The sequence below is a fragment of the Peromyscus eremicus genome, chromosome 8b (genome assembly GCF_949786415.1).
Source record: "Peromyscus eremicus chromosome 8b, PerEre_H2_v1, whole genome shotgun sequence".
Taxonomy (NCBI): Eukaryota; Metazoa; Chordata; class Mammalia; order Rodentia; family Cricetidae; genus Peromyscus; species Peromyscus eremicus.
In genome coordinates this window covers 61,765,144-61,837,232 of record NC_081424.1, presented here as the reverse complement: position 1 = coordinate 61,837,232, position 72,089 = coordinate 61,765,144, and the positions used below count along the sequence as shown (strand labels likewise).

The window sequence follows — 72,089 nt, the reverse complement described above, 5'->3', positions numbered from 1 at the left end:
TCAACCAAGGACTGGTCGGCCTGTTTCACTGATAAGCCAAGGGCACAGAGATAAGCCACACCCAGCCCCTTCTTACTCGTTATTCACTGCCACTTCTGCTTCTTGGTGAAAGGGGTCCCTAACTCAAGGCTACTTTCTCAGTCTATGGATAAGATAAATTTCATTTCCTATGTATGTAATGAGTTTGCTAAATCAATCACACATACCTCTTCTATCTTCTGTTTTGTCTGTTTTTTTTTTTTTTTGTTGTTATTAGTCGCTTGTAGCCAGGCTAGTCCAGAGCTCACCAAGTAGCTGAAGTTGACCTTGAACTCTTGATGTTCCTGCCTTCATCTACCGAGTGCTGAGGTTAGAGGTGTGTTTGAACAATGTTGGTTTTCTAGGAGCTCTGGGTTTCTTCTGAGACACGCGGCTTCAACTTCTGTTACATCACAAGTTACACTGCCTGACAGTCCTTTGCCTGGGTTTTAGGTGGAACTTTACACTTGAACTTCCATTTTATAAACTCAATGTTTATAAAAGTGAACTTCCTCCTCTCCCCTCACCTGCTCATCTGCTTAAGTGCGTATTTTAACAAAAGGCATATCTCTTATTCAGTCACACAATCTCCTTCTCTGAGTCTTCCTGGATTGTTCTCACTTATCCATAAAAGCGAACCAGTCACTGCCCCTTGCAACATCTACATCCCAGATGCGTCTTGCTCTCCTGTGCTTGTAACCACCCTCCACTCCCATCCCCTCACCCCCTATGCCCCCCACTCCCCCACCCTGTCCACTGCCCCACACTGTAGGATACTAGACATTGAACCAGAGCCTGTGCACTTATTTGTTGGTTTGTGTGTATGTGTGTGTGTGTGTGTGTGTGTGTGTGTGTGTGTGCACATGTGCTTTGGCATACTTGTGAAAGTCACAGGTAAATTCTCTCCTTCCACCATATGGGTTCTGGGGATCAAGCTTGGGTGATCAGGCTTGGCAGTAGGCTCTTTTATCTTCTGAGCCATCTTGTTGGCCCCATCCTCGAGATTTTTAATTTTATCTTCGGACAGGGCCTCACTGAGTTGCCCAGTCTAGCTTCAATTTTGGGATCCTGCATTAACCTCCTGAGGACCTGAGATTACAGCCCAAACTATCAGGTGCAGCTGGTGACAGCTTTTTTTTTTTTTTTTTTTTTTTTTTTTCATTGCTCACCTAGACTCCCAACATTAATCTCCTCAAAACTAGCTTTCCTTCCATATCATGACCTGGCTGTTATGAGTGATTTTTTTTTCTGTTCCCCTCCTCCCTTATTTTGGTGTGAACTATGTAGAGCAGGCTCCACAAGAAAGAGTTCCCTTTGTGCGTCTGTCTGTTTCTATGACCTTCCTGCCTTAGTCTCTGTAGCAGAGGGATTACAGTCTTCGCCACAGTGCTCCTATCACAGGTGACCTGGTCTGCAAGTTGTCTGTCAGGATAACGTCAAGGCTTACCATAGACCTTCCATCTTGGTTAACTTTGCTGTGAAGCAGGAATGCTTCCAGTGGCGGGGTCAGAATTGGCGTACAAGGTTGCCCAAAGGTGAGCGTTTAGGGACACTGTCAAACACTCCTGTCCTGGTTCACTTACTGAGTTGGAATTTCCAGGAATAAGTCTTATCTCTAATGTGTTTATGACTAGGATGATTTCTGCAATACAGCTGGGCTAGCTCTAGGCAATCTTTACTTAAACGTCATTGCCTTTCCCACATGCCCTCCAGAATCTTAGGGTTGTTCTATAGATGACTATCATTCTTAGATGTCCTTTCTCTGCTTGTAAAGCACCGAGGCCTATCTCTGTCATAAACCAGTTCATGGAAAACATCATTTAACTGATTTGCCTTTGCAATGGCCCCAAAACATTGGTTATTTATATTTGTTCTGCTGTTCCTCCAGCAGCCAATAGGAATTTCACAAAAATTGCTTTGATGTGTAAAAAAAAAAAAAAAAAAAAAAGATCGAATTTGAAATGCTTTTGTTGTTCATGGGTTTTCTCTGTTGCTTTACTTCTAATGGGAAGGTCAAGACATAAACTGTACAACCACTAAACAATCCTAATTACTATGATTCTTTTAAAATCATATAATGGAAAAATACTTGTTATGTTTGTTTTAAGAGTGGCTGGAACTTTCTGTGTAGCCATAGGCTAATCTTGAATCCATGTTCCTCCTGCCTCAATTTTTTTTAACAATTTATTTTTATTTTATTAACATTAGTGTTCTGCCTACATGTCTGTCTGTGAGGATGCTAGAGCTTCTGGAAATTGAGTTACAGACGGTAGTGAGCTGCCATGTGGGTGCTGGGATTGAACCTGGATTCTCTGGAAGAGCAGCCAGTGCTCTTAACCACTGAGCCATCTCTCCAGCCTCTGCCTCAGTTTTTGACTGTTCGGGATAACTGCAGTATAATATCACGCCAAGTGGGGGGTGGGTGGGGAGAGGGGAGAGGAGAGGAAGAGGGAGAGGCAGAGGGAAGATACTACGTTGGTAGAACGGAAATAGACTGAGGAAAAATATATAAAGTGCTGTTTTTTTTTGAAAGGAAACAGGTTCAATTTTGGCTTCTAGCTCTAGGGATACAGTCCGTCACGGCAGGGAGGTGGGGCAGTAGGCAGAGGAGGCACAGGCCACGCTTCATCCACACTCAAGAAGCAGAGAATAAAGAATGCTTGACCTTTATTTTTTAATATACAGTTTTTTTGTTTTGTTTGAGGTTTTCGTTTGTTTTGATTCTGGAGACAGGGTCTTACCACGTATCCAGATTTGCCTTGGACCTGTACAGATCCTTCTGCCTCTGCCTCCCTAGTGCTGGGATGGCTAGTGATCTTTTTAGTAAACATTAGAAACTTGGATGATAGATAACATAATCTTGTTACTCTTTGGCTCACAGAAGAATGAGTGGGTTTTCCCCTAATTTTCTTCATTTTCTACTATGATAGAGGCTGGTAAGATGGCTCATCGGGTAAAGGTGCTCACTACCAAGCCTGACTACTTGACTTTGGCCTCCAGAATTCACAGGATAGAAAGAGAGAACAGACTGCCACATGCATGTCATACCACATGCTAATGTGTCTTCCCTCTTTCATACATACAAACAAGGTAAATAAATAAATGTAAATTAAAAAAATGATGCAAAGTATGTTAACAGTCTCCCGCTTGGTCTACTTGAATGAGTGCAACTTGCACACACATGCTTGCATTCACACTTAAACATACAAAAGAGAAAAGGTGTATTTTGTTTTGTTTTTGTTTTTGTTTTTTTTTTTTTTTTTTTTTTTTTTTTTTTTGGTTTTTCGAGACAGGGTTTCTCTGTGTAGCTTTGCGCCTTTCCTGGAACTCACTTGGTAGTCCAGGCTGGCCTCGAACTCACAGAGATCCGCCTGGCTCTGCCTCCCGAGTGCTGGGATTAAAGGCGTGCGCCACCACCGCCCGGCTTGTTTTTGTTTTTTTAATCTAGCTTCTCTACAGAATAACAAAGGCAATGTAGTGAAAATGGAGTATTAACTGATCAGGAAGGCTCAGAAGTAAAGTCAGTATGTAACTATTGTCAGACATAATTCTCCACTAATTACAACAAAGGAATAAATATGTCTGGAAGGTTTTCAGCCAGGTACACAACCCTTTGTAGTTGTAGAGGACAGGACTTGGCCAAGGAGAGAGAAATACTCCCAGGGTTTCTCTGCCTAGCCCTGGCTGTCCTGGAACCTACTCTGTAGTCCATAGAAATCAGAGTTCTTGAACTCGAAGATCTGCCTGCCTCTGCCTCCTGAGTGCTGGGATTAAAGGTGTACTTGAATATTTTTTTTTTTAAGGGAAGTCCTAGGCAGGGTCTCGGCATTCCCTAGAATTACAAACTAGTTAAATACAAGGGATCTGTGCTGAGAGTAACTTAGTAAGACTGCAGTTGACACCACCAGCTGCCAAAAGGAAGGAGTCTTCTGAAGTCGATTAAAGCAGTTTTAAAACAAAGATTAAAACGGCTGCTATCTACTTTAAACATAGTGATACTGGAAACCTTTACCTACTGTTACAGTCAAATGATTGTGTGTGCCCTACAATTTGTGTTGAAACCCTAATTTCCACACACATGCTGCAAAGACATGAGGCTTTGAGGAGACAACTAGACCATGACAGGAGAGCCTTCATGATGACGTTAGTGCACTTACAGAGACCTTAGAGAAGATGGCATGCCCAATCCACCACAGCTAGTTGGTGCTATTTCCATGAATGAAGGGGATGACCTTCACAAGAGCCAAACTCTGCTACTGCCCAGCCTCTGGAACCTCGAGAAACAAATGTGTTGATTATATGCATTTAGTTCATGGCATTTTGTATAGTTACATGAACAGATGAGACATTCACTCTTCTGTGTTACTTGAAATAGTGTTTCATAGTTCATTCTTGAAAATATTTGTTTCTGAGATGGGATCCTGTGTTGTAGCCCAGGCTTACCTAGAATTCACAATTTACCCCAGGCTGGCCTTCAATTCTTTTTTTCTTTTTGAGACAGGGTTTCTCTGTGTAGCTTTGCACCTTTCCTAGAACTCACTCTGTAGCCCAGGCTAGCCTCAAACTCACAGAGATCCACCTGGCTCTGCCTCCCGAGTGCTGGGATCAAAGGTGTGTGCCACCACCGCCTGGCCTGGCCTTCAATTCTTAATTCCCTGCCTCAGCCTCTCAAGTGCTGGGATTATAAGCATGCACCACCATGCCCAGGTGAAATGTTAATATTTAGAATTTACTTTGTAGGCAAAGAAACTTTTAATACAATAGGAATACTTGTGTCGTCTGAAAGCCACTTTAGCTTTTTCAGTTCTGGAGAAAAACTTAATGACATGGTCAAATCTCAAAGTGTCACCTTCACTTGTAGAAAAAACAGGTATGAGTTCAGTTCTGTATTAAAGGAAATATGTTAACTTTTTTTCAGTTGAACTCTTACCAACTATATCTTTGTGAGGGTCGTAGAAAAAAATAAAACAGCAGCTAATCAATTTTACCAAAGTCTATGAATGCTGGAAGAGTGAGCTTTCTGTTGTGTTGTTTGTTTGTTTGTTTTTGTTTTTGGAGACAAGAGTTACTTTATAAATCAGGCTGGTCTAGAACTGACTATGTACTCTAGGTTGTCTAGGAGCTCAAAGCAATCCTCCTGCCTCAGTCTCTGGAGTGCTGCTACTAAAGGCATGAGCCACGTACCCAGCTTGTACCTTTTTCAGAAATTCTAGAGATACTTGACATAAGTTTAGAAGTAAAGTTAATATCCTATGGCATCTATAATTTGGTATAAAAGACTTTTATTTTATATAACAATTTATTCATGGTAATATCAGAATGACATTAAGTAAAAACTCCCAGTAAAGTTAAGATATTTGATATTTAGACTTTTTAAAAGTAGTAGATATATTACATAAAATAGGATTGTATTTGCATTTAAATTGTATACAATTAAGAAAATTGTATACAATTCTTTCCAAATTAAAATAAGCTGTCATACATACTGCTTACCTGTGTAAATCACTCATTGAGGCTTAGTAGTAGGAAACACTGGAAGCCACAGAGTCTTGATAACTTGTGTCCAGGAATCTTAAAATGAATTACGGCTTGGCCAGAAAGCTTTGACATTTGACCTTTGATTTTAAAAATATGTTGCTCTCTCTGTGAGAGTGTCAGGACTGGGGATCTAATATCCTGCAGCTTCTTGGCCCTTTTACCCTCCTGCCAAGCTGAGACTTACCTCTGACAAGCTTCTGGACCAGGAAGGTTTTTTTGAATGATGGACCCAAGACTTTTGTCTCAACCTCACTCAGTGGCAAACAGTGATTTGTGTAAGAGGAACCCCCCTCCCAAAAAAAATCCTTTGCTTTTCCCTTCGGAAGGAATTATAGGTTTAATATGCTTCGTGATTAGATTAAAAGAAGAAGCATAAATACGCTTTCTATAATAAAAAAAAGATACCAAGAATCTATTTTAGGGAGAGCATTTGCCTTGCTTTGTTGTTGTTGTGGTTTTAATAAAAAGTCAAAGGGATTGAAATTAACTGGTTGCATTAAGGACTAGAGTTTGGTTTGAAATACTTATTCAGATATACTTTTGTGTACAAGACTCAGTAAGACAACAGGAGTTGTTTCTGAGAGACCTTTTAAGTTAGGGATAGACAGAAATTTTGTGGTCTTGAGTTTTGTCTTTATGTAATGTGAACTTTAGGATAATTCTGTCTGACCAACGCTAAAGTCTTACACTCAGTACAGTGATTATACATGTATGGGCCTGACATGGCTGCCTGTGGGATTCCATTAGTCTATTGCAGAGTGACGTTAGCTGTGCTGCTCCCTCATAGTGGGTTTTCTGTGGGAGTAAGGTGGCTTCCAACTTCAGATAATTAGGTTCAGGTGGAGACTGTGTCTCTTTCTTCATAACTTAAGTATGGATGATCTGTTACGGTGGAAAGAAGTGAAGTATGCCTCAGACAGAATTTTGAAATGTAAGGGACATTTATTAGCAAGAAGATACCAGTAGGCTTCACAACTTGTCTCTTAGTGAAGTTTAGTTTTCTGAGTCATTTGACTTGAGTAGAAGGTTCATACAAGTCAGATATGGCATCATAGCAGCAGAATTCAGCACCAGTATGCTTGAAAAGTATTTTGTAGTAAATTCATTTTGTTCACACAAAGTATTTCCTAATACCTACTGTATTGATGAATAAATGCTTTGGTGACTAAGATGGAGGTAATTGAAGCTGGAAGAAGCTATCTTTGGAAAGGTTCTGAATAGTCTTCAAAATGTTAGCTCTGCCTAGAACATGAAGATAAATACTAATTCTTTTATCTGTATTAAGTTGCCTCTACAATATTGTTGGTAATTACTTTGTTCAGTACAACATTCCACCCTAACACATCAATATTGTTGCTTAAAAACAGCTATGTAGTCAAAATGATTATTATTTTTATTAGTTTATTTATTTTTAAGACAATGTCTTGCTATATAGTCTTGGCTGGCCTGGAATTTGCTGTGTAGACCAGGCTCATCTCAAATTCAGAGATTCGCCAGCCCCTTCTAAATGCTGAGATTAAATGTATGTGCTATCATGCTTGGCCAAAATGAATTTTTAAAGCTAACAAAATTATTTGTTTATTAATATCAACAGCCCTACAAGGATGGCATGGGATGGTAAAGATGTTTTATTTCTAGTCCAAGCTTTTCCTGACCCACATCTGTTATTGTATTAGGCAAATAATTTAACTAATAATGTTCAAATTTTTTGACTGGAAATATAGATGTATTTATTCACAGTCAACTGAACACACATACATATGCAATGAGGTTCTCTATATAAAAGACAAGATAATTTGACTAGATCATCTCTAACATTTCAAATTTTACTTTTCTATGAGTCTTTGGTAATAGATCTAATATTAAAGTCTTGCTATGTTCTTCACAGTGGGCTCAAACTATAGCTTTCCCAACCTCAACTTCCAGAGTATCTGGGATTACAGGTGTGCCCCACTATACCTTGATTCTAAATTGTGTTATTTGAAGAGGGAACTAGGAGGAGAAATAGTTCCTTTTACCTGAAAACTCATCTTTTGCTGGAGATGCAGATAATAGCCAGTAGCTGGGTCCACAGAAGAGATATGAAGTACTGCCAGCTCTTTCCTTGCATATATTTTACAAGTACACTGTTTCACATTTACACAGCATCTCTACACTGGGCAGTATATAGTTTTACATAAATGTAGAGAGGTAAGTTGAATGGGGACCTAGCAATAGTTTTTTGTTGTTGTTGTTTGTTTATTTGTTTGTTTTTTGTTTTGTTTTTTGCCTTCTACTTTTAGAATACATTGATATGAGCTCACACAGCTCTTCCTTGTAGTAGAGGCAGCAGGAGAAACAGGTTCACCTGAGAGACACTGCTGTTTCTGTATCTCTGGGTATCATCTCTCCAACCCTAATCGTACTGTCTCTCAGGCTTTCCCAATCCACTTAGTTCCTAAAACTTGTATTCACTACATTTGTGACTACACGTGTTAGTACATCTGCCTTCAAATAAATGTTTGGACCAAATTTGTTCTGTTTAATGAAGCAGTGCTTCTGATAAGCATTCTGGAAAATATTCCTCAAAATGTTCTGGTTTAGACCTCATTGGCTGCTGGCTTAGTGTCTGGAAGGCCTTAGGCATCACAGAGCATTTCATAGTTGAGATGATTTAAATGACTCTTCAGCTATATCGCCTGCTTGTCCAGTGTGTTCACTCACTTGCCCAATTTATACAACTAGTTTAGGAGATGAACAATCTGCCTTTCCTAAGAAATTTCTCAAATTCCTTACATCAATGAAAAGAAAACACGTCCTGCTCCTTATAAGGCGGTGGTGGCACATGCCTTTAATCCCAGCACTCGGGAGGCAGAGCCAGGCGGATCTCTGTGAGTTTGAGGCCAACCTGGGCTACCAAGTGAGTCCCAGGAAAGGCGCAAAGCTACACAGAGAAACCCTGTCTCAAAAAACCAAAAAAAAAAAAAAAAAAAAAAGATATCTCGTATACACTCAGAAGTAAAAGTCGCAACAAGACAGCTACAGGTTTTCCTTATCTCCTTGACCTTTAAAATCTAGTTTACAGCTCCTTGGGAGATAAAACATAATTATCTACAGGCAGCATGCCTCAGGCATGCTCTTAGTAATGAAGTAATGAGACAGATCTGGATTCAAACATTAGCTGAGACATTTGCTAGTTGTGTGAGTTTGGGTATTGCTCTTCAGTTTTTCATCCCTAAAACAAAACACAAGGTTTAGTGTAGTGTTGTTGTTGGTTTTTTTTTTTTTTTTTTTTTTTTTTTTTTTTTTTTTTTTTTGAGACAGGTTTTCTCCGTGTAGTTTTGGTGCCTGTCCTGGATCTGCTCTGTAGACCAGGCTGACCTCGAACTCATAGAGATCCATCCACCTGGCTCTGCCTCCCAAGTGCTGGGATTAAAGGCGTGCACTACCACCGCCCGGCTAGTGTAATATATTTTAAATAATATTTGTAATACATTTAACATAGTCTTTGGAATATATGACACGTTCAATAAATATTAGATATTATTAACTGGTTGCCCCTCTTCTGATTTCATCTCCAAAATTTGAGGACTATTTTTAAAACATTATTTATATTCCATTATTACTTCCCAAGAAAAAGACCAAGGATTCCTTGCTAGCATTGAGTTCTCTGTCAATGTTTACTTTCTATCAGGTATATTCAAATTAACATCTAAACATTAAATTTGGCTCATGTCTTTCTTAATACTTCTTAAATCTGTGTTTCTATCTCCCTGCTCCTCCTTTTCTTTTTCTTTGTTCTAACTCCATTCTCTGAAGCAAATTGATCTCAAACTTGATGGTATCGCCCACATTTCTATTTGTGACTGAAAATACAGCAGAGTCTATCTGCCATAGCATTACTGAAAATCATTACTTTAAAAAAATGGCAAGAAGCCAACCAGACATGGTAGTTCATGCCTTTAATCTCAGCACTTGGGAGGCAGAGGCAGGTGGATCTCTGTGAGTTCGAGGCCAGCCTGGTTTACAAAGTGAGATCCAGGACAGCCAGGACTACACAGGGAAACCCTGTCTTGAAAAAGCAAAACCAAACCAAACCAAACAAACAAAAAATGGCAAGAACTGAAAATTTAATAGGAACTGAATTAGAGAATTTAGCAACATATAACCAGGTTTTAAGTTCCCAGAAGTCATGCTTGGCACTGTTTGCACCATCATGGGACCTGGTGTTACTGTTACCAAGAGGCAGAGTTGGCACTTGATAAGTATGTGCTAATGTCTATGTTAAAGGGAAGAAAGAATTAGAAATGTAAGAGTTAGTCTTGCTTCTACCATAATTTCAGTGTCTGACACTGAAAAAAAATCATTAAATATTTGTGATCCTTAGCTTGCCAATCCATAAAAGATGAAAGTTCCGGGGCAGGGGCTGTCGCTCAGTGGTAGAGTGCTTGTGTTTGAGGGCCAGGGCTTGATTTCAGTACCAAAACAAAACTAGCCAACCAGCCAAACGATCAAAAGAAAAAGAATGGTTCACCTCTTAAACATGCATGAGGAGGAGAAAACACATGGATGAAAATGTAACTACTGATTAATAAGTAGAGTTTTTCTTGTGGAATAAAGTGAACCCGTATAGCCATACTATGTTGATGTTAACAACACAGCTGGATAAAAAGCTGAATGGTTTTATTAATCAAACAGCACCCTTATATTTAAAAAATGAGATATTATCTTTCCTGCTCAGGTCCATGGCTTTCTTGGCCATCATCACTCAGTGGACTAAGTCACGTGGTAATTAGAGAAGGGATTGTTTTCTGATCTCACCAAGTGAGATCCAGTTGAAATAGTTATGAACGGCTTAGGTGACAATGTGGCAGCAGACTTTGCTGTACAGACCCAGAGTCCTGGATGACGTTGGCTTCCGGGCTCTCTAGAAAAAGCAGGCCTCTGTCAAGTAAGGCAGTAGAAGAACTGCCAACTGATTTTTTTTTAAAGCAATGGTAAACTACAGTGGGATACACATCATAAATACGAGTGCCTCTGAATACAGAAGTCCCATGCCAAAGAATAGTAGATAAATTTGTAAGGAGGATCACTTGAAGTAAAAACAATGACTTAATTTCAGTTTTAGGACATGCTCAATATATACTTAGTGTTAACAAAAATGTTAATGATTTAAAAATAGCCTTTAGGACCATTTATTTTTAAAAAAATTGATCCACAGTCATTTATCGCACCAGAATAATTATAGTAAATGCCCAGGAAACAGTATAGTTTGTAGAATTGCAGGAATGTTGGATCATTCAAGGCAGCATTTTAACAGGACGCTTTACAAGAGAGATACATCTTCCTAGTCGCTTTGACTTGATATTAGGGTCTTTTGGAAAAGAAATGTTGAGCCACACGTGCATAAGTAAAGGGGCCGGGGCCACGATTCTCACCATGAAAAGACAGTTTAGAAAACAGCAGCTGGGATTTGGTAGCATGGGTCACTAATTCTAGTACTTGGGAGTCTGACTTAGGAATATCTTAAGTCTGAAGCCAGCCTGGGCTACAGAACAAGTTTATGAACAACTCTTGGTTATAAAGTGAAAACTTTTTGCAAAACCCTCTAACACACTGCACACGCACGCACACACGCACACACATGCACACATACAATTGTATAAACACATTAATATCTACGTTCATTCAAAATGAATAAGAAATTGAAATTTCAGGAGGTGCAGCCTAGCATTTATTGTTAGATCAAAAAGCTAGCATTGTCTTCATATAATTTGATAAATTTATGACTAAAATTAACCTTGACTCCGCTTTGGTGAGTTTATTGTTATGTAAAGCTGAGAGGTAAGAACAACTTTGTCAATTTCAAATACTAAGCATAGCCAGAATAGCAAAACTCATATTAGAATCAGTAACACACATCAGAAAGTAGCTCTCTCCTGCTACTCTGCCCTGCCCTTGGTCTTTAGACTGTACTGTCACCACTGTGTGTTAGTATTTTAAATGGTTATGAAGCAAGAGTAAAAGGTTCATTGTAAACCAATATTCTAACCCTGTCTCCTTCAATTCAGCATCTTTCCCCCCTTTAAGCTCTGGTCCCCCGTTTTGGAGATTCACGCCATGTGCTGGTCGGGGAAGATGTTAACTTTAATCTTATTTCAAATCCTCTTCCACTTCCTGGATGCTGCTGTGTCTTGCTCCCCACTGACTAGGTGTGTTGGGGGCACGTGAGAGGTCCAGTGTTCAAATGGGAGGAGCCAGAAAGGGACACTGTGTGGAATCATGGACTCTGGAATTAGATAACTGGTAGGCGAGCTTTCTGTGGCTATAACAGAATACCAGAGAAATCTGATTTAAAAGGAAGAGAGTTTTATTTTTTTATTCATTTTCAAAAATTCAATCCATGGTTACTTGGTCTTGTTGCCTCCGAGCCCTGGTGGCATCGTATATCACAGTAAGAATGTATGTGGTGGTGGTGCCTATTTTCCTCATGGTGATCAATAAAGCAAGATGCAGGAATGGTGAGGGTCCCAATATCCCCTTCAAGGACATAGTCCCAATGATCTTACTTCTTTCCACAAAGGCTTACTTCCTCAAAGTTTCAATACCATGGGCTAGGACCAAGCTTTGGACACACAGGTCTTTGGGGGAAAACTTAAGATTCAAACCTAGGCTTAGATCCCCCACTAACAACAAGTTTCAGGAGTTTTCTTATAAAGAGCAGAGTGAATTTTCCTCACCTACAAATACTCAATTATAACTTTATCTTGACAAAGATTTAAGGTTATGAATATTAAATGAATTAGTTCAGGGCTCCACACACATTAGGCAAATGCTCCACTACTATGTGACAACCCTAGCCCTTTTGTTTTGTTTTTTAAAGACAAAATATTTTGTAGACTAGGCTGGCCCGGAAGGGACTATATAGCTAAAAATGACTATGAACTTCTGATCCCCTGCCTCCACCTCTTAAGTGCTGGGCTCTATACTTTGGCAGAAGTCCACTGTCAGTTCTCTTTCCTGGGACAATTTTGCATATACTCAGGCTTCCTTTCCACCCACAGGGACTTATTCACAGTAATTTCCCTGTGTTTGCAATATAGTTGTTGATTGATGCTTCCCAGTCTCACCTCTTATCCTGGCACTCATGAACTTTGATTCTCTAACAGGCAGACAGACGAAAATGGCAAAACTTGTGCATCCAGACCCAGTTCAACACCAGAAGTGCAGACTACTCATTGCTAGCTTCACCGATGGCAATTGCTCGCTCTGCCATTTGGGGCTGTACTGGGTGTTCCTTGATCACAGATTCCTTTGAGTCCCGAATCTGGCCCAGGCTGTACCTTTCACGTACACTTCCATATACCTGGCAGCATAGACCTTTCCTTCATGCTCTAATGAACATTTACACGTTGCTAAATTAGTTGTGGATTATTCTATTTGTGTGTATTGTGGGAGACCAGCTGGGAGACAGGCTCCCATGTTTTACCCCAGGATACTCTTGCAGAGTGAGGGACAAGAGATTTAGATAGAAGGATAGAGGGGAGAGAAACAGAAACACAGAATAGCCTCGGGAGGGCCTGGATCATTAGCCACCAGCCCCTTCTGTCTCTTCTAAAGGGCTATTTATAGGAATGCCAAGGTGTGGCGCAAAGGACCCATTGCACAGCCAAGTGCAGACCCTTTCCAATCCCCTGGTAACCATATACATGGGCAAGCAATCCTCTAATGCGGCCCTGCTGAGTGAAGCAAGCTCAGATCTCACTACGGAACCTTTGTGGGCCTCCATAGTGTATCATGTCTAATGAATGATAATTCAGACACAAATTCAGAGATTGACAACATAGATAGGCTTATTGAAGACAAGACAGCTTTGAAATGAGTCTCAGGATCAGTGTCACAGTCTCCTACTTAATCTGCTCTGTGAAAAGGGAGATAAATGAACCCCAAAAGCAAGCTACATAGAGACCCTAAGAAGATCACACAAAGGTATCAAGGTTTTCTGCTGACATCATTCTATAGGCAGAAATTGAGTAGCAAAACCATGTAAATGTTCCTTGGAGACTTTAGTGTCTCCCTGCCACCTCCCACCTGTCTTACCTGAAATTTAACTCATACTAAGGACCAAGAAATGAGGTTTTGAGAAATCTAACTAAAGGAGAAGAGTATTATTTTTCTTTTCAAAAGAAGGTCTCAAGTAGCCCAGGCTTACTTTGAATGTGGTATGTCACCAAGGATGGCCTTGAACTTCTGATCCTAGCGCTGGAGCACTGGGATGTGTGTGTGTGCTATCACACCCAGTTTATTCAGTCCTGGGGGATTAGACCCAGTGCTCATGCATGGTAGGTAAATTCTCTGCCAATTGAGCTACAGCTGCAGCCCAAACATAGGACTTTTTAATATTATTAATTTTGTGAGTATGTGTGTGAGCACCATGTGCGCCATGATACAGTTGTGTGGGTCAGAGGACAACTTTCAGTAATTGGTTCTTCCACCATGTGTGTCCTGGGGATGGAACTCAGGTTGTCAGGCTTGGCAGCAAGCGCCTTTCCCCACTGAGCCACCTTGCTGGCCTAAGATAGAAATACTTTACAATAATAATGTGCCAGAGATAAGCCAAAAGATGTTAATCTTGGTATTATGAGATGGTAGTGGCTTTGTATTGAGAATTAGATACCCATATCAGTGAAGGAACTTTTCCTCTTCTGCCCTTAGCAACGGAAAATCTCTGGAGCAGCATGGCAATGGCATGTGGGGAACTAGAGAGGGCACCAACAGATGGAGTGGGATGGTAGGGAGAATAAGGATTGTGACGGTTAATATTATGTGTCGATAGCGTGATTGGACTGAGAAACACAGGGGACTTGTCAAGCACTCCTGGGTGTGTCTGTCAAGGCATGTGGGCAGATAATAAAGTCACCAGAGCCTAATAGGGAGGTGGCAAAAGGTAGGAGGTAAGTTCAGTGGGAGAAGCATGTCACTGGTATTCCTTGGGGATGCAGCTTCCCCGGGGTCCTCCCTATATCCCCTCTTATTTCCTAGCTGGCATGACTGAAGTGCCCTGCCCAGTCATGTCCCCCCATGGCAGGCAGTCACTTCTGAAATTGTCAGGTAAGTCCTTCCTCCCCTGACTTGTCTCCACCGTACACTTCATCGCAGCAACACGAAAGAACGAGGAAGAGAGTATAGAGAAGGCTGCAGAGGTTACTGTAGGAGGGAGGAGATCAAAGACCATCTTCGGGAGAATTTCCTGCTTGTGTTTAGGTTGGCCCTGTGGAAATGCTATAAATACCTCAAACACTGGAGGAGTTTGATGTGTGGCCCTCAGTGGTTCGAACTACCTGACACTAATGCTTCTTACGTAGTCTCCAACACTGGAAGTACTGGCCTGGGCTGCCAAGTGGATATGATGTGTTATAAAACATAAGCCTCTCCTTCGGGTCCATTGGAACTTCAGGCCTGGAGCAGCCTGTTTCTCTGGTGTGGGGATCCTCAAGCTACCCTATGAGTTGACAAGCAAAGACCTGAGACCTTCTAATATCCACGTTCAAAAAAAGCTTGAGGTGGGTTTAGCCTCAGGCAAGCCTTTAGATGCTGATGCTGAAGGGTACCCTAAAGTCTTATGAGATACCTTCAGCCTAACAAACCATGAGATCGTCCATCTTTGCTGCTTTAAGTCACCATGTGTTGGGGGTAATGGGTTATGCCAAAGGAAAATTAGCACATGGAGAAATAAATTAAAAAGAGAATCTTCTCCAAGATCTCCCAGTTGTGAGAATTCTGCAGTGGCTGAACACCTTGCTCAAACCTGAGCAATTTGTTTATCGTTTTCAGTCCATGTACCTGCTTGGTTTGTTCACAGTAGGACTTTAGGACTATAGACTTTACTACCTCACCTGTCTATAACAAGGGGTGTGGTGTTCAAGTTTCAGTTTTATGTGTTGAAAGAAAAAATACAAGACACAATGTTCTATTCATTAGCACCATTTACATATAAACCCAACTAAATGCAATTACAAGAGACTGAAACTGAATGAAATTAGACTCCACACATTTGCTCTAAGACTTGCCAGTTCCACATTTTCCTGCTGAAAATAGTTCCCCAATGCCACTGGCATTTTATTTTGTTGTTAAAAATGTTTATTTAAATCCAGTTGTACTGTAATTTGCCACCATATTTTGCCTCCTCCTCCCCCCTTTAAAAGAAGGTTTTCTTTTGTTTTTTTGTTTTTAAGCTCTGTTTATAGGGTTGGTGGGGTGGCTCAGTGGGTAGAGGTGCTTGAGCACAATTGTGACAACCTGAGTTTAAAAACCCATCCCACTAGGTGGCAGAGAGAGCTGATCCCTGAGAGTTGTCCTCTGACCTCCACAATGTGTGCTGACACATTGTGACACAATGAGCATGCCTGACACACCACACACACACACACACACACACACACACACACACACACACAGAGTACACTGGGGGAAAAAGTTCTTTTTATAACAGAGTGTTCTAAGACCTCCTTTGTATTCTACATTACAGCTGATTAGCACACCAAAGTTTTATGTAAAATTTTGGCAATTTCAAAAAACAACACGTGCCAATGATTCTAATAATGGAAGCCTGTGGATGTGGAGAGAGAGAGAGTCGTTTTGCAAGCAATTTCAAACAGAATGACACCACTGACTCCCTCGTTCAGATGCAGCTGTTTACAGAGTTAGCATTCTGAACCACTATGGAGACCTAAACATTAGCTACAATCAGCACCAGTCAGATCACACCCGTTGCTTTTTATTTGGCGCCTTCCACAGTCTCACCTAACTTGAGCCAGCAGGGCGCCACAAATGGCATTTTAAAACATTAGCATCTTGCGCCCTCTGGTGGATAAATGCTATGGGTGCTTAATCTTTTTGGTGGCGCTTTGTGGTTCCTTTAAGGACATCTGAAACAAATGAATCATTTCCCTGTGTATTTATACAGGATGATTTGCATTTCTACAATACTGTGACTCACTTCTTGCTCAGTCACAGATTCGAGGAACTGAGATACAGTCTTATTATGGGGAAGGAGAAACCAAGTAAGAGAAAAGCTAGGTTTTCCTTGGCTTTGGTAATATGATACTGAGTCTCAAGGAATGTATCTTTGAATATGACACTTGTTTTATTTTGATACTCTTATTCCCTCACAAGTTGGAGCTTGAAAATTAAGAGAAGCAAATTACTCCAATAACTTCAGGTCCCAGGAGATCTCCTGGGGAAGAGGAAGAACAGTCAGATAACAAAGGGACATCGCAGGGCAGTGAGGCACATTTGATTTGAGTTTTGACTGGTACTTTTTTTTTTTTTCCGAGACAGGGTTTCTCTGTGTAGCTTTGCGCCTTTCCTGGAACTCGCTTTGGAGACCAGGCTGGCCTCGAACTCACAGAGATCCGCCTGGCTCTGCCTCCCGAGTGCTGGGATTAAAGGCGTGCGCCACCACCGCCCGGCTTAACTCGTACTTTTTACCCAGGATATTCTCATTAAGTGAAAAAGACGGCCTGGCCACTCTTTCTTTGCCCAAAGGCTCTTTAAACTCAGATTGTGAGGCTTGGTGCCAGGTTCCTTTTCCCACTGAACTGTCTCTTCAGGCCTAGGTTTTGTTCCCCCTCAATATAGGGGTGCTATAGTTGCTGTCTTAGTTAGGGTTTCTATTGCTGCAATGAAGCACCGTGGCCAAAAAGGAAGTCGGGGAGTATAGGTTATCTGGCTTACACTTCCACATTGCTGTTTATCACTAAAGGAAGTCAGGACAGGAACTCAAGCAGGGCAGGAACCTGGAGGCAGGAGCTGATGCAGAGGCTATGGGGGGAGCTGCTTACTGGCTTGTTCCTCACGGCTTGCTCAGCCTGCTTTCTTATAGAACCCAGGACCAACAGCCCAGGGCTAGTACCACCCACAGTGGGCTGGGCCTTCCCACACTGACTACTTATTGAGAAAATGCCTTACAGCTGGATCTCATGGAGGCATTTCCTCAGCTGAGGCTCCTTCCTCTCTGATGACTCTAGCTTGTGTCAAGTAGACACACACACACACACACACACACACACACACACACACACAAAAGTACATGACTCAGAAACACAGATGGACAAGAAACACAATTTTAATTTTCTTTACCTGGAATTAATTTCTATTGTGATGTATGTATTAGTGCAGACAGTCTGAGTTAATTAAGGGTCACCTACACAAAAGTCCCATTTTCCTTGTGCAATGCTAAGATAAGGTGAATGTGGTCTTGTAAGATTTTGGGTGTCATCATGTATCTCTACTGGTACCAGCTGGGGCATTTCTTGACCTCCCTAGGTTTTCCTTGTCTGGACTAACAGTTTCTTCCTGATCCTGACTGAAGTCCCCTTTGGAGACCCTTTCCATGTCGTACTCACTCTAGAGTTTATAAACAGAGTCATCTACAAGGAACAAGGAAGGTGACACCAGAAGATCAAAAGTCAGCTAGGACAGAGAGTGGGCGATCAAATGTGGAAGGCACCATGGAAATACCACTGCTACAACCTAAGGATCTCAGATACGCCAGTAAGGTGAGCAGTGGTTTGGAGTAAACACAAGATGCTGTAGTCTATGCATTTGAAAAAAACTCCAGCTCTGAGTTAAGCAAACCAAAAAAACTTGTTCACATTTCTGTTTATTTTGTTTATTATTTATTTTTGAGACATGGCTTCACTTAGCCCAGGCTGGCCTTGAACTTACTATGTATCTGAGGATGATCATGAACTTCTGCCCCTCTTCCTTCAACTTCTCAAGTGTGGGAATGACAGGTGTGCCCCACATTATCTGATTTATGTGATGCTGGACATCAAATCCAGGGCGTCATGTGAGCTAGGCAAACACACTTCCAATGGAACTACACCCCTAGTCTATGTTTGCTTGTCTTTTTAAAAAATTAATTAAAAAGAAAAAAATGAAAGCCAGGCGGTGGATGCACACGCCTTTAATCCCAGCCTCAGGAGGCAGAGGCAGGTGGACCTCTCTGAGTTCGAGTCCAGCCTGGTCTACAAAGCAAGTTCCAGGACAGCCAGGGCTATTACACAGAGAAACTTTGTCTCAAAAAAATCAAAATACATACATACATACATACATACATACATACATACATACATACATTTTTAAAAGTAATCAATTTATTTTATTTAATGTGTATGGGTGTTTTGTCTGCATGTACATCTGTGTACCTCATGCATACCTGGTGCCCAGGGAGGCCAGAAGAGGGCATCAGATACCTTGGAACTAGGGTTACAGATGGCTGTGAGCTACTGTGTGGGTGCTAGGAACCAAATCTGGGTCCTTTGCAGAAGCAGCCAGTGCTTAACCACTGAGCCATCTCTCCAGCCCACTGTGCTTGCATTTTCCTTATTGTCTGTTTGTTTGTTTGTTTGTTTGTTTGTTTGGTTGTTTTTTTTGAGACAAGGTTTCCCTTTGTAGCCCTGGCTATCCTGGAACTTGCTCTGTAGATCAGGCTGGCCTCAAACTCAGAGATCTACCTGCCTCTGCCTCCTGAGTGCTGGGATTAAAGGTGTGTGCCACCCTGGCCCAGCCTGTGCTTGCATTTCTAAAATGAGTGATGACGGTGAGTGTGGAAAGCTAATTGTATCTGTGCTGACTCATGCTTTTCAGAAGAGCATGGTTTGAAAACCACTGACACAAAATTGGAATGTTTTCATACGACCTTGGTGACTGTACTCTTAATATCAAGGTATTGAATATTAACTGACATTTGAATGAGGTATTAGATACTGTTTGGAATAAGTCAATAGGACATAAATGGGGGAGCAAGAAAAGCACAGGAGAAATATGTAGACAATCACTCTGACAGGAGGGGCCAAGTCCAGCAGGAGGCAGTGCAGTCTGCAGGCCAGATGGATAGAGAAGGCATCACTCTTGAGTCACGTGACAAAAGTTTATCAGAAGGAACCTAAACTAAAGGCTCATGGTTGTTATAACAAGAATATTGGGATTTGGAGTGGTAGTTTGTGCTTAGTAATAATTACGATTTGTCATCTACTAAGATTTATCAAAGCTTTTCCTAGTTCATGAGCTTTTTCCTAAATCTCAATGACATAAAATAGGGCTATGGAATACAGGGCTATCAGGAAATAGGCTCCGATGGTTGTGAAGACTTTGCTTTTCTGGAATTTTCTACAGAGTTGGAAAAATAGAGTTCTAAATCATATCTTTCCCTTTTTTGGTATTTTGTAAAATGACCCAGCCAAAATCTCACCATTCTCAGGGTTCTTCCTCAGCTGGGCCCCAATTAATTCCCACTGGCAGGATTTGACTGGTTTCAATCTTCTCTCCTCTCCTCATTCCCTGCCATCTCCTCCCTTTCCTCTCAAGTTGGGATTGAACCTAAGGCTTCACGCACGCTAGGCAAGCACTCTCTCACTGATCTAAATCTCCAGCCCACTTCCTTGATTGTCTCCCACAATTCCCTTTGCACCCAGAAAGAGTGGGGTATTCAGGGCTGTGGGTGAATAGGTTTTCACGCGTTGTTCACTGTGGAACTGTGATATCATCTGTGACCTCAGAACATGCTCATCCTACCAGTGCTATGTGTCTGGGGGAAGGGAGGGAAATGGCAGAGGCCAATTCTCTTTATGTTCTGTGTCTAGAGCCAAGCCTTGGTTTGAACGTCTCCCACCTGATGAAGTTTGTGTCATCTAGTCTCTCACTGATTAATTTTGGCATGCAGTTTCATAAGTTTTATCCTCTACAAAGGACTAGGATGTGGCATATGTGTTGTGTTCAAGATGATGTATAATTTTATGTTCAACTTGATTTGGCCACAGGATCTAGATAGTATGTCTAAAATAGTATTTTTTGAGAATTTTTGTTTGTTTGTTTGTTTGTTTTTTGTTTTTCAAGACAGGGTTTCTCTGTGTAGCTTTGCGCCTTTCCTGGAACTCACTTTGTAGACCAGGCTGGCCTCGAACTCACAGAGATCCGCCTGCTTCTGCTTCCCGAGTGCTGGGATAAAAGGCATGCGCCACCACCGCCCCGCAAGAATTTAATATATGCATTTTTGTTGTCTTGGGGGCCAGCCTCCAGCAGCACAGGGCTCAAAGGGAATCCACAGAGTCAGCACGTACTATGACTTTTTTATCTGAGGGGGTAGGGAAAAAAGACACTCACACACTCTCTTGATGGTTTTCTTCAGACCTTTTCTTTATTCTTTTTTTTTTTTTTTTGCATTCTCTATTCTTTATTTTCCTGATGTTTTCTTCCTAACTCTCTCATTCTTTCCTTCTAACTTAATGTTTTCCTTCTAACTCATTTTAACTCTATCTTTGTTCTTTCCCTTACAGCTTATATACCCCAGCAAAACCAGGCAATATGAAAATTACACTGTGGTTACATTCTATTTTTCAAATGAATGATTACAATGAATACAAGTAAAAAAACAGCATGTTTTCCATATCCCTTAACATGATTAAACATTTTTCATATTACAGGTGAAAAGCAAATTATCTCAAGAATCCACATACATTCATACCCAAGCAACTTGCTATAGATTAACAGTGTAAGCAAGCAAGATATTCTTCTTGGTCAGGTCTTTTACTGGCAGGCTGTGTTTTGCAGTTACAAAGAAAAGACCAATCACTTTATTACTTATCTCGAAAGGTAATCTTGTAAGAAATCTTAAAAAGAATTACAAATCTAAACTTTTGTATAAGAAAAACAATCAGTCAGCTCTACTTTAAATCTTTAGGGTACATACCAACCCCTCAATAGTTTTTTATATCAGGAGATTAAGGGCAGAAATGGGTATAAGGAATTAATCATCACCTTTGGTCATTAAACAATCCTAGGAAGAAAGGCATGTCAGCTAATGTTAATTGGGCTGCTTTGTTCTTGTTCCCTGACCTTAACGAGTTCCTCACTCAACTATGTGCCTTTCTAAAACTTTAGATTGTCTTCTTGGGTTTTTCACCTCAAAGCTATTTGACAAAACATCTTAGTCTAAGTTATTTTCAAAGCTTTGTTTCAGCTATGATGCACTCCAAAACCTGTAAACACATCTCCCAACATTAAGATGAAAAGAGTTTAAGCTAGCTGGGCTACTGGGACTCAATTGTTTTACTTAATCATTAACCTAAGCCACAGTCTATATGGGTCCTCAATAGAAACTCATGTGTTCTAGCTGTGTGACACCTCCTTGTTTAATTTTTATTCATCAAAACTTTGTATAAACTATCATTATTATCAATTAGGCAGTACAGCTTAAGAAGAAATCATCTTCATAATAATAATCCACAGGTAAAAATGCCCAGTAGAATGGGATTTTTCCATGAGATAAACACACTACATTACAGGCAGTGGGGATCTCCCCACACCCATTCACACCATGCCAGATACCAGAGAAAGATGGCAGCAGCAAACACATGAAGGCACAGTAGAAGCACAAGACATTCTGGAGTCTGGGGTTTTGGGGCCTTGTATATTTGAAATTTACCCATTAGGGATTTGCCTCCTGGTGGGCTGACACCCTGAAGTCAACTGCAATCTGCTGCTCCTCTGACATGACCACTGGCAATGTATACCTTGTATTTTGATTATATTTACCCCCTACTCCTCACTCTAACTCCCAGATCTACTCCGTCCTTTCCCAACTTTATGTTCTCTCTCTCTCTCTTTTTTTTTTTTTTTTTTTTTTTTTTTTTTTTTTTTTTTTTTGGTTTTTTGAGACAGGGTTTCTCTGTGTAGTTTTGCGCCTTTCCTGGAACTCACTTTGTAGACCAGGCTGGCCTCGAACTCACAGAGATCCGCCTGCCTCTGCCTCCCGAGTGCTGGGATTAAAGGCATGCACCACCACTGCCTGGCTGTTTTTGTTTTTTGAGGCAGGGTTTCTCTGTAGCTTTTTGGAAGCTGCCCTGGAACTTGTCTCTGCCTCCCGAGTGCTGGGAGTAAAGGAGTGTGCCACCACCGCCTGGCTCCTCTTTTTTAATAGCCCATGGGATTCCACTTTCTGCTGCTCATATACTCATTGATGTGGGGCCATCCACCGGAGAATGGTTGACCTAACAGGGACACACTTTTTTTTTGTTTTTTGTTTTTTGAGACAGGGTTTCTCTGTGTACCTTTGGAGCCTTTCCTGGAACTCACTCTGTAGCCCAGGCTGGCCTCAAACTCACAGAGATCCACCTGCCTCTGCCTGCTGAGTGCTGGGATTAAAGGTGTGTGCCACCACTGCCTGGCGAGATTAACTTTTTTGTTGTTGTTTTGAGATGGTGACATTTTGCTATGTCATCCAAGTGCTGGATCATAGGTGTACATCACCGTAGCTGGCAAAGATGCAGTTTTGTTTTGTTTTTGATACAAACTCTAGGTAGGTACACAGTGTAAGCTGGCCTCAAACTCTTGGTGATCCTCCTGACTCAGCCTCCCAGGTGCTGAAAATACTACCACACCAGACTCAAAGATGCATTTTTTGAAAGCCTCTCTTATACTGGGATGATTGGTAATAACCTCAATATATTGAGGTGACAGAAACTTACACAAACATACCCCGTAAAGCTCAAAATGAATGTGTCCTTGAGCTAACTCTTTCTTACCAGATCTGAAAATGCCATCACTCTCCTGGAAGAGATATGCTATAGAGGAAAATTCAGAATGGAAAGAGATCTTAAGGTAAAATATATATTTATTGAATTGCACAAAACTGTTTTGTCATATGAATATAGCCTTGGAAACGCCTTGGGTAAACCAGAAACCCCAAAATATATACTTCTGGCTTCCACAGCAGTGCAACATCTCTCTCTCCCTTTGTCCACTTAAAAATTATGTTTTAGGGAGCTAGAAATATGTCTCAGTGGTTTAGAGTACTTATTGCTCTTGCAGAGGACTCAGGTTAAATCCTAGAACACACACGGTGACTTCCATAACCACAGTTCCTAGGCATCTGGCATGCTCTTTGAGCCTCTGAGGGCACTGGTGCACATATCTACACGCAGGCAGAATAGTCATACATATAAAATAAAAATAGATACATCTTACTAGTACAAAGTTATTAATGTACTTTTTTACTAGTAGAGTTAATGTATAAAATTTTCCAACATTAACTACAAATGTTTATATTGTGAGCATGTAAATGTCCATGAATGATAAGTAAGATATCCTTAATTCACAAACTAGCAGCAAAGATCTCAGGGCAGCTTAACTGAATATTACACATAATTTGGGTGTCATACAATGATCTCATTTCAAAATGACTCTTCTTTTTCTTCTTAAGAAGGGCAGGTGAAAGCTACAAAAAAAAAAAAAAAAAAAAAAAAGGAAACTACTGGACCTAGTGTTCACCTTTAATCCCTGCACCTGGGAGGCAGAGGCAAGTAGATCTCTTGTGAGTTTGAACCAATTTGGACTAAATAGTGAGTTTCAGGATACTTGGGGCTACATGGTGATATCCTGTCTGAAAAGATAAAAAGGAAAACTGCTTAGGTCTTGTCAGAAGAATGCACTTCAGAAACCAAATACACATAGTTGAGTCATTCATAGTCAGAACTGATATAAAAATAAAATTACCAGGGCTGGGGATTTAGCTCAGTGGTAGAGCGCTTGCCTAGCAAGCCCAAGGCCCTGGGTTCAATCCTCAGCTCAAAACAAAACAAAAAAAAAAAATTACCATTGACTTTCAAATGGCAATTTCATGGGGAAAACAGCAACAAAACGTAATGAGTATACACTTGTCCCAGTGATGAGGATGTCACTGCTGTGTCATTACAGGAGTGATCATCATAATCTGTGACAGTTTCCCAGGACTTCGAGGTTAACAGAAATTGGTACTTCTGAGATCACGGTTTGTTTATGTTTCCTGTGCTCTTTAAAATGGCTGCTATTGTCTCTGAACTCGGTCAGACAGGGCTGTGCACAGCTGACTCAGCATGGGACTGTTGGGAATGGCAAGTCAGGTTCTGCTTTCGTCATTCTCCGGACTGAAGATGCCCTCTGTCAAGCCATTTATTGGGCATCATCTTACTTGTGAAGGAGGTTTATACAGGGATGCGAATCAGCATGTGTGGCAGGCTGGCGTGTCCTGCTGCTCCCAAACTTTGTCTCTCCATATTAATGTCTTTATGATGATGGGACTGGTCACATGACAAGCAAAGCTTCCCAAGGGCTTACATATTCAAAGTACTTTCTTGAAAACTTCCAAGTGGGAATCCAAATATCACACTATAAAATGTCCCATTGCTTGAGAGAAATCATGTAGAGCAGCTGTGGTGTGGGAAAATGTGCGGAGATGGAGGTCACTTGGGAGAAGATCAAACTGCTGCGGTCAAGTTTCCCATTGAGTGAATCCATGTGAGAGATCCCGCTTGACACCCCCTGGAACCGAACCACCCAGTCAAATAGAAATGTAAAAAGTAACACATCACTGTGATCTCAACCCCCAACTTTTGTTATGCATGGTAGCCATAGACAGAGGAAGTAGAAAGAGGAAAACAGGCGCCACTCTGTTCCGTATCCCTCCTGAGTGTTAAATGCCAACTTTCTTTCTTTCTTTTTTTAAGATTTATTTATTTATCATGTATACAGTGTTCTGCCTGCAGGCCAGAAGAGGGCACCAGATCTCATTACAGTTGGTTGTGAGTCACCATGTGGTTGCTGGGAATTGAACTCAGGACCTCTGGAAGAGCAGCCAGTGCTCTTAACCTCTGACCCATCTCTCCAGCCCTAGATGCCAACTTTCTTAATCATGCACTCAGGGCCAACTTACTTGCACCTACACCACCAGGGCCTGCTCTACTGTGTTACCCAGGCAAGGTCCAGGGGCCGGTTCTTCCATTCTCATGCCCCCGAGGCCAGCTCTCCTACCTGCTGTAGGTGGAAAGGGGGGGGGGCTCTTTCCCTCCTTGCTCACACCACCACATGGCAGATGAGGAGGGCAGGGCCAGCCCTCCCTCTTTCATGCTCTCAGGGCTAGCTCACGTGTGTCCCTGCCAACAGGCTCAGCTCTACTGTGCTGCCCAGGTGAGGTGTAGGGCTTCCTCTCCTGAGTGCTGCAGCCCGTGAGGGGTAGGACCAGTTCTCCCACCTGCCACAGGCAGTGAGGGGTATGTGGGGGGCGGTATCTCTCCTTCGCCTACGCCACCATATGTCAGATGAGAGCTGGGTCTCACCTTCTCACGTCCTTGTGGCTGACTCACCCTTGCCCGCATCAGCAGGCTCAGCTCTACTGTGCTGCCCAGATGAAGTACAGGGCCTGATCTCTGGAGGCACAAGGTCAGCTCTCCTGCCTGCCGCAAGTGGCTGAGGGGGAGGGGAGGAGGAATAAAGACTTTTGATTGGCTAAAAACTCCATCTGAGTGGTCATCTCTGGTGGGTCCCTCATAACAAAATTATGAAGTGCTTATCTTTTAAAAGTTACTAACTTATTGCAAATGGTTAAATATAAGTAAGACTTAAGGGTTAATGGTCTGCCGGGTGGCGGCGGCACACACCTTTAATCCCAGCACTCTGGAGGCAGAGGCAGGCGGATCTCAATGAGTTCGAGGCCAGCCTGGTCTACAGAGTGAGTTCCAGGACAGCCAACACTGTTACACGGAGAAACCCTGTCTCAAAAAACAAAAAACAAAAAACAAACAACAACAACAACAACAAAAAAAAACCAAACCAAAAAAAAGTTAATGGTCAGTCACTTTAAAAATAGTCAGATTCTTTAATGTGCTCAGAACTGCGTTTGTAGTCATGGTAAGCACAAATGTAATTCATTTACAGAGCCAAGCTTGGAGGGAAAAACCGATTTATATCTCCCATCATAGTCTTTTGTATTGTTTTTAAAACTGAGCCTAAAGCAAATAACTCAAAACAAGTTTAAAGCAAAGTTAAAGTTTGTTTAATGTTAAATAATATTCAAAATCAGATATATTTTTAAAAAATGGTTATGAAGAATTAAATGATTGAGTAAAACGAGTTAAATTTATAATACACTTGCATGGCAGGAGGTCCCCAAGTAGTTCCCTTGGTTGGATTACAGTTCTACCAGAGAAGGTTGCGCTACACAAAAGGATGCACATTTCAGGATAGGGATGCACAGGGAGACAAGACCTGCCAAAAATCTGCTGCTCTGCCCCTAGCTGTGTAGGTCTGACCAGCAGCAGCCATGTAGGCCAAACCAGAAAAGCTCCCTCCTTGTCTACAGAAAATATGACTTACTCTTCATGTGTCACATGATAGGGAGATGGATTCTCTTGGCCAATGGAGGATCTTCGAGTCTGCACCCACATCCTAAATCTCTAAAACAGAGAGAGAGAGAGAGAGAGAGAGAGAGAGAGAGAGAGAGAGAGAGAGTAAGTGCTTTGCCCTCAGTGTCTCCAGAACTGACATATGAGGATGCTGTGAACAGGGGAACCTTGTACCTAAGCCTACCACCTGACTGGTAGGTGACCTTGCCCTTTACCCTGGCTTTCAAGTCTTCCTCTTAGCAAAAGCTAATTCTAGGGTCCACACTCTGATTAAATGTAACGGTAACGCCCGCGTTACTGTCACCCGTTCACCATGTCCGAGCGAGGGGCTGCGGATAAAAAATAGAGACAAGAAACAGCGAGTCATTTGCCACGGCTGTAAGCCGGGTGCCAGCCGAATGCCGTTTATTGAAAGAGGGAGGAAACCTTAAATACAGGCTTACAGCACAATGGCGGATCCCCGGAGGGCAGAAGTTTGCTACTGAATGTTCTACATTCTTGCATCTAAGCTGTTAACGCCCATTATGCAGGATACACAAACAAGGAACTTCCCTAAAGCATTCAGGAGGGTGGATACCGGCAGGGAATTAGAATAGGGAGGACATCTGGTCAAGGTCAGCAAGCAGGCAACGGCTTTACTCAATATGGGAGGAGACCAGGGCCCTACAGGTCCCCCCTTATTACTAAAAAATGAGCTTCTGACTTAGGTTGCGTGGGACGTCAGCAGGTCACCTTACCCGTCATGGAGACACCTGCCCAGGCCCCGCAAGTGCTCTGTCTTAGGTTGGTGAGCGCCCCCCAAGCATTACCCGTCTCTGAATACTCATTATCATACAGGCTCAACCACGTGAGCTGTAGAGTAAACTGTTGCCAAAGATCTCAAAGTGGCACTGGGCTTGCAATCTGTGCGACCCAGAAAAGACCAACAGTAGTCCTAACCCACCCATAGCCAGGAGGCTAAAGGCGATTGAGCCATTCCCTTCGTAAACGAGCCTTACTGCAAATTGGAGTCCTTGTAAGGTGGTATCCCATACGCAAATGGAACTTGAGTTTAAATAATTTTTACAACTTTCAAAGCCAATTTAAATGTATATAACTGTTGAATTAAATTTATCATGCCCAATAGAATGAAAGATTAACTAACTGTGGTAGCTACTTTTGCTGCCAGGGTCTCCATTGTGCTAGCTGTAGAACCCAATTATGAAATAGCCATCCCAGAAATAGTAGCAGCAGTGGCCACCACCGCTATAACAGCAACAACGGCAACAGTGATGTCAGTCTCTTCTGGAGCGTGTTAGCATCATCTGTGTCTAACTGCCATGGTCCACTGGCATGGACGCAGCTCCAGGAACACGAACCACCAAGGCCCATTTTTCTTCATCCCAGCACTACTTAGGCTGGCAGGTCTGCAAAAGAACAACTAAGAACCATAAAGAAAACAAAAACAAAAACAGCAAACAAGGAGCAGAACTAATGGTCTCATAAATGGCTACATTCAGGCTCACAAATTTTAAGGTGTCTACAAAAGAGGCTAGATGAATTTCAGGAGGCCAATAGATGTTGCACAGAGCCATTCCTGAAAAGTAGGTACTACACCAGCTTGAAGAGGATTGCAAAATGTGAAAAGGCTTAGCTGGCATGCTACTGTTAACAAATGAAGGTCATTGACCTTCAGAGTTATCCTTAATCTCCAAGGTGTGACACATTCCCAACATTTTTGAAAAAAGGTTACCATACATTACCTTCTGAAGAATCCAACCACATGGCTACACTTCCTAGGCTTACAATAATGTTTGCCAAGGCTGGCCGTATTGGGCTCTCAATCCCCATTGGCATCAGAAGGGGAGAGTTTTTTACGAAGGCCCAATAGGTCTCTGCCATGTTGGGCTTCAGCAGCAGCCACAGGGCGCACACAGTGCTCAGGAACCCGAAGAGGAACTTCATTGTCCTGTGGAAAGACACAAACAGATCCCCGGGCCCACACCAACACCGGATCGGGTCCCCTCCAAGTGCCAGTAGAAAGATCTTTCCATCGCACCAGAGGATGATTTGCAACAGGAGCCCTCCAGTGCTTATCTGCAGCGGATACTCCAGCAGAATCCACCGATAAAAAAATTTAAAATATATAAAACAAGGGAAAGAATAGAATGTGGAGAGGAGAGATGAGCCCCTAGCTCCCCCCTTTTTACTTTAGAAATATATGTTTTTAAGGTACGATGGCAGCGTTCTACTATAGCCTGTCCTTGAGGATTATAAGGAATACCAGTCTTATTAACAATAGAAAAGTCTTGGCAGAATTTTGAAAATCCCGTACTGCTGTAGGCGGGACCATTATCAGTCTTTATGCATTTTGGCACTCCCATGTAAGCAAAAGCATTAAGGCAATGATTCTTTACATCCTTAATCTTTTCCCCTGAATGAGCAGAAGCAAAAATTAGAGAAGAATATGTATCAATAGACACATGGATATATTGTAATTTTCCAAAGGAAGGCACGTGCGTGACGTCCATCTGCCACACATGGTTAGGTAAAAGTCCTCGGGGATTAACTCCCAAATGAGGAACAGGTAAAAATTCAACACAAATAGGACATGATTTAACTATCTGGATGGCTTGTTCCCGGGTTATGCCTGTATGATGACGAAGAGATCCAGCATTAAGATGATAACGTTGATGCAACTGAGTAGCCTTATCAAAGGTGGAGCAAATTAATGTGACAGCCATACGAGTAATGGCGTCAGCCCTCTGATTACCTTCACTTAGAGGTCCAGGCAATTGAGTGTGAGCTCTAATATGGCCCACATAAAGGTTATGTGAGCGGGACCATATAAGTCCTTGCACTTGCAATAAATATTCATGAATGGGAGAAATGGATGGTATGTAGGCTGTTGTCTCCAAAGGCATAATGGCATGTGCCACATATTGACTATCAGTATAAATATTTACACTCTCATCAGAAAACATCTGTAAAGCAAGCAACAGCGCCTGTACCTCTGCCATTTGGGCAGAAGTGCCCTGGACTTTCATTCTCTTTACTATGTTACCAGAAACCACCACAGCAAAACCATGTGAAGTGCCATCAGTAAATACCACATGGGCCTGAGGAATAGGAGTCATCTGTACTATCTTGGGAAATATAACAGGATGCAATTTAAAAAAAATTTACACACATCATTGGAGGGATAGTGAGTATCAAACTGACCCTGCATGGAGCATGTCAATATGGTCCAGTCATTATCATTAGCTTGCAACCATGCTATTTAAGACTGGGTGTATGGGGTCACCACAATATCTGGCTCCTTACCAAAAGTTTGAACACTGATCTTGATTCCCTTAAATATAATCTGAGCAATAGCCTGTGGATAAGGAGTGATGTTTTTTGCTGGAGAAGCTGGGGAATGTACCCATAGAATAGGACCTGTTTGCCAAAACACTCCAGTAGGTGAATGAGAAAAACAAAATATTCATGACCTAAATAATGATAGGGATAAGATACCTGTACCTTTTCTGGGGCAATCTGTAAATTAGCCAGGCTAAGAACCTCTTGTAATTTAGAAAAGGCATCAAAAACAAGTTTTTTATCTTTAGCAGCCAATAAAATATCATCCATATGAGTCAATCACAATTAAATGCCAATGTTTAGGAATTGCCATGGGGCAGGCAAACCAGGCTGTGTTGCTCCCATGAGAAGCATGGTATTATTTACAGCTCTAAGATCTTGTAATAGCCGCCATTTTCCTGACTTCTTGTAGAGGCCAGTTGGGATCTCAGGATTCTTGTGAAGTTATAGATATGTCCAGCACCAGAATCCAGTAATCTTTTAATCTCAATCCCATATAATTTTATTTTTAATTTAGGCTGTTTATCATTGATAACTGTTTGTCAAAACACCTTTTTCCTATACTTTCAAAGCCTCCAGTTCTACATATAGGTGCCATTTTGCAATTAAAATAGGAAAGCAATATTAATCGAGCAATTTTATCACCAGCTTCTATTTTCATGGTCCTTTTTACATATACCAATTATAAAAGCATTAAATACAATCTCTACAGGATTAAGAGGTAACTTTAGGTAATACTTCTGAGTATTTTTATAAAATCTTAAAAAGAGGATCCTTTTTTATAGATTCCAAGTAACATTAATGTAAATTGCCAAATATTAACAATGTGGACCAAACAATTTACTTGTATTTTATTTACTGGAAAAATAATTTTGTAATCTCTTTATCAGTAAAAGATTATTATTTATGGGCTTATGTTAGCAACATTATTTAATAAGCGAACAACCCAATACATTTCAGGTGTTATATTTCTATAGAATTAAACCAAGAATTTCCAGAAAGCAACTTAAATTGCAGGGCCAAATTTTCAGTAATGATCAACAGACAAGAGCATACCTAATATATAGTTTAAAATTATGAATTCTGTTCCTTTAGTTTATCTACCATGAGAATCAAATATTCATCCAAACATTTATTAAGACAGTCAAAAGAACAGAACATCCTTTATTCAAACAGCATTGACTTAGCATTCTGTGTCCTGACCGAAACCATTTTTTACCAGAAGTTAGGCCCGTTTAAACTTTTAGGCGCTAGTCCCTCTCCCGGACTCTGCTGGCTTGGTCCATTCCCTTGGCCTTGTGGCTCCACCTCCTGCTTTGGCATACCTGCCCACCCACTGCTCCGGGCTATCTCACACACTGCTGCTGCAGCATGTGCCTTTGACCACAGCCATACTGGACATGCAACACACACACACACACATTTCTGTTTAAACTTTTAGCGTTAGTCCCTTCCTGGGCCTCTGCTCACTTGGAGCGAGCTGAAGCTGTAGCTTAGCTTTGGCTCCGTCCAGTGCCCAGGCTCTAGTGCTGGTGCCCGCCCGGGCCGAGCTCCATTGCAGCTCCACCTCCCACAGGCCTGTACCTGTCTGTCCGCTGCTCTGAGCTATCTTGTGCATGTCCACCACTGCCGCCGCTGGGCGCGCGCCCCGCACACACAAACTCATGTTTAAACTTCCTACTCCCATGAAGGGACTACCTAATGAGTTATTCCCACCATAAGGGAAAAACAGAAAAACATTTCCCACGAAGGGATCCTAAATATTGAATTATTCCCTCTCTGAGGGAGAAATAAAAAGCATTTGAACCAAAATAAGCAAACAGACAGCAGAACTTCTAACCTCTGGGCTCGCTTGCTGTTCAGCCAGCAGCAATGAGGCCTACCTGCGGATTCTTTGTAATTCAGATGCTGCACTGCAGAAAGAGCTCAGAGTTTCAGCTATCCTGAAAATTCTACAATTGGAAAGAGTCTTTTCTTCCTCCATTACCACTGGGAAGAGGCTTTTCTCTTTTGTTCATCCTTCCTCTACAGGGCCCCAATCTTTAGGCCTAGTTTCAAAATTTTTCCCCTTTTTACCGGGAAAATCTTTTTTTTTTCTTGATTAAAATTTTCTCTCTTTTCTAACAGAAAATTTCCTTTCCTTCCCTTTTCTCTTTTGGGAAGATTTCCTTTTTTATTTAAAATCTTTAGCTGTCTTGCCCTTTCTTAACTTCGGTGCCTTCCTGCTTCAACAGTCCAATCAACTGACTGTGAGCTAGCTGCACCCATTTCAATTCACCCTTATCTTTTCTTTTTTTCTTTAAATTGCTGGCCAGCCTTACCTTTCGGGTGTCCATCAGCTCGTCCCTTCTTTCTCGGATCTCGGTAACGTCTTGGTAGAATCTCGGTAGGGACCTCCAATTAAAAGGGGCTGCCAGACACTGTCATCGAACCCAGTTTTGGAAAGTTATTCAGAATACCCAAGTAGTATCTTTGGAACTTTCCTAGACAATCCTATAAAAGTGCCTCAGCAGGATTCTATTTCTCATTTAAATTGTCAGCTAGATGGTGAATTTACCTGACTTCTTTTTACAAAGCTTCCAGGTGCTTGTTCCTTATGCAAGAGTCTGATATAAACAGCTAGTACAGTTACTTTATTCTGCTACAGAACTCTAGTACACGGTCCAGTCATTTGTACAATTACATTGAACACTGTGCTAACTTCGTATTTACTCTTATATTCATTTATGTTAATCTTGGTATAAAATTTTTCCTCATTAACTTTGTCTCCTAAATATTCACTACAAACTTGTACAGTCACCTGCTGACTTACGTTCTAGATCTTTGCCATCTGTTACAGTTTATCATGGCCCCTTTCATGGACCCTCTTCTGAGACACTCTAACTACCTCATCTCCTCATCAATTTTTTGTCAGCCTGAAGCAGTTAAAGAAGATTGGTGCCTCAAGCTCCTGAAAACAGTTCGGATGACCTCTGAAAAGAAAACCAGTGAGCCATGGACCATCCACCTCTTCCCCCCTTTTGTCTCTCCAGGAATGCAGGGTGACAATTGTATGATCCATTGCAGCCAAAGTTAAAACTCTCCTGCTAGGTGGCCAGAAGACCCCCCTTTTCAACAGACCCAGAACTACCCGCCTCCAACAATGACGTTCCTCATCAGGAAACAACAAGGAAGAATCTACAGCCCTGCCCCCGACTCCCTGTTTTTCTATATCCCTTTAAGTCTGGAACAATGGAGTGTCTCCCCTGTAAAACAGGATTCTTACAAGATTTCAAATAGTCTTGTGGAGTATTATTTGAAGTATTTGAAATACTTATGAGACTATCATTCTGCCCACTACAATGAGAGTATACTGAGTGGTTTTCTGTGTCAACACAAGCTAGAGTCATCAGAGAGGAAGGAGGCTCAGTTGAGGAAATGCCTCCATGAAATCCAGCTATAAGGCATTTTCTCAATTAGTGATCAATGAGGGAGAGCCCAGTCCACGGTGGGTGGTGCCATCCCTGGGCTGGTGGTCCTGGGTTCTATAAGAAAGCAAGCCATGGGGAACAAGCCAGTAAGCAGCACCCTCCACGGCCTCTGCATCAGCTCCTGCCTCTGGGTTCCAGCCCTGCTTGAGTTCCTGTCCTGACTTTCTCCTGTGATGGACTATGATCTGGAAGTATAAGCCAAATAATCCTTTCTTCCCCAACTTGCTTTTTGGTCATGGTGTGTCATCACAGCAATAGAAACCCTAAGAGTTATTGGAAGAATTTCTTAGCTTTTAATTAAGTTTTGTTTCTAACATCATGTCATGTGGTTAGTTATAATCTTATGAAAGGTTAGCACTTAATAACTAAGTTGGAGTAATTCTTATTTGTGAATAATAATTTGGTTGGTATTGTTATCTTGTTGCTATGCCTGACTCCAGGCTATATTCTGCTATATTCTGACTTTGGCAGAAGGAAGTGAATACTTACATATTGAAGAAACATAATAACAATCTAGTATAGTTTTATTTTTCTTTGTAATAAAAATTGCCTTTCCCTGTTGCTTGAGTTTTCCTGCCTGACCCACAGTCAGGACAAATCTCTCTCACCTGCCAGTCCCACAGCCACTCAAACCCGACCAAGTAAACACAGAGACTTATATTGGTTACAAACTGTATGGCCGTGGCAGGCTTCTTGCTAACTGTTCTTACAGCTTAAATTAATCCATTTCCATTAATCTATACCTTGCCACACGGCTCGTGGCTTACTGGCATCTTCTCATGCTGTTTGTCATCGTGGTGGCTGGCAGTCTCTCTGACTCAGCCTTCCACTTCCCAGCTTTATTCTCCTCCTTGTCCCACTTACACTTCCTGCCTAGCCAATGGCCAATCAGTGTTTTATTTATTGACTAATTAGCAACACATTTGCCATACAGAATATCCCACAGCATTTCCCCAACATACCAATTTTTATTAGTGACAGCAGTAAAAACAAGATATCAGACTTGTGGGAAATAACTTGTAGGCATAACTGTGGGAAATAATTTATAGGCATAACTATGGTCTATTGTTTATTTTATAATAAAGAAGGAAATAAAACTCAAATAGGGGTTTCATTTTGCCATTCATTTCAGTATTGTCATTTATTTTTCAACAACAAAAAATATTATCTAGCATTTTTTAAAATCTTGGTTAACTATACAATGGGATGCTTTGAATGCTCATTTAATTGGAAAATGTGAACTATTAGGGTACACGTTCAGATTACAATTTTTTCCCTTTACTGTATTTTGAAATTACACTTTCTCTATAGGTCCTCTTTCTAAACATAAATCCTTTTCTAAGGTATTCCCTTTAAAAGTTATTTTAGGGATGCTGGAGAGGTGTTTCGGCAGTTAGAAACACTTGCTGCTGCTGCAGAGGACCCAGGTTTGATTCCCAGAACCCACATGGGCTAACAACAATCTTCCCTTCAGCTATAGAACTGATGCCCCTTCTGGTCTCTGTGAGTACTGCACACACATGATGCACATACATACTAGTAAGTTCGAACCTGGGCCACCACATGGCAGATGGAGGTGTGGCAGTGGTGGCTGGCCCAGGGGTAGAGAGTTTTTATAGGGAAAAACCATAAGCTGGGAATTACAAGCTTTGGCAACTTGGGATTGGTTAGAAGAGATATGGGGCAAGGTGATTTTTTGAAACTATTGGTCTAGACTTATGGCATGAAACCACATTTGAAACTATTGGGTTAGACTTTTTGGCAGGGAACCACAACTTGCTGAGCAGGATTATCTGGGCTGCTCAGCAGGATTATCTAGATAGTTTCAAGGGCCACAAATCGCAGACAGAATGTCTACAGGAGCCAACTGCCCTGTATCTGTTCGAGTTGTCATGGCACATTCCTGAGGTCCTTCCTGGAAATGAGTACAGCAGGTGGTCTGAGATGGTGGCCCTTCTGTATTGCTTTCACACTTTCATAGCACTATCAAAAAATTTTTAAGGGCTGGAGAGATGGCTCAGTGGTTAAGAACACCGGCTGCTCTTACAGAGGTCCTGAGTTCAATTCCCAGCAACCACATGGTGACTAACAACCACTTGAAATGAGATCTGGTGCCCTCTTCTGGCCTGCAGGGACACATGCAGGCAGAATACTGTATACATAATAAATAAATCTTCAAAAAAATTTTTTTAATCCTTTCATGAACTATATATGTTTTAAAAGTCTAATATTGCTTAGGTAGCAGAACTGAAGGGAAGTCAAACTAGAGCAGGTTGGGAAGGGAGCTTGTTTATTTTGTATTCAAGCAGCAGGCAGTTTGTATTCTTATCATTAGAAGTTATAATTTCTTTTTTAAAAATCTATTTATTTATTTTATGTGTACTTATGTAGGTCTGAGTGTGTGTGTGTGCACCACATAAGTGTAGGTACCCATAAAGTCAAGAAAAAGGCATCGGTTATAGGGGTGGAGGTTGTGAGCCGCTGCTATTAACCACCGCGCCGTCTCTCCACCCCACTCCCCTTATAAACTAATTTCTGTTCATCATGATCCATTTGTTAAAGATTTATTTATTCATTTATGTGTATGAGTGCTCTATCTGCATGTACGTCTTTATATACCAGAAGAGGGCATCAGATCCCACTACAGATGGTTGTTGCAGGGACCTGAACTCAGGACCTCTGGAGGAGCAGCCAGTGCTCTTAACCACTGAGCCATCTCTCCAGGCCTAGTCAAGATTTATATTAAACAAGGCACTCTTTTGGCAATTCACGAAAATTTTAATAAACCTATGTGCATATTTTTTTAAATTTATTGTTAAATTGGTGGCTCCGTAAGTATCAAAAACCTTTCACAGCTTGATAGGTTTTTAGGTTCTTTTCAGGAGACAGAGGTTTGTTTTACTTGATTTTGTTTATATAGTTGAGACTAGCTACTTATCTCAGGCTGGACTGGAGCTCACAGTACTCCTGCCCCAGAGATTTCCAACCCAACCACTGGCTTCCCAGTGTCCAGCTCCAGCCGGAGACTGAGTGAAAGAAACCCCACGCTAGCGCAGGACTGAGCGCCTAAGCACCCTTTGTACACTGGACACAGCTCAGGGAACCTAGCCCGACCAGGAAAAAACAAAAACCTTACGCCGCGCGGAGGACGAGACTGCGCCTGCGCCCTGGACACCGCTCGTTCGGGCCCTGGCGCCCATCCCAGCGAGGGGCGGGGCGGCCGGAGGAGAGCCCCGTGACTGACAGGCAGAGCTCCGCCCCCTCCCGCCCTGCTCCCGCCCCTCGGCCGGCTGTTCGTGTCAGTCAGCTCCGGATTCCTCAGAGGACGGGCGGCGGCGGCGGGCGAGACCGACCGGACCCCGGGCCGGCAGCAGCGGCGACGCCCTCGGGAGCCAGCGGCACCTTCTCGGTTCAGCCCGTGAGACCCCACGGTCCCTCGGCTTTGAGGGACCCCCTTTCACTATCGGAGGTTCGAGTCCCTCAGCGGGACGCACGCGCGGGCGTGCACACGCGCACACCCCTCAGCTTCTCTCTCTCTCTCTCTCTCTCTCTCTCTCTCTCTCTCTCTCTCTCTCTCTCTCTCTCTCTCTCTCTCTCTCTCTCTCTCACACACACACACACACACACACCCCTCAGCTTCTCTCTCTCTCTCTCTCTCTCTCTCTCTCTCTCACACACACACACACACACACACACACACACACACACACACACACGCGCGCGCGCACACACACACACGCACACACACGCGCACACACACACACACTCGGGAACCCCAAATGCTCTTTGGTTTAGTCCCAAATGCACCTGCGTGGAACCAACCCATCCTCTGCCTGAGGAACCTGGGTAGCTCGCCACAGAGAGACCAAGTTTCCGGACTGAAAACCTGGACTCTCGGTGTAGAGACTCTCCTAAGCCCCAGAGACCCCAGAACCCTTAGTACTGATGACCTGTCACTCCTTAAAATCAGCTTCCAGCGGGACCCTAGATACCTACAACTTGACAAACCCCAAATCTTCTTGGCACAAGCATGTCAGATCTCCTCAGTCTGAAAGTCCCCAGACCTTGAAGAACCCCAAATGCTCACAGCCTGAGAGATTCCTCCCGCCTACAAATCCCAATTCCCTCAACCGGACAAACCCCAGTCCTTAACCTGAGGTACGCTAAATTAAAAATCTCAGCCAAAGGGTCCTCAAATCTTCATTAGAGGCACTCCAATCCCTTGTCTCCAGGATTCCTGACTTCATTAACAAGAAAACATCTCTCCAAACCCAACATGGTCAGTCAGAGGCCCAAGTGCTCTGCCCTGACTCCTTGGTCCAGATGACAGGTGGCAGGGGCAGGGCTGGAACTCCATGCGGCGGGAAGAATCCTCCTCCATTGCTAACACAGGCCCTATCCCGGATGCAGGCCAGCCGCCTAGGGCTCTGTCCCGAACCACTGCGCCTTCACCAGCGCTCTAGACCACAGCAGCTGAAAAAACAGCTGTGTTGGCTGCATGGATGCCCAGACTCCAGTTCCTTCCCTTGTGTTGGTGGGCCTCCCTGCTCGTCTATGAGCCTTAGTTACTTCTCCCTCCATAGGACCATAGGATCCTGGACCTCCCCAGGGAAATGTCCTGCACCATGAGCACCAACAAGCTGGAAGAGAATAGTCCAGAGGGAGATGCAGGGAGACTTGAGTGGAAGCCCAAGGTACAAAAAGTTTGTCCTAGAGTCAGGAGAATCATAGGGTGTACAGAGGCAAACGGATGGCCTTGGGGACCACAGACTCCTGCCCTATACTACCATATTGGTTTTCCAATGACAGGATGGTGGGTCCTGCTTTGTGAGAGAGCAAAGGCTCATTATCAACTGCCTTAGCAGGAACATCCAGTGTTTATGATGTTAAGAGGCCTCTGGGAATGGGAAAAAAACCTTCATCACTGAGAGCACCCCAGGGTCCCATGCTCTGCCCTGCACATTCTGGTTTTTGTTCTTATTTTTTTCCTCCAGGTCAAAGATGAGTTCAAAGATATATCCATGTACTTCTCCAAAGAAGAATGGGCAGAGATGGGAGAGTGGGAGAAAATTCGCTATAGGAACGTGAAAAGGAACTATAAAATGCTGATTTCTATAGGTAACAAGAAGTCTTGGGTTAGATCAGCCTAGGCAAAAACCAAGTCTCCAATTCCCATGGAGACAAGTTTAGAGGAAACGTGTGTGTGTGTGTGTGTGTGTGTGTGTGTCCAGGGCTGAATGCCAGCATAACACTGGCCATACTAAGATCCCATCTCCTCTCCCAGAACCCACCTGGCTTTGTGATACTTTTCTTTTTTTCCTTCCTCTAGGGCCTGCTTCCTTTTTAAGAGGAATATTTTGCTTCTTTTCAGGTCTCAGAGCCCCTAGGCCAGCTTTCATGTGTTACCAAAGGCAACAAACCAAGCCCCAGATAGATGACAGTGAGGATTCTGATGAAGAATGGACACCTAAGCAGCAAGGTGAGGGGCTAGGAGAATTTAGAAGTAAGGTGAGAGGTCAGGAAGATTTAGAAGTACCCATTTGAAACCAGGCCAGATTTAGGTTTCAGAAATGTCTTAGAAGTAACTTCTGAAAACTGGGGTTTTTTCCCCCATCAAGCCTCAAAGGTCAGAAAAGCAAAAAACAAAAAAACAAGGCAATATACAGTAAGAAGTTATTCCTGTACATTTTAAAATATCTGAAAATTGTATACTATTTATATATACAACAAGTATGAAATATATACAAATCTGGGCATAAACAAGAAATGTCAAACCCAGAACAGTTAGCATAAACACCTTACCTAGTGTCTAGTCTACTTCTTGCTTGTTAAGAATAATGCTAATATGACCGTGGATGTGAAAATGTCTCTTAAAGATCTTGTTTTCACTTTTTTTTTTTTTTTTGAGACAGGGTTTCTCTGTGTAGCTTTGCACTTTTTCTGTAACTCACTCTATAGCCCAGGCTGGCCTCAAACTCACAGAGATCTGACTGCCTCTGCCTCCCGAGTTCTGGGATTAAAGGCGTGCGCCACCACCACCCAGCTTCACTTTTTATATGTACATAAAGAAGTCAGATCAAATCATAAAATAATTCTTTTTTAATTTTGTAGGGACTTACTATTTCTGATAGTTGCACCATTTTATATTCCCACCAAAAGTGATCAAGCATTCCTATTTGTTCTTGCCCTTGCCATTACTTCTTGCGAATTTTTTTTTTTTTTTAAATAAGTAGGCATCCTAAAGAATATAGATATGTCACTGGGATTTTAATTTTCATTTCTCTGATAATTAATTGTGTTGATCACCTTTCTCTATGGTTATTGTCCACTTATATATCTGTAGAAATGTATGTTCAAGTCCTTTGCTAATAATTAGTCATAACAAAATATCACGCACTAAGTTTTTAAGCAGAAATATATTTCTTACAGTTCTGGAGGCTAGAAATCCAACATGAGGGTGCTACCCTGGTCAGGCTTCAACAATGGCTTTCTTCTTTGTGTGTAAGAGATCTCCATAGTGTATTCACATGAACTCTGTGTTCATAGTTGGTAGAAGGGGAGCAGGTAGAAGTGAGAAGAATCTCTATCTATGAAAGAACTAATTTCATTATGGGGCCACAATTGCAGGTGTCACCTTGTCATAATTAACTTCCAAAGGTTCTGTCTCCAAATATGATATTAGGAAATAGAACTTAAATATAAAAATAATTGATTTTGGGGAAAACAAGCTGGAGTCTAATCACCTATTTTTGAGTTATTTTGTGTTGATGTTGTGGTTACTGAGTTTTAGGAGTCCTTTTTATATTCTAGAAATTAACCCCTTATTATATATATGCTTTGCAGATACTTTCTTCCATTCATTAGGTTACATTTTCATTTAGTTGTTTTGTTTGATGCTTTTATGATTAATGTGATCTTACTTCTCTGTTTTTGGTATTATATCCAAGAAAGCAATTATGTTTCCAATGTTATGAAGATTTTGTCTAGTTTTCTTCTAATGGTTTTATAGATAGTATTATGTCTTAAGTATAGTTCTTTAATCCATGTTGATATATCTTAAGTTTGTTCTTTTTCGGGATTCACTGGGCTGTTCTGATTCCCTTAAAATCCTGTATTAATTTTGATATTTTTTTTTAATTCAGCAAAATATGGCATTGGCATTTTGATAGTGAATACATTTTATCTGTGGGTCATTTGAGATAATATAAACTTTTATAATATTGTTGTATAAGCCATGAACACAGGCTATTTTTCGTGTTTCTTTGAGTCTTCAGTTTCTTTTAGTAATATTTTGTCATTTTTTTGGTGTCCAGATTTTTTAAATCCTTGGATAACTTTACTACTAAATATTTTATTCCTATAATCTTTGTAAATGTACTTTAAATTTTTTTTCCTTCCTGGATTGTTTACTGTGGGTGCATAAAAAAACACAACTGATTTTTAAGTGGTTATTTTATGTCCTGCAATTTTTAGTGGAACCTTAAGGGATTTCTGTGTATAAAATTTATAAAATGACTTCTTTCTTTCCAAGTTAAGGTGACTTGTACTTCTTATTTTGGCCTACTTATTCTAACCAGGACTTTTGGTATTATGTTAAGTAGAAATGGCAAGAATGAGAATTCTTGCATGCCTGTTGTGACCTTAGGGGAAAGAGTTCCAACTTTTCACTATTGAGAATGATACTGAAAATGATCTTTTACTGCATGACTTTTTTATATGTACATAATTTCTTCTTGTTCTTGGTTTATTCAGGTTTTTTCCCTCATCACAGGTCGATTGACTTATTTACTTGAAAATAAATGCAATAGATATCTTACGAACACAAGTAAAGAGGAGATGAGTTTTGTCTGTTTTTGAATAAACTTAAAATCAGCAATGCCCCCAGTAGAAAGATAGGGTTGATAAATTTCAGAAACAATTTCCATGTCACCCTTAGGTCATCCTTGAAGTCTTCACTCAATTATTCAGAATTCTCTGTTCTTGCTGAGAATCCCACATGTAAAAATATGAACCAACCAAAACACTGATTTCTCATCACTTTTCAGGTAGTCCTTCTTGGGTGCCTTTAAGAGTGAAGCACACTAAACAACAGAAGGTAAGTCCTTTCCAAATCCTACAGACATAAAAACTTTCCTATGCCTCTAAGCACAGATAAGAGAAGAAGAAGGCATAGAGCACCCTGGGAACACCGCCTTCCCAGTCTCTTCTGCATCTTCTCTCATCCTCATTATCATTTGAATTAATGAGACCATCAACAGTAGTAACTGGACTTGTTTTATTTCCACAATATTTCAGATCATAAGCATTTTATATTAATAAACACTATGAGACAGGTAGTAAATTATAACCACTTTATAGATAAGGAATTGAAATGTCCAGTAATAATACCTAAGATCATAGCAAGCAGTGGTGCAGTCAATTCCAAAATTCTTTCTCTAAAGCATGTATAAGCTCTTATTGTATTGTAAAGTCATAGCATTAGCTATTTTGCATCACTCACCTGAGTGTTTCTACCTCAATTTTTTTCTGCTATGTCAAGTGAGAAATACACTAATATACTCTAAGGGTAGTTTACAAATATGAAGAGGATTTTACTTTGGATGGCACAGAAAAAGGAGATATGATCCTCCCCTCATAGAGACTCATTCTTATAGGAAAGAACAGCCCTCAGCCCTAAGAAGATTCAAGTTTGATAGCAAGGAATCCATAAATAAGAAAATGACTTAATCAAGCATGGTGGTGCATGCCTGTAATTATGTGGGAAGCAGTGTCAGAAGGAATACTCTGAGTTTGAGGCCAACCTAATCTACGTAAGGATTTCCAAGTCAGCCATGGGTACACAGTGATATAGTGAGTCTTGGAATGAGGAAGAGAAAATGATATAAGACTTCCTTATAGGCATACATTATTCCATTTAAATGTCATATGTGGGAGAGACTGTCTCACATTAATTCAGTTGCACATGTTATATTCAGTATCACAAAAAGAATTAGCATGTATGGAGGTTGGAGATAGGGTTCACTGGTTGATAGCACTTCTTATTCTTCCAGAGGTCCTGAGTTTGGTTTCAAGTTGTTAAGTTCAAAGCTGCCTTTAGTTCTAACTCCGAGATTTGAATGCCCTTGTCTGACCCTGACAGAACCTGTGAACATGTGTCATGTGCGTGCACATGCGTGTATACACACACACACAAATAGAAATGAAAATAAATCTTTAAAAATGAATAATTAGCATGTATACACATTTATGAATGAGAAAATTAGTGAATTTTCTGGCAAAATTAATACAAGAACTAGTTAGTCTAATTCCAGAGAGTCAACCTAAGCATGATGACTCAGATCTGTAATTCAAGCACTTGAGAGGCTGAGGTAGGAGGACTTGAGGAGGAGTCCTGTGAATTTGAGGCCAGCCTAAATAATGAGACCCTGTCTCAAACAAACAACCTAATTCTGGAGTCAACTATTTCCAACTTGCCAATTTGCAATTTTAGCATCGCTTAGTTAGTTGTATAGGTACATTTCTGCCAACCATCTCCTCATTCTCTTCCCAAAGTTACTGTTCTGCTGTCACTCACTGCCTTTTACAGGTGTGTTTTGTCTTTACTTTGTTTTCTTCATATCTTATCTTATCAAATATCTCCTACTTTATAGATATGCCTTCTTTCTCGCTGTAAGCCTTACTGTTTTCATTCAAAAACTTTGTTGACTTTCCAGCTAGTCTTCCCAAATATCCCTCCCTCCAGCCTAAAAAAAGCCAGAAGGGAGAGAGCCTAGGATATGGCCTCTTGCCCTAGATTCTCAGCCCATTTAGGTTTTTCCTTTTCTCTTTCTTATTCAGACAGTCCACACATGTCCCAAGATTTTTCACACATTAACTAAAGTCTCATGTGAAAATGTGTAGAAAGCCATAAAGAACTATAAAAATGCCTGTTGTGTTTTAAATATGTGCCTCTAATTAAAGGGAGCACCTAGAATGCCATTAAATAATGAATCTAATGTGAAAGAAGTGTCTGGAATAGAAAATTTGCTGAATACAAGTGGCTCAGAACACCCCCAGAAACCAGTGTCCTCTCCTGGAGAAGGAAATGCCTCTGGACAGCACTTTGAACAAAAACCAAGTAAGAGTAAATAATTTGGGAACTTTAATCCCTCTAGGTTACCTAGGAAAGTTGATGAGAATGGTCTAGAGTGGTCTGTGTAGCGAACTTCAGATAGTTCTGAGCTTGGCCTTGTCTAAGCTGTGCCAAGTAGTGGGCATGCTATTAAGTACTGTGTCAGGACACTGACTTTAAAGGCTTATACTTGGGTTGTTATTCACATGGAGGTACCAGGGTGTAAGATGAATCTTTTTTTTTTTTTTTTTTTGGTTTTTCGAGACAGGGTTTCTCTGTGTAGCTTTGCCCCTTTCCTGGAACTCACTTGGTAGCCCAGGCTGGCCTCGAACTCACAGAGATCCGCCTGGCTCTGCCTCCCGAGTGCTGGGATTAAAGGCGTGCGCCACCACCGCCCGGCGTAAGATGAATCTTAAATGGTCTTATTAATAAAAACAAACCCAGGAGCCAGGTATTGGTGTGAATTCTGAAAGATCAGAGAAGCAGAACAAGCCACAGCCAACCTCACCTCGACAACTCCTCAGCCAATTCTGTTTCCTCAGACTGGAAACCTCTGAGTCCTCATCCAAATGGATCTCAGCTGAACTGCTTCTGAAAGCCTAAAAGCTTTGCTAAATGCCTAATCTGCAGCATGCCCTCAACACATATCCTCTAAATGAATCAACATGTGTAAAGGAACCATTTTTGAGTAGAAAATGTGGGCAAGTAGAAATTAAACCTGAAAACTTAGAAATTAAAATAGGACTAGGCATTTGTAGTCAGTTGAAGGCAGAATCTTAGCTTCTTTAAACAGAAAGTTAAAGGGGAAGCAGAGTATATGGAATGGTATAAGATAATTTTATGGCAGTAAATTCCACATTTTCTAATAAATTTTAGTTTTTTAAAAATTTATTTTTATATGTGCATGAGTGTCTTCTTCCACGTGTATGCATGTGTCATTTGCACGCCTGATGCCTGCAGAGACTGGAAGACAGTGTTTGATTACCTAGAACTGGAGTTGTGACCACTGTGTGGGTGCTGGGAATCAAACCTGGGTTCTCTACAAGACCAGCATGTGCTTTTAACTGCTGAGCCACCTCTCCAGACCCAAATTTTAGATTTTCTGAAGAAACATAGTCACAAACTTTAACTCACCTTTGCTCTCCAATCCAGAACTCAGGAAAAAGAATGTTGAAGTGAAGATGTACAGTCTGCGAGAGAGAAAGGGCCTTGCATATGAAGAGGTCAGCGAGCCCCAGGATGATGACTATCTCTGTAAGTGTCCATCAGGGCCTTCCCATGTAGAAGGCTGTTATGTCCTGGTATAATGACTCATCTGGTCATTTGGAGCCTAGATTATATCTACTCTAGTGACTTTGGGTACAGATTGAGAGGGATGGCAGGGGTGCTGTGCTCTTTCCGAAGATCTTCAGATCTGGGAATGTTCACACACCTTCCCCAATGCCTGCTTTCTTATCTTAGATTGTGAGAAGTGCCAGAATTTCTTCATCAACAGTTGTCCCAACCATGGGCCTCCTATATTCGTAAAAGACAGTATGGTGGAAAGAGGGCATCCCAACCACTCAGTCCTCAGTCTGCCCCATGGGCTGAGAATTGGTTCATCAGGCATCCCTGAGGCTGGACTTGGAGTATGGAATGAAGCCTCTGACCTGCCAGTGGGTCTGCACTTTGGCCCCTATAAAGGCCAGATCACAGAGGATGAAGAGGCAGCCAACAGTGGATACTCCTGGCTGGTAAGAAATGCCTCCTTTTCCTTCGTCCTCTGTCTCCCCACCTCCTTTCTTTGCTTCTGGTGTGACATACTAGGACATGGACAGGGGCAACATGACTAGTTCTGTGTACTGAGTGGTCTTTGTACAGTCATGGAAGTCCTGCTTCAAGATCTGAAGGTGAGTAGGAGTAGAGTGATACAGAGACAAAGAAAACCCATGTGTACACGATGACTCAGAACCATCACATGAGGTCACTGTAAGTGGCTGAGTCCAAAGCTCAGGAGGCACTGATGAGAGTGGAATGACATCATTTAATTCGTGTCATCCCAGAGCCTTAACACATTTTTTTCTGAAACTCAGATCACCAAGGGGAGAAACTGCTATGAGTATGTCAATGGGCAGGATGAGTCCCAAGCCAACTGGATGAGGTAAGGCCATTAGGTCTCTGGGTTTTAAGAAAGCCTTCCACTCACAAGACTTGTCTTTTTCTCTTTCATCATGACTCCCTCTATGGTTCCCATATGCTCTGCTTCTCTTTTTCTCTGCATAGTACTTTTTCATATTGTGAACAGTCAGGAAAAAATAAATTACTGGCCGGGCGGTGGTGGTGAATGCCTTTAATCCCAGCACTTGGGAGGCAGAGCCAGGTGGACCTCTGTGAGTTCAAGGCCAGCCTGGTCTACAGAGTGAGATCCAGGACAGGCACCAAAACTACATGGAGAAACCCTGTCTCGAAAAAACCAAAAAATAAAATTACTAATATTGTCATTAACTTTTATCAAAGCACAAATCTGCTCAGCAAAATTGAAATACCGAGGCAAACCTTAAGGAGCCTACATTCATTGAAAACACTGGGTTTGGGGTTAGGGATTTAGCTCAGTGGTAGAGTGCTTGCCTAGCAAGTACAAGGCCCTGGGTTCAGTCCTCAGCTCCAACAAACAAAACAAAACAAAACAAAACAAAACAAAAAACAAAAAAAAAAACCAAAAAAAAAACAAAAAAAAAAAGAGAAAGGAAAAAAAAGAAAAGGAAAAAAAAACACTGGGTTTACAATTTTTTTGTTTGTTTGTTTTTTGGTTTTTTGAGACAGGGTTTCTCTATGTAGTTTTGGTGCCTGTCCTGGATCTCACTCTGTAGGTTGGCCTCGAATTCACAGAGATCCACCTGCCTCTGCCTCCCAAGTGCTGGGATTAAAGGTGTGTGCCACCACCGCCTGGCTATAATTTATTCAATATTTATGAAGCATTTATTTTGTGTTCCAGTTCAGAAAACAGATTTGATTACTTGAGCAGGTCATACAACTTGTGTTCTTACAAGAGGCATGTTACAGATATTTTACTACAGGAAATTTTGACTATAAGTCCCCTATTTTTGAGAAGTACACCATGCTGAAACAACTTACAAACGACCTTTAGACTGTGAGGGCAGGAAGTGTCCTTAGCTTCAGAGACATCTATACTGGGTTCTAGAAGGATGCTGGTTTGGATACTGTGCACTACAGCCCTTTTCTGTGAGGGCTGTAGTGCACAGTATTTTCTGTGATTAGAAGACAGAAAATAAAAATAAACTACTATTTTTTCTGTTATCTTTATTTTTTTTTTCAAAGATTTATTTATTAGGTATACAGTATTCTGCCTGCATGTGTCCCTGCAGGCCAGAAGAGGGCACCAGATCTCATTACAAGTGGTTGTGAGCCACCATGTGGTTGCTGGGAATTGAACTCAGGACCTCTGAAAGAGCAGTCGGTGCTCTTAACTACTGAGCCATCTCTCCAGCCCTATCTTTATTTTTTTAAGACAAAGTAACATAGTTCTCAAATTCCCTATGCAGCAGGGGATGAAATTAAATTTTTTATCCCCCTGACCTCATTTCCTGATTATAGGCATGCACCACCATACCCAGTTTTATGTGGTGCTGGGGTTGAAGCCAGTAGAGGGAAGTTTCTCCTGTCCTGTCTTGCCCAGCAGTCCAGATGAATTTCTCCCACCCACTGTCCCATAGCTGCTTATAAAATAGTCACTCAGAGGCTTATATTGATTGCAAACTGTATGGCCTATGGCTTCAGCGTCTTGCTAGCTAGCTCTTTCATCTTAAATTAACCCATTTCTATAAATCTATATGCTGCCACGTGGCTGTGGTGTTACTGGTCTGCTGACACCTTGTTGCTCCTTTTGCAGTGAACTGGTGTCTCTCCTGACTCTGCCTTTCTTCTCTCTTTATCTCTGCTTGGATTTCCCACCTAGCTGTAAGCTTTTGTCATAGGCCAAAAGAGCTTTATTTATTATCCAATGGGAGCCACACATATTCACAGCATACAGAAAGACATCCCACAGCAAGAGCCCTGAGTTTTGTGTATTTAGGCAGGTATTCTTCCAACTGAACGATATATTTAGCCCTCTTTTCTGTGTTGTCTGGCTAAGAGACTTCTAAGTTTCTATGGTAAACTGGGCAGGTAGTGTGGAGAACTTTCAAATTTGGGATCAGTATAGGATGAAATATAAGAATCTAGAAACAGAGTATATGAACAGTGCCAAACTCCAAGGTATAAATGAAGCAGAAAGTCACTGTTTTGTCATCAGTAAAGTTAGAAGTCTGAAATAGAGCTTTGAAAACTGGGCTCTTGTGGAAAGAAAGGGCTCTGGGACAGATGAGCAGGACTTGGAGCTAGGATGTACATTATGAAAAAGACAGATGAGAACATAATGTTTTTTGAAAAGTAGGAGGGGGAGTGAAAACCATCAGAACATGGAGGCACTGGCACAATTAAGGAGCTAGATGCAGATATGGAAGTGCTTACCTGATATTTCCTTCCTTTGTCTCTACTCTAGGTATGTGAACTGTGCCCGGGATGATGAGGAGCAGAATCTGGTGGCCTTTCAATATCACAGACAGATCTTCTATCGAACCTGCCGGGTCATCAGACCAGGTTGTGAGCTTCTGGTCTGGTATGGGGATGAGTACGGCCAGGAACTGGGCATTCAGTGGGGAAGCAAGAGGAAGAATGGATTCACAACAGGAGAAGGTGGGCACTACTATGGTTCCTTAAAAAACAAAGAAAAGAAGGAATTCTCCTTGAAAATTTTTGTGTTTCAACTCTTTGTTCTTTAATGATTTATAGTTAAAGTGAAGTTTAAATCCATTAGAGAAAATGAAAATTGCAAGCACCTCTATAGGAGGTACAGCCTCAAGTGTTAAAAACGTATCATAAATGAACTGCATAAAAGTCAGCATCTAGAGCACCCAGAATAGTAATACTGTAGTGAAAAGTGGGGGATGGGAGAGTTGGGGTGAGGCAAAAAAAATGAAACATGAGTACACTTTTAATCCTGGCACTCAGGAGGCAGAGGCAGGTAGATCTCTGAGTTCGAGGCCAGCCTGGTGTACAGATTGAGTTCTAGGATAGCCAGGACTACACAGAGAAGCCCTGTCTCAAAAAAAAAAAGAAAAGAAAAAAAGAAAAAAGTAAAAGAAAGTAAGAAAAGGAGAGAAGGGGAAACAAAAAGAAAAAATGGAAAAAATGAAATATGATCATGAACCTTCAAATGTGGTGGTATTGTGTTCCCCAAAATATTGTGTACCCTAATAAACTTATCTGGGGTCAGAGAACAGAAAAGCCACTAGATACTTAGGATAGGCAGTGGTAGCACACACCTTTAATCCTAGCATTCCAGAGGCAGAAATCCATCTGTTCAAGGATACAGCCAAGCATGGTGACTCACGCCTTTAATCCCAGAAAGCCAGCCTTTAATCCTAGGGAGTCGTGGTAGAAAGCAGAAAGGCATATAAGGCGTGAGGGCCAAAAACTAGAGGCTTTTAGCTGGTTAAGGTTTCAGGCTTTGGAGCAGCAGTTCAGCTGAGATCCGTTTGGATGAGGACTCAGAAGCTTCCAGTCTGAGGAAACAGGATCAGCTGAGGAACTGGTGAGGTGAGGTGGCTGTGGCTTGTTCTGTCTCTCTGAGCTTCCAGTTCACCCCAATACCTGGCTCAGGTTTGATTTTATTAATAAGACCTTCTAAGATTCATGCTAGACTCAAAGGCATTTTTAGACACAGGAATCCACAGCAAGGAACAGACACAAACCTCACCAGGAATAAGACCCCGGATATAGTAGAAAGCAACTCAGAGGTGGAAAAAATTTTAAAACAAAAAAACCTACAACTCAAATTCCCAGATCTTACATGTTTTAATCCAGATGTTACTCTCTCCACCCCACCCCAGATTCAGAATGAAATGTGAGTAAAAACACAGATAAGAGCTGTAGACATTCAGAACTGTTCACCCTGAAAGGCCAATGTCAGGAAAATATTTTGTTCATATAATATACCTGTTAACACGAACAAGTAGTATGTCCGGGAGGATTAATGCAAGGTATATTTTCAAATGATGAGCAGAACCTCAGACTTTTTAGTAAGTGGAACTTGAAATGATTAGCTTCCCAACCTCCTGGTGTTCTGAATTGGGGCACTTCTACCCAGTGGTTGTCAAGCTGCCTTGTTCTGCTCCTGACAACAAAACCAGTGGTTTCTCAGCACCTCCTTCTACAAATCATAGTGCTACAACACTTTGATTTCTGGGAAGATTCATCAAACAATCCTCTTTGTTAAAAACATTTTAAAAGTATAACTCTGTCCATTCACAATGAGAACATGTAGGACAGACAGGGCAAGCTGCCAGTGTGCACATGCTCAGGTGGTTCCCTCCCAGCTCTGCCTTGACTACTTCGGTATCAAGAGGGAGCTCTTCTCACTCATACCTCTATATTTACTTTTATGGCCTTTGTGTAGGATATGGTGAAATGTTGTGAATTGACAAGTCTCCAACTTTTGCCTACCCACCAAACTAACAACTTTATAAAGAAATTAAAACTGGGTGAGTTCAAGGCCAAGCTGTCTAACTTAGCAAAACTGTCTCAAAATAAATACAGGATTGTGTGTTGCCTGGCATGTGCAATGCCCCCACCTCTCACTCTCAAAAGAAGAAAAAGAAAATCAAAACTTGGCTGGGCATATACCCTGGTAGGTAACTGCCTAGCATGCACAAGACCCTGACTTCCATAACCAATATCACAAATAAAAGTGAAGAAAGGAGAAAGAGAGGGAAAGAAATAAAAGAAAAACTAATGGAGAGGGGATTAAATCTTTACATATTTTAGAAATGCCCAGAAAGATTTACCCTAAACAGATGGATTCTAATCTGATGAACTGGTGTTTGACAAATTTCTAAACTGGTAAGACCTTCTAAGAAATAGCAACACTAAAATATGTTACAGAAAATAGAGGTGTGCACAACACACACTAGACAGAAAATGTGCACAGTGAAAGCGTGCACCATGAGCTTACTGCTGATTTTGTCACTGGCATTCAATGGTTCAAATCATGATTTCCTAACATGTACACAAGATTTTAAAAATGAATAAACACAAAGGAAGACCAAGAAAATATAAGGGACTAAAACACAATGTAAGAAAAAGATAACTACAGACAGAACTTTTCACCTACAGTGGCACATTTAGATGGATGTTCTATTATTATAAATAACAAAGGCAGAAAAATCATCTGATGATATTCTGTTTACTAAAGGATGCTAAATTAATAATAGACCACTTAGAGAGGTAGCAAGTAGTTCTGATGCCATCTTACTTATTCTATGATAGATGCTGATAAAACTGAAAGACATGATGTGCTGGCTAGTTTTATGTCAACTTGACACAAGCTAGAGTCATCAGAGAGGCAAGAGCTTCAATTAAGAAAATGTCTCCCTAAGATCAGGTTGCAGGCAAGCCTGTAGGGAATTTTCTTAATTAGTGACTGATGCAGGAGGGCCCAGTCCATTGTGGGTGGAGCCACCCCTGAACTGGTGGTCCTAGATTCTATAAGAGAACAGGCTGAGCAAGCCAAATAGAGCAAGCTAGTAAGTAGCACTCCTCCCAATGTCCTCTGCATCAGCTCCCGCCTCTAGGTTCCTGCCCTGACTTCCCTCAGTGATAGACTGTTACCTGGAAGTATAAGCTGAAATAAATCCTTTCCCCCCCATTTTGTTTTGGTCATGGTGTTTCATCACAGCACTAGTAACATTAACTAGGCCACATGATCAATAAAAAAACCACAGACCACTTGTAAAATGAAAACATCTTTGTAGTTCCCAGTGTGGAAACTGTGCCTCATGTGTGGCTCATGAAGACTCTACCAATGAGCCCCGTCCTTCCTCAAGAGAACAAAAAGGTCTTAAAAGCAGTTTAGGTCTAAATGAATTCCTAATCTAGCATCAGTTGTTTTATTTTGTAATTAAAAGAGGGGAAATGTGAATGGTTCTACCTATCCATAGGAATATGAATGACCAAACATACCCCAATGGCTGGTTTCTAACAAACCATGTATCTTTAAATTAAAATGTTCACTTGGTATGACATTCAACTGTCAAGAGAAAACAATTCAAAGGCCGTTTCATAGCTGATGAGTCACGTGAAGGAGCCATCCAGACTTTGCCCTGCTGAACCCTTTCTGAACAACAGTGGAAGAGATCATAGATGATGGTTTCATACAAAGGTGCTGATCAGAGTCAGGATTCGCATGGTATGCAACTGTATTGATGTTTCAGAGTCGTGTCAGTCTGGCTTGGGCTTCTACTGAGGCCTTTGCCCCTGCTGCAACCCTGAGCTCAAGGTGGTGGTTCTGTGGATAATGTTTGGTTTCCTGTCTAAAAGAAGTAGCATCCATCAAACAGCTTTGGCTCTCTGTTGAGCCTGTTCCTCTGTGGACCTTCAGGAACTTTGTACTTTTCTTCCTGTTCATGTACTTTATAGCCAGGCTTTTACCCAATCAAACTTCAGGAGCCAGCATCCATTTGAGAATCCCAAGCATACATATCAAAGTACTTTGAGCTTCATCATCAGCAACAATTACAGGCATTATAGTACTGTCAAATGCCTTAAGAACTAATCCCAGCACTAGGGAAGCAGAGCCAGGTGGATCTCTGTGAGTTTGAGACCAGCCTAGTCTACAGAGCCAGTTCCAGGACAGGCTCCAAAGCTACACAGAGAAATACTGTCTCAAAAAACCAAAAACAGGGCTGGAGAGATGGCTCAGTGGTTAAGAGCACCAACTGCTCTTCCAGAGATCCTGAGTTCAATTCCTAGCAACCACATGGTGGCTCACAACCACTTGTGATGAGATCTGGTGCCCTCTTCTGGCCTGCAGGGACACATGCAGACAGAATACTGTATACATAATAAAAAACAACAATAAACAAACAAAACAAAACAAACAAACCAAAAAAAAAACTTTCTCAAGTTTGCTGAGCATTTTCTGTTCTGAAGAAAGTCCTCACCGGGCGGTGGTGGTGCACGCCTTTAATCCTAGCACTCCGGAGGCAGAGGCAGGCGGATCTTTGTAAGTTCGAGGCCAGCCTGGTCTACGGAGCAAGATCCAGGAAAGGCACAAAGCTGCACAGAGAAACCCTGTCTCAAAAAACCAAAAAAAAAAGTCCTCTGCCTGTAAGCATCAGTGGCCCATTCTTTTGTTGCCCAGCATTCATGGCCAATCACTTATTCTCTGGTAGCATCAATAATGATCACACATTGACTGTGTGGTGTTTTGAATAAGAATGCCCCCCCATTGGCTCATATTTGAATGCTTAGTCATCAAGGAGTGGATCTCTTTGATAGGATAGGAGGTGTGGCCTTGTTAGAAAAAGTGTGTTACGGGACTGGAGAGATGGCTCAGAGGTTAAGAGCACTGCTCTTCCAGAGGTCCTGAGTTCAATTCCCAGCAACCACATGGTGGCTCACAACCATCTATGGTGAGATCTGGTGCCCTCTTCTGGTCTTCAGGAATACATGCAGGCAGAACATTGTATATGTAATAAATAAATAAATCTTTAAAAAAAGAAAAAGAAAAAGAAAAAGTATGTTGCTGGGAGCTGGGCTTTGAGGTTTCAAAAGCCCATGTGAGGCCCAGTATCTCTTACTCTGCCTGCTGATCAAGATGTAGCTCTCAACTACTTCTCTAGCACCATGCCTGCCACAATGTTCCCTGTCATGATGATAATGAACTAACCTCTAAAACTGTAAGCAAGTCCTCCAGTTAAATACTTTCTTCTGTAAGAGTTGCCTTGATCATGGTGTCTCTTCACAGCAATAGAACAGTGACTAAGACAGTCTGTATAACCCATGAGCCACATACCAAGTATGTTAACAGCATTGCTGGAGGCACTATAGGACAGTAACACCTTCACTGTATCCATGTTCCCATTCTTTTTGCATCATGGAGTGGTGAGTTTTTCCGATAGCCCAGTGGTGTTCACCAAAGCCTTATACTGGAGCAGCAATTCCACTACCTTTGAGTGACCATGACTACAGGCTTCATACAATGGTGTCCATCCCACATGATCTTTAACATTTGGGTCATTTCCATTTTGCAAGAGTATTCAACAGAAGGTATATTGCCCTTCATAGAAGCAATATGAAGCAAAGTCTCTCCTCTGACTATTTTTCCTGGCCATAATGTTGGGTGACAGCTTCACTGTGTGGGGGTTTGACATCATTTGTCTATGAGCTGAGCTATGCAGCAGAGGTGGGGGTGTACCTGGTGAAAGACTAAGGGGAGTTATCTGATATGTTACTATTTCTCCTGAGTGTGACATCAACTTGAAGTCTGCCTGAAGGCAGTGAAGAACAGTCACCAGTATGATTTCTACAAGCACTGTTGGCCTTTGAAATCTCTGGAGGTGCTTGGAATGTTGCTTCCACATCACTTAGAAGTAGGATTGGGAGACCTGCTGCAACCTTGGAGATTTCCATTATGCCCTGCTGAATGAAGATCTTTTACATAGACCTTCCTTCCTCTTAGAAGTCTTTTCACTCTTGCTCACAGTGTCTGGAGACACTGTATGCCCAGCCAATGGTAAAGAGACTTTAGTCAAGCTTCCAGAACATCCAAATTCTGTAACAGAGTCACTTACTAATAAATCTGTTTCACCATTTACTGGTGGACTCTCACAACTGGTGGTTGGCTGCAGAAGGAGGAGCTCCTTCAGTTCCTCTTTGGAATCAAATTGACTATCTTTTTTCCTGGCCTTAAAATTCCACTCCTTGGGTTGGAGAGACGGCTCTGGTTAAGAGCACTGACTGCTCTTCCAGAAGTCCTGAGTTCAATCCCAGCAACCACATGGAGGCTCACAACCATCCATAATGAGGTCTGGCACCCTCTTCTGGCCTGCAGACATACATGCAGACAGAATACTGTATACATAATAATAAATAAATCTAAAAAAAAAATTCCACTCATTGATCTCAGCTAAAGACTTCTTCTGCCTTTTTGCAGGTGTTCTGAAAGCTGTTTTAACCCTCTTAGAAACAACTTCACGAGGACTTGTAGAAACAAATTCATACACTGATCCTTGGTGGGCTTTGTCATCCTTTGCCTTTTGAGGCTGGGTTTGTACTGATACTTTATTCATAGCATATCTGACCCTCTTACTTCAAGGACTAAACTACATGTTTATTGACTTCTACTTCCTTTCTTCATCACCAAATAAAATTGTCCTAGATGTGTCATCTTTTGGATCTAAAAGTTTATTATTATGAAGCAAATTTTGAAGCTTACCATAAAGGTGCATCATGTCCAATTGTCTGTTTGTCTTAAGGTCTAGGACCCAGGCTGGGATATAACACACTGGGCATCCTGTTCCAACACACTTTTACAATCACTACAGAAGGTGTGCTCACATCCTCCTAAACACACAAGCTCCTTCAAAATATTAGAGTAGCAGGAGCAGTGCTTTTCCTGGGCATCTAGGCAGCTGGCTCTGCAGCCGCTATGGGAGGAGGCTCCTTTCTGGAGCAGACCCTTGGTGGTGGCAGCACAGCTGCATCCCCTAGGAAAGCGGGTGCACTCTGGCATCACAGGACACCCTGCTAGTCACTGCTGGGTCTGCTACGTGGAATTTCAGAGTCCATGGGACTCCTTGTGTTTCAGTTCTTAAGCAGAGTGAAAAGAAAATAGAAATTCAGTACATTTTCAGGTACTTCTAAAATTAAAGATCATTTTATGTGCTTTTAAGTGCTATAAAATTTTTGTTTTTAAATAATATGATTTTTAAAAAGAATTGATGTATTTATTTTATATATATGAGTGTTTGCTTGCATGTGTGTATGTCCATGCAGTGCCTGCTGAGGGTCAGGCTGCAACTGGGGCCATACATTTCTGAGGGGCCTGCACTGCCACTGGGGGTCACAGTGACGTCCAGTCTGAGCTGCAGCCGAGCAAGGGCCATATCTAGGTCCGTGGCCCTACTGCATCCAGCATCTGTGTTGATGTCCATGGCTCCTATTACCATTGAAGGCTGTGTGAATGCTCAGGTTCTGGCCTGCCACTTAGGACCATGTTAGTGTCCAAAGGCCATACTGCTACTTGGGGCCATGGTGACATCTCAGCCTGGGCTGCTGCTCAGGACCATGTCTGAATCCATGGTCCTACTACAACTGAGGTCCATGTAGATGTCTGTGGCCTGTGTTGCCACCAAAGGCCACGCAGATGGCCAAGGTCTGGGCGCTACCTGTGCCATCTTGGTGTCTGAGGGCCATGCTGCCACTGGGGCCATACTGATCTGGGAGGCTTGCACTGCCATTGAGGCCATGGCAACATCCAGGCACAAGCTGCTGAGTCTATGGTTCTGCTGTAGCTGGGGGTCTATGTTGCTCTCTGTGGCCCATATTACCACAGGGAGCCATAGGTACCATGCATGTTGAAAACTGACGGCCCTGCTGAACTGGACCTGCCCCTCACTGACCACTACAGCACAAGAGCTGGCCCCGCCCCTCACAGGAGAGCTTTCTCTACACTTGGGAGAGATGGCCTGGCCCCTCACCACCAGTGTGGGAGAGCTGTCCATGATAGTATAGGTGTAGAAAAGCTGGCTCTGGGCTGGAGAGATGGCTCAGAGGTTAAGAACACCGACTGCTCTTCCAGAGGTCCTGAGTTCAATCCCCAGCACCTACATGGTGGCTCACAACCATCTGTAATGAGATCTGGTGCCCTCTCCTGCATACATAATAAATAAATAAATCTTTAAAAAAAAAAAAAAGAAAGAAAGAAAGAAAAGCTGGCTCTGGGCTGGAGAGATGGCTCAGAGGTTAAGAGAACTGACTGCTCTTCCAGAGGTCCTGAGTTCAATTCCCAGCAACCACATGGTGGCTCACAATCATCTGTAATGAGATTTGGTGCCCTCTTCTGGCCTGCAGTCATACATGTTATATACATAATAAATAAATCTTAAAAAAAAAAAAGAAAAGAAAAGAAAGAAAAGCTGGCTCCACCTCGAGGGAGGTGCTCTCAGTGGCCAGGACTGACAAAATCAGCTACCACCCAGACCCACATCCAGAGCTTTGAGTTGGCCCACCTCAGCATATGACCTGCCAGAATGTGTGAAGGGACTGGTCCTGCAGAACCATAGCTACAGGATCTCCATGACTCAGGGCAACAGCAGAACATCCTAGAGGAGTTTCGGTGAGGGTCCAGTATTGATGGTGTTCCAGAAGCCAGAAGCCTTGAACCAGGCCAACAACTCATTGCAATGAACACTTGCAAGTAAAGCTAAGTGAACAAAAGGGTCTACTGTGTGACACACCATAGCTCCTAATGCCACTAAGACCAATGATGAGGTTTTGAAGAGGCAGGAAACATAGAGCAAAGGTTTTATTTTGTTTGTTTGTTTTTTGTTTTTAATTAATATTTTTTAAATTTTCTTTTGAGGGGTGATGCTACAGGGTTGAGAGGCAGATATGGAGGGACTGGAAAAATAAGCAGATTGGGGTGCATGATCTGAAATTCTCAAAGAATCAATAAATAAATTATGGTAGAAAAAAAATTTTTTTTAAGATTTATTTGTTTATTATGTATACAGTGTTCTGCCTGCAGGCCAGAAGAGGGCACCAGATCTCACCACAGATGGTTGTGAGCCACCATGTGGTTGCTGGGAATTGAACTCAGGACCTCTGGAAGAGCAGCCAGTGCTCTTAACCACTGAGCCATCTCACCAGTCCGAAAATTTTTTATGTGTTTTTAAATATTCTGACATTTTTTTCAAAGACAAATTGTAAAATGGTAAATTTTATTCTAACTTTTAAAAAAGAATTTATGTATTTATTTTATATGTTTGAGTGCTTGCATGTATGTATGTGTGGGCAATGCCTGTTGATGTCAGAAAACAGTGTTGGATCCCTGGAACTGGAGTTATAGACAGTTGTGAGATACCATGTAGGTGCCAAAACCAAACCCAAGTCCTCTGCAAGAGCAGCAAATACTCTTAACAGCTGAGCCACATCTCTAGCCCTAAATTTATTTTTAAATATTATGAACGAAATATATAACATATAGTGCTATACATTTAGAGGCAAAAGAAGAGTCCTCAAGTATCCATCAACTCTTTTACTGAACTAGTTTGTTCTGATCCTTTTGGATTCTGTTTAATTTCCTTCATATTTGTAAATAATATGAATATGTCATCATGCATTATATCAATTAGTTGTCAAGTAAATTGTGGCTCTGTGCTAGGAGGGAAAAGACTCATGAGCTAGGGAAACATGCATACTTGTACAGACCTGTGCAGAGTCAGGAAGTAACTCCGACTTTGAAGAAAATTAATCCAGGAAAAGTGTTTAAAGACCTGTGGAGTAGGGGTGAATATAAATGATATTGAAGGAAGATAGCATTTGGGAGGGGCAAACAGTTGGTCAAAGGGTCCCAGACAGAGGAAGTAGTTGAGGCATGAAAGGTTTGGACCTTTAAGAACAGGCTGAAATCACTTAATGGAAGGAAGCAGATGCCAGAGAAATGCATATAAACCTGTTAATATAGAGCTTGTGACTGGACAGTGGAGAATGAAACAATTGTGGGGTTTTCAGTTCTCCTCTAAAATGATGCTTTAGTTAATTTTCTAAAATATAATGCAGTGTGTGATCACCTTAGAGACTGCTTCAGTCTCCAGAGGGAAGGAGGACGGCATATAAAGGGTTAGGTGTCAGAGATGATATCTGACTACGGATATGTTTTGAAACAGGATTTTTTTGTTATATCTGGAATGGGCTAAGAGCAAATGAAATAAGCATGAATACTTTGTGTGAGACCCGAGGAAGGAGTTAACTTTCATTTTAAGATTTGTGGATCACTGAGAAAGACAAGTTGTGGCAGCAGAAGCCAGGGTCTTTCAGTCAATAGGACCCAGAACACTCTGCCTTCTCTAACTCGAATCCTGCTTTCTGAAGGGGAATCCCCAGTTGAATATGCATTTTTGAATGAGAAGACAATTTAGATTTACATGTGCTGCCTATATCTACCCAGTTGCCCATAGTTGTCAATCTTCTAGCTGGATGGACTCCAATTTAACATATCCCTTTCCCTTCTTAGGAAAAACCATGAAAGGAAATTCCATTTAAGTCAGGAAGTGTTTATATGTCTCAACAGAATGAATAGAGGCAGAAAGTGTGTGGGGAAAGGTGCTCAGAGATCTGAGTAAGTGAAACTGGATGAGGCATTAGGTTTGCTGGGTAAAGTAGGATATAACCTAGAAGTTACTTGTTTGTAGGGCATGCTCACTGCTGCACTATTTATACCAGAAGTAAAGTTGTCCCTGATCCTACTTGGAGGACTGTAGTCTGGCTGACATGTAGAAAAGGGATCTAATGTGAGCTTTTATAGATTTCTATAAAAGATATAGTAAACAAAAATGGAATAAGGGAATGCACTAACTGTTTGCACCTGATGGGAGACAGCTTGTGTTGGCTATTGTTTGTCTTGGGATAAAGTTTCACCCTATAGTCCAGGTTGTCCTTGAACTGAAAGTGATCAGACATGAACCATCAAGCACAGCTGAATTTGTGTTGTTAACACATGAAGACTGAGTAGTGGGATAGGCCTGATCACATAGAAAAATCAGATGCCTAGGCAGTTTGTTTATTATATTCACTCTAACCAAATCTTCATCTTTCTACAGAATTAAGGACAGAGATCCATCCTTGTCTTTTTTGCTCTTTGGCCTTCTCAAATCCAAAATTCCTCAGTCTACATATGCAATGGAATCATCGAACTCAAATCTCAAGAGCATCTTCAAGGATAAACTCCAAACCAGGGGATCCCCACCCAGATCAACTTCAGGAACAGCAACATTTGGATTCATACAACGAAAGTGACAAGGCTAGAAGTCAAGAGCGCAAAGGAAAGTCCAAACCCATGCATAAATGGACAAGAGAGAAGATTTCAACAGCCTTTCTCAGCACACTCAAAGGACAAATTAGATCTGAGGAAAGTAAGAAAACTATGGAAGAAGCACTCAGAACAGGCCAGAAAACAAATACAAAGGACACAGTCAAATCACTTATTGGATCAGAAATCTCAAGAATTGAAACAGAATGTGGGCAATGTTTCAGTGATAAGTCAAACGTCAATGAGAGCCAGAGGACACACTCAGAGGAGAAGCCCTATGTTTGCAGGGAGTGTGGGCAGGGCTTTACATGGAAGTCATACCTCATCAGGCACCAGAGGACACACACAGGGGAGAAGCCCTATGTTTGCAGGGAGTGTGGGCAGGGCTTTACACAGAAGTCATACCTCATCTGTCACCAGAGGACACACACAGGGGAGAAGCCCTATGTTTGCAGGGAGTGTGGGCAGGGCTTTACACGGAAGTCATACCTCATCTGTCACCAGAGGACACACACAGGGGAGAAGCCCTATGTTTGCAGGGAGTGTGGGCAGGGCTTTACATGGAAGTCAGTCCTCATCAGGCACCAGAGGACACACACAGGGGAGAAGCCCTATGTTTGCAGGGAGTGTGGGCAGGGCTTTACACAGAAGTCAGTCCTCATCAGGCACCAGAGGACACACACAGGGGAGAAGCCCTATGTTTGCAGGGAGTGTGGGCAGGGCTTTACACAGAAGTCAGTCCTCATCAGGCACCAGAGGACACACACAGGGGAGAAGCCCTATGTTTGCAGGGAGTGTGGGCAGGGCTTTACACGGAAGTCATACCTCATCTGTCACCAGAGGACACACACAGGGGAGAAGCCCTATGTTTGCAGGGAGTGTGGGCAGGGCTTTACACAGAAGTCATACCTCATCTGTCACCAGAGGACACACACAGGGGAGAAGCCCTATGTTTGCAGGGAGTGTGGGCAGGGCTTTACACAGAAGTCAGTCCTCATCAGGCACCAGAGGACACACACAGGGGAGAAGCCCTATGTTTGCAGGGAGTGTGGGCAGGGCTTTACACAGAAGTCACACCTCATCAGGCACCAGAGGACACACACAGGGGAGAAGCCCTATGTTTGCAGGGAGTGTGGGCAGGGCTTTACACAGAAGTCACACCTCATCTGTCACCAGAGGACACACACAGGGGAGAAGCCCTATGTTTGCAGGGAGTGTGGGCAGGGCTTTACACGGAAGTCAGTCCTCATCTGTCACCAGAGGACACACAGAGGAGAAGCCCTATGTTTGCAGGGAGTGTGGGCAGGGCTTTACACAGAAGTCACACCTCATCTGTCACCAGAGGACACACACAGGGGAGAAGCCCTATCTTTTCAAGAAGGATGAGAAAACCAATAGCTATAAAACCACACCTCAACAATCACAGGAAGACAAATGTAGCCTCTAAATACCTTCCCACTTATTCCACTAAAACTTCTGACAAGTTTACTGATTTTCTTTCTTTCTTTCTTTCTTTCTTTCTTTCTTTCTTTCTTTCTTTCTTTTAAAGATTTGTTTATTATATATACAGCATTCTGCTTGCTGTATACATAAGAGGGCACCAGATCTTATTCAGATGATTGTGAGCCACCATGTGGGTGCTGGGAATTGAACTCAGGACCTCCGGGAGAGCAGCCACTACTCTTAACCTCGGAGCCATCTCTCTAGTCCTGATTATTTTTCTAAATTCAAGAGTATAAAATGATTAGCCCCATTTTCTTTTTTCTTTTTCTTTTTTTTTTTTCAAGACAAGATTTCTCTGTGTATCCCTGGTTGTCCTGGAACTTTTTCTGTAGACAGGCTGCCCTGTTTGCCTCTACTACCTTCTGAGTGCTGGGATTAGGGCATGCATCCACTACTACAAATTCCCATTTACATGATTTGAGATGAGCTATGAAAAAACAACAATGAAAAAGCAGTTCCTTGGGTGATCAAAGAATGTCTCTCTGTTCTTTCCCACACAAATCCCTTCCATGTTTTTTGTTTCTACTTTATTTATTTATTTAGCTTCCTGGTCTAATAAAGTTTGTCTCCATAAGCACAAAAAGTCAAGAGGGCATTAGAGAACTCATACTCTGACCTCAGGTCTTTGTGAAATTTCAATCCCTGGAAAGGTGTAAGTTTGAGATCACTACAGTTAAACTATTAGAGAATCATAGCCAGACAGGCATGGTGGTGCACACCTTTAATTCCAGCACTTAGGAGGCAGAGGCAGGTAGATTTCTGTGATTTCAAGGCCAACCTGTTCTATATAGTGAATGTCTAAGACATCCAGAACTACATAGAAAGACCCTATTTAAAAAAAAATATTAGAGAATCAAGTCTGGGTGTAGTGGTGTGGTAGCTACATGGATGTGTGGGTTCACGCGGGTCTGTGGAATGAAGACACAGAGGCATCTTAAGAATGCCTTTAGCCTTTTGACCTTTTGACAGCTGCAGGGGGTCCAGCCTCGAAGAACTGAAGCACTAACCCTTTGCCTAGGGAAGTTTTTTTTCTCTCCAATACAGTTTAGCCCGTTAATTTCCATATGCTCAAAACGGCCTGAAAGGGGCTCCCAACAATACAATGCCAAGTGCAAGTTCATTGACTTCTCAGGTACCACAGTTTTCTGGGTTTCCTGAATCAAGTTTTGCACAGTATCCTTGGGAAACTCCGAGACAGACGTCTGCTAAACAAAAGGTGGATTAGGGCTAGGTGCTACTCTCTGGAGCCAGGCCAGGTGCAGCTCAGCAGGAATGCCACTATATCTGGGACTAAGGGAGAATTATCTGAGATTTAAGGCATAACTGGGAGTCTTAGTTACAGTTTCTACTGTGTGATAAGACACCATGACCAAAAGCAACTTGGCAAGGAAAGGGTTTATTTTATCACACACTTCCAGGTAACAGTCCATCACTGAAGGAAGTCTGGGCAGATGCCCGGTCCCGCGGGCCAGGTTATTTGATGAGACCCGAGGAGGCACCTCCTGAAAGATCAATGGGGGCGAGAGAGAAAGGAGACCAGGCGCATAAAGGAATACAGAGTCAGTCTGAGTTGCATCGAGGTCTCCGTTTATTGACTGGGTATTGAGGCTTATAAGCAGGGCTTCAGGCAGGGAGGGGAAGCAGGGGAAGCAAGGATGGAAAATTCCTAAGAGAGGGTGAGGTCGCTTTGGTCCCAGGCCCCCGCAGCTGGCTGATTAGCACGTACTCCAGGAAGTTGTACAGCCCGAGGCTAGGCCAGGAACTTCCTGCTTTTGTAAGGTTTGATAAAGCAAGGAAGGTCACACAAAGTTCAAGACACAGCTGTCCGGAATTGGTCCCCAACAGTTCCCCCTCTTTTCTCAAAAAATGGACCAAGTCCATGTGATCGGGGTGGCTAGGGTCCGAGAAAGCCCCTGTCTTAGGCTATACAGGGGGCTTCCCACGCTCGGCAGCATGCCGTGTTGAGCCGGTCTCGGGCGACCTCTGTATGCTGTTGTCTCCGGCGTGGGCCCTGTACTATTCCCGTCATTGAGTACCCTCTAGCAGGACCATGGGGACGTTAGGGTCTTAGGACACTGAATCTGAGTCCTTGATGGGGCTTCTAGCCGGCCTCCTCGGAATCTACTCTGTGATAATGAATCGAGACGTGTTGTGGTAAGGCCGAATCAATCTGATTTTTGATAAACCGAGTCAACCGCTGAAAGGCCCAGGGACCAAAGGTCAAACCACCCGTGCTGATTTTCAAACTCCCTTTTTCTTTGAGCCAGCTTTTCCCTTAATTTTTCCATCGATTCCCTGACAATACCAGTATGGTCAGCATAAAAGCAGCATTCTTCCTTCAAGGCTGCACTTAATCCCCCCTCCTTTAAAAATAGTAAATCCAGACCTCTTATGTTTTGTAACACAACCTCAGAGAGCGAGGTTAAAGATTTCTCCAGAGCAGAAATGGATCTTTCTATGGCCTCTAGGTCAGTAGTCATAGCCATTTGTAACTGCATAAGGTGGTTGCTCTGCACGAGGGCAGTAGTTCCTGTACCAATTCCTGCAGTGATGCCCCAATACCTAACAAGAGGGCAATAGTCATAGACACAGTGTATCTGCCTCTCTGCTCAAAGAATTCCATATCGGAGACTAATTGGACCAGAACATAGAAGTTTTCCATTATCAATGGCAAAGCGAGCTTCCCCTTATTTAGTTTTTGCCATCTGCAAGTGTGTCATGGGTTCAGAGGTGGATATTGGAATTCTAGCATCCTCAGTTTAGTGGTACCCAGACATGAATCATCATTTAGTTAAGACATCAGTGATATAAGAGCCAACAGTAATTAGAAGAAGCACAAAGCCAAAAGCCTTGTGATGGCTGACAGAGTTCCTTATCCTCAAGGAACTTGGAACTTTATCTCAGGTTCCCTATGACAAGAAATTCCCTTTTGATCTAACATTCCATGGTGGGGGGGAAACAGGGGCGATGTTTTCTCTCTTCTATAATTACTTCCTGCTGACATTGGGACGTTGTTATCAAGGCCCTGGAAAGCCAGAATGTTAGTCAAAGACAAGAGGGAACGTTTTATTGACCAGCTGAAGAGATGGTATGCATATCGGCTGAATTGGTCCATATCAGCTTTCAGCAAGTTCAGGGCTCACAGTCATTTGCAGTAGGTTGTCACCAGCAAATGATGCTTGGATGTATCTGTCAGCCAAGTGGAAACCTGTTGAGACAGATATAAACTAGGAACAGGAGTTAAAACTTATGAACTTATTTGGAACTTTTAGACCCATAGTCTTAGTAATTTTAGTATTATCAATTTGCCCTGAAATCCATAGTCTTTTCTATCTAGAGAACCAAATATAGATTGGACTGAAATTTCCTTGGCCCAATGAAAAACATCTGTAAGTCTATATTTAGAACCTGTTTATCTATTTTAAAGAGACTTATAAGCTTTAATTAATCCATTGATCAATCAATTACTAAGCTGAGAAAGCTATAGCTAGCCCAGTCATCAATGTCATCAAAGATCTGAGAAGGATAAACTTTACCTGAGTGCAGACTTTTAAGTCTATTTAAAAAACAACATAGATTATCCATTACCCAGACTGCCATCATCCCAGGCTCCTATAGTCTTCATAGTGTTGGCAGGACAGGTGTCAGGACAGCATTGTCCACAATTCAGGTGGCATCTTCTTGTCGTTGTTTCATATCTTCTTTGGAGACCTTGGGAGTCATTGCTAGGAGCTGGGGAGCTCGGAGTCTCTGTTTGCTATAGTAAGCTTTTTATCAAATAATGTAAATGCCATATTCATCAGATCTTTGACAGGTTTGAGGACCATTATCTATTAAATGTATCTGAGCCAAACAAATCTAGGCCTAATCTTGAAAATATCTCTAAGTTTGGTAACAATAACCAGGCCAATTTGTTCTCCTATAGATATATTAGTCAAATATACCTCTTAGTTTTTTTTTTTATTTAAATAGAACAGTTTATGCTTTAAACTAGTATCTGAATAGCCAGATGACTAGTATTAACTTGTATTCCTTAACACAAAGGACATGCAAACTCAGACATTCAAAACCAAACATACATGTGGCCACATTTTTCATTCATACCTGTAGAGTAGACAGACATTTTTACAACTATGACCCTTTGGAGTCTCAATGTAACAGCAGAATAGCAAGACAAAGAAATCTGAAACATGTTTTTTTTTATATATATATCTCAAGTCATTTTTTATAAAAACATTATATTTTATCTTAACCAGCAATAATTTGAAACCAAGTCTCTTAAATGATGGCAAGTATTTGTAACCCACTGAACTCAAATGACCAAAACCCATGTAAATTTTTATTTTTCCTGTGGAAACAAAAGCATAATTTTCCCAGTATCTTGAACTGGTAATTTAACATTTCTTTTTAAGCAATATCAGGACAGAGAAGGGTTAACAAGAGAAGCTGCTGGCTGGCAGAAGAGACCTTGAAGTTATCACAGTAAAGGAAGGGAGGGTCAGATTCTCTCTTTAGTGTTCACACAGTTTTTGTCAGTTGCAGGCAGTCCCCATTGCCCTGTCCAGAGCTCCTGTCTTTGCCCGCCTGTACTGAGAGCACGCACCCCCACCCTCGTGAGAGCAGCCAGCTGGCTGCAGTCCTGATAGCAAGAGAGCTAGGGAGGGACGGAGATGGCCTTTGTTATGCCTCTCTTTCCTCCTCTTCCTCTAGGAAAATAAGGGAGGTTAGTAAACAGAAACAAATAACATTTACACAGACAATCCAAGAACCGGAACATCAGCACTGAGACAAGGGCCTCATTCACAGCCAGCAAGCCCCTCTAGCAGTATGCAAGCCCCACCTGGCAGGAGCTACCTGTTTATCTCAGTTCAATCGGGGAGTGGGGGTGGGGAACTCAATTCCCTCTATTGTGGCTCACACATCCTTCCAGTGGGCTAGGCAAAGATCTAGTAGAGAAGAAGGGAACTGTCCCATAGCATCCGTCACAGTCAAGTCAACAATGAAAACAATTAATACATTACAAACAAGACCAAGGGCACACGAAAAAACTTTGCCCCAACAAGACAACCAACAAAGCTCCAAGAACAATGACAACCTGATGTGCTCTGGGGGGAGGGTGGGTAACCCTCCAGGCTCAATCACATCAAAAACAATCCAGAGTCGAGGACCTCTGTCCTTAATCAAACAGACATCAGGGGCTTCCACATCCCTGTCAGTCAAACATGCACCTTTTTTCTTGGAAGAGAAGGAGAGAGTAAAGTAACAATGATCACAACAAAACATACAAAAACACCCACAAAATGGCTCTGACAAATTCCCGGGACAAAATACAAAGTGGCACTTCCTCCCATCGTGGGAGAAGATACCCAAAGATGCTCCTAAACCAAATGGTCACCTCTGAGGTGGCCTTAGGGCTCTGGGACGTCTCCCTTCGCCGCCAGGTTCACTGTCCGGACACGTCTGCCCCAGTGAGAGCCTGCAAAGTACAAATCGATCGACTGGTACAAAACAAAAGTCCATAAAAACTAAAAAAGGCGTCGGGGACATTTTCCCCGCCTCTGATTAATTTGTTAATATCTTTTCCAACCTTGTTCCAAGTCAGAGGGTGAATTCCTGGTCCATTAATCACTAACCAGGGACATTTCTCCTCTGCATATTGGAAAAATTTTATCAAATCCTTTTTCTTAACTCTTATTCCTCTCTCCCTAAGATTACCTTTTCATCTCCTTTAGAAAAACAGCCTCTTTAGATAAATTTTTGCCCATGATCGATGGGACGACATACTTACCTCAAGACTCTCCCGCGTTGCACGAGTGATGCGGTCCGGGCGTCTCTACCCTGATCCTCTCCGGGGCCCCTTCCATTGTCTGTCGTCCGGCAGGTCACCGTGCCTCGAGCCCCACATTCGGGCGCCACTTGCCCGGCCCCGCGGGCCAGGTTATTTGATGAGACCCGAGGAGGCACCTCCTGAAAGATCAATGGGGGCGAGAGAGAAAGGAGACCAGGCGCATAAAGGAATACAGAGTCAGTCTGAGTTGCATCGAGGTCTCCGTTTATTGACTGGGTATTGAGGCTTATAAGCAGGGCTTCAGGCAGGGAGGGGAAGCAGGAGAAGCAAGGATGGAAAATTCCTAAGGGAGGGTGAGGTCGCTTTGGTCCCAGGCCCCTGCAGCTGGCTGATTAGCACGTACTCCAGGAAGTTGTACAGCCCGAGGCTAGGCCAGGAACTTCCTGCTTTTGTAAGGTTTGATAAAGCAAGGAAGGTCACACAAAGTTCAAGACACAGCTGTCCGGAATTGGTCCCCAACAGGCAGGAACTCAAGTAGGACAGAAATCTGGAGGCAGGAGCTAATTCAGGGGCCATGGAAAAGTGCTGCTTGCTGATTTGCTCCTCATGGCATATTCTACTAGCTTTCTTATAGGACCCAAGATCACTAGCGCAGATGTGGTACTGCCCACAATGAGCTGGACCCTCCCACATCAATAGCTGAGAAAATCCAACATGGGCTTGCCCATAGGCAAACCTGGTGGGGACATTTTCTCAGCTGAGAGACCCTCTTCTAAAGGGACTCTAGTTTGTGTCAAGTTAACATAAGACTAGTCAGCACACTGGGCCAGGGAAGAGGATTCTGCAGTTACCTGAGAAATGAGGCTTTTCTTTACTCTCCTGCCAGGCTCCTCCCTTGACTTTTTGTTGTTGTTTTTTTTTTTAGTTAAGTCTCTATCATTCTATTTTATCAATAAAGACTCGGGAGCCAGATGCTGGGGTGTAAACCTGCTAGCTCAGAGAGGCAGAGAAAGCACCCAGCTGAATGTCCTTCTCAGCTGTTGTCCCAGAAAGAGAGTTTTCTCCTATACCATCTGAAATAAAAACTCCTCCAAACGCATGGCACTCCCTTCTACTTCCTGTACATCTCTGTCCACATCCTCTGACTTCCTCTTACTCTCTATGGTTTTTTCCTTATCAACTGGTTGCTTGCTCCACATCTTGAGCCATGGTTGATTTTATTTAATCCTGTTTACAATACTCAAGCAGAAAGCTCTTGGATTAAAGGTGTGTGCTAGGGATGAGCCACACCACAGCTAGAAGCAGGTTTTTTTTTTTTTTTTCTAGTAAGTAATGCAATCTTGGGGTTCATAGTGTGATCAAATATCCTGCAACAGCTCTTGGCTTCTTTCAACCTCTGTAAACTCAGAGATGAAACCCAGACAGGGTTGTATGTGTACGTGTATGAATTAATGTGTAGCTGTGTTTTATGTACTTTATATGCATGTATGAAAATGTTTATGAATGTGGCCTACATGTGTGCCTTATTGTATGGGGGATGGTTATGACAGTACACCTAACATGTGTACATTTTATTTGTATGTGCATGTGTGGGTATTTTTATTTGGGCTGCCAATCAGGGAAATTAATGTAGTTAGTCCATTGTAGCATGAATCTTAGAGAGTCTTATTAATAAAATCAAACCTGAGGCCAGTTATTGGGGTTAATGCTGGTAGATCAGAGAGACAGAACAAGCCACAGCTAACCTCACCTGGCCAACTTCTCAGATGGTCTTGTTTCCTCAGACTGGAAGCCTCTGTGTCCTTATATCCGAATGGTTCTCAGCTGAACTGTGCTGCTAGAAGCCTGAATGCTTAACCAGGTCAAATGCTTAACCAGCCAAATGCCGCTAGTTTCTGGTCCTCATGCCTTATATACCTTTCTGCTTTCTACCATCACTCCCTGGGATTAAAGGCTGCTTTCTGGGATTAAAGGTGTGAGTCACCATGCCTGGCTGTTTCCATTGTGGCCTTGAACTCACAGAGATCCAGAGGGATTTCTGTCTCTGGAATGCTAGGATTAAAGGTGTGTGCTACCACTGCCTAACCTTTATGTTTAATATTGTGGCTTTTCTGTTCTCTGACCCCAGATAAGTTTATTAGGATACACAATATTTTGGGGAACACAATACCACCACATTTCCTCTCTTTTTGTCTAAGATTAAAAAAAGCTTGTAACTAATACAAGAAAAACTAATAAGTATATACAATATATACAGTCAAAAACTACATTAATGGAGTCTAGTCCATTAACATTTGACAGATTCAGATAAAAACTCCATTATATATATTAACAATGTCCAGTCCAGTAACATCTGATAAACTCAGACCAAAATTTTTACTTCTTATTTAAAACAAGTAGTTCCTTTTTAAAAGTAGATTCCATAATCTCCCTTTTTATCTTATCATAACCATATTCTCTCTTTTTTCTTTTCATAATACATTCAGTAGTCTACCTTTTGTCATTTTTATATCTTCCCCTTTCTCTTCAGTGTAGATTCAGTGATCTACCTATTTATCCTATTATTTCTTTATCTTTTTTCTCAGAGTAGATTCAGTGATCTATCTCATATCTTATTCTCTTTTTCTTTTTGCTTTCTAGGGGTGAAGATATCTTTAGGGAATCTTGAAAAGAAAATTTTTGGGTTAATTGTCAAGTCCTGTATCATTTGTCCAGTCTCTGCATAATAGGAAAGTTCAGGGCTTGTTACAAGTCCTTGCTCGAGTAGTCTGTCAGGCTGGATCATCTCAGCTAACCATCTCGAAATTGTCCTAAACAGTTTGTAGTCCAAAGTCGATCTTTCCGTGATGTTAATCAGCTTAATGGCTTTACCATAGTCCATGTAGAATCATCGTTGTGGAGTCCTGTCACCTTTTTGAAGATTTTAAAGTCACTGTTAGGCGTGGTCATAGTTCTCTGCAGATTTTTTTTTTTTTTTTTTTTTTTTTTTTTTTTTGTGCCTCCTCTGTGGTTTGGAGCAATCACAGTTTGATAAATGTCTGTCTCTCGGAACCATGAACATTCTTTCCTAGAACAGAAAATCTTCACAGCAATTTCTCCCCACCATTTGTCTTGCCAAACTTTTCCAAACTGACCTTTGCCGATGCTTTGGCAAATGTTAATGGACTAGACATCATTAATGTAATTTTTGACTGTATATATTGTATATACTTATTAGATAGTTTTTCTTGTATTAGTTACAAGCGTTTTTTTTTTTTTAATTTATTTATTATGCATACAGTGCTCTGCCTGCATGTATCCCTACATGCCAGAAGAGGGCACCAGAACTCATTATAGATGGTTGTGAACCACCATGTGGTTGCTGGGAATTGAACTCAGGACCTTTGGAAGAACAACCAGTGCTCTTAACCTCTGAGCCATCTCTCCAGCCCCACAAGCTTTTTTAAATTTTAGACAAAAAGAGAGGAAATGTGGTGGTATTGTGTTCCCCAAAATATTGTGTATCCTAATAAACTTATCTGGGGTCAGAGAACAGAAAAGCCACAATATTAAACATAAACAGTCCATCCCTCTAGAGTAATCCTAGACCCTTATCTGTGTGTGTGTGTGTGTGTGTGTGTGTGTGTGTGTGTGTGTGTAGACAGGTAGATAAATGTTAGATAGATAGTGAAATAGTAGGGAATTATTTAGCCATTAAAAACAGAATCATGGCATTTTCTTTCCTTTTTTTGTTTTTTGTTTTTTTGTTTTGTTTTGTTTTTTTTGTTCTTTTTGAGACAGGGTTTCTCTGTGTAGCTTTGGAGCCTTTTCTAGAACTCACTCTGTAGACCAGGCTGGCCTCGAATTCATGGAGATCCACCTGCCTCTGGCTCTCGAGTGCTGGGATTAAAAGCATGCGCCAACACTGCCTCACGAATCATGGCATTTTCAAGAAAATGGATGCAATTAGATATCTATCATGTTTAGCAAAATAATCCAGACTCAGAAACACAAGTATTGTAGGTTATCTCTCATATGTGGAAATGTAAACAAACAAAAGACATGAATGTAGACAGAGGATCTGTTAGGGAATAGGGCTAGGGAATTAGTGAGCAGGGACAAGTGTGGGTAATAGGGAAATAAACACAATCAAAGTACCTTACATGTATGAAAATGTCACAATGAAACCCACTACTTTGTACAATTAATATACACTAATTAAAATATAGAAAGATGATACCTTTTTAAGACTACTGGGACACTGCCTCCACCACCCAACTCCATCATAGACTTCCCATATTCTGCTCCAGAGTTTAGCCTAGTGGCTATCCACCACCACCCCATACTTGTTATCCCACCCCCACCCCAACCCCCACAACCCACCAGATCTAGCCTGGGTCCCACTGCCGGTGCTCCAGCCTAGTCTGGTCACCTGCACTTTGCAGCAGGCAACCCCTAGGCTTCTTCAAAGTCCCACATCCTGCCAAATGTCATGAAGTGTCACTGCACAGGTGTGTGGATTTATGTGGGTCTATGGAAAGAAGACTCAGAGGTACCGTAAGAATGAATCTAGCCTTTTACGGATGCAGGCTCTCAGGACTGAAAAGAAACACTTTCCCTTCACCCAGGGCAATTTTATTTTTCTCAATATTTACACTTTAGCCAGTTGATTTCCATATGTTCAAAATAACCTGAAAGAAGCTCCCAAAATACAATGCCAAGTGCAAATCCCTGGATTCATCAAGTACTACAGTTTTCTGGGTTTCCTGGACCAAGTTTGCATAGGCCTTTGTATCCTTGGGAGACTCTGAGACAAGATTCACATAGGGCAACAAGAGAAACAAAAGGTATCGGGTAAACAAGAGATGGATTAGGGCTAGGTGCTACTCTCTTGAGGCAGGCCAGGAGTAGCCCAGTGGGAATGTCACCACACCCATTCCTAGTCCCAACAGTTCCCCCACCTCCTCATGAGCCACAGCCAACCTCTAGGCATTCTCCAGGACAAGCCCTAGCTTTATCCATCCTCCAGACACTGTAACTATCTTCACCATCTGACTCCATACCCAGACATACCACATCCTCCTCCAGGGTATAATCTGGTGAGTACCCCTGACCACTTCATCCATGGCTTTCCCACAATTCACCAGATCAGCCTGGGTCCCACATCCAATGCACCAGTCTAGTCGGGCCTTCCCTGCTTTCATTACAGGCTTGGGCTAGTATTCTACTTCCC

At 42.1% G+C, this 72,089-nt stretch overlaps 1 protein-coding gene, 1 long non-coding RNA gene and 2 pseudogenes across 2 annotated transcripts; 1 reads left to right on the top strand and 3 right to left on the bottom strand.

Moving 5' to 3' along the window:
* Positions 1-36,921: 36,921 nt before the first annotated feature.
* LOC131918700 (histone-lysine N-methyltransferase PRDM9-like) lies at positions 36,922-48,800 on the top strand. The gene is made up of 10 exons (XM_059272927.1): positions 36,922-37,034; positions 38,149-38,259; positions 38,560-38,683; positions 38,937-39,044; positions 41,611-41,660; positions 43,526-43,682; positions 44,829-44,930; positions 45,138-45,409; positions 45,749-45,816; positions 48,217-48,800. The coding sequence occupies exons 2-10, from the start codon at positions 38,179-38,181 to the stop codon at positions 48,494-48,496; spliced, it is 1,242 nt and encodes a 413-aa protein (XP_059128910.1). The 5' UTR covers positions 36,922-37,034; positions 38,149-38,178; the 3' UTR covers positions 48,497-48,800.
* A 2,997-nt stretch (positions 48,801-51,797) lies between these two features.
* Positions 51,798-52,384, bottom strand: LOC131918701 (BRCA1-associated RING domain protein 1-like; annotated as a pseudogene).
* A 986-nt stretch (positions 52,385-53,370) lies between these two features.
* LOC131918394 (BRCA1-associated RING domain protein 1-like) lies at positions 53,371-55,708 on the bottom strand (annotated as a pseudogene).
* Positions 55,709-64,134: 8,426 nt separating this feature from the next.
* On the bottom strand, positions 64,135-65,858 carry LOC131918699 (uncharacterized). The gene is made up of 2 exons (XR_009381059.1): positions 64,678-65,858; positions 64,135-64,297 (listed from the first exon to the last, which is right to left on the bottom strand). It is a non-coding gene; the product is annotated as an uncharacterized LOC131918699 (long non-coding RNA).
* Between the last annotated feature and the right edge of the window lie 6,231 nt (positions 65,859-72,089).

Excerpts from the sequence above, each read along its gene's own strand:
- LOC131918700 (XM_059272927.1), top strand. The coding sequence starts at position 38,179 with ATGTCCTGCACCATGAGCACCAACAAGCTGGAAGAGAATAGTCCAGAG. Across the intron at positions 41,661-43,525 it reads AGCACACTAAACAACAGAAG|GGAGCACCTAGAATGCCATT; the intron begins GTAAGTCCTTTC and ends CTCTAATTAAAG. Across the intron at positions 45,410-45,748 it reads ACAGTGGATACTCCTGGCTG|ATCACCAAGGGGAGAAACTG; the intron begins GTAAGAAATGCC and ends TCTGAAACTCAG.